This window comes from Amphiprion ocellaris, chromosome 8 (assembly GCF_022539595.1).
Source record: "Amphiprion ocellaris isolate individual 3 ecotype Okinawa chromosome 8, ASM2253959v1, whole genome shotgun sequence".
NCBI classification, from domain to species: Eukaryota; Metazoa; Chordata; class Actinopteri; family Pomacentridae; genus Amphiprion; species Amphiprion ocellaris.
The window spans coordinates 26,250,945-26,322,772 of record NC_072773.1 but is presented as its reverse complement, the minus strand read 5'-3'; the positions used below and the strand labels follow the sequence as shown (position 1 = coordinate 26,322,772).

The 71,828-nt window shown below is 39.8% G+C and overlaps 4 protein-coding genes and 1 long non-coding RNA gene across 12 annotated transcripts in view; 1 reads left to right on the top strand and 4 right to left on the bottom strand.

Moving 5' to 3' along the window:
• Nucleotides 1-8,958, bottom strand: part of eif2d (eukaryotic translation initiation factor 2D) — an 11,551-nt gene extending 2,593 nt beyond the window's left edge. The window contains 13 exon segments of the mRNA XM_055013266.1: nucleotides 606-726; nucleotides 1,999-2,094; nucleotides 2,655-2,744; nucleotides 4,854-5,009; nucleotides 5,126-5,232; nucleotides 5,314-5,359; nucleotides 5,436-5,553; nucleotides 6,316-6,587; nucleotides 6,983-7,090; nucleotides 7,176-7,319; nucleotides 7,368-7,443; nucleotides 7,525-7,715; nucleotides 8,703-8,958. Coding sequence (XP_054869241.1) covers nucleotides 606-726; nucleotides 1,999-2,094; nucleotides 2,655-2,744; nucleotides 4,854-5,009; nucleotides 5,126-5,232; nucleotides 5,314-5,359; nucleotides 5,436-5,553; nucleotides 6,316-6,587; nucleotides 6,983-7,090; nucleotides 7,176-7,319; nucleotides 7,368-7,443; nucleotides 7,525-7,715; nucleotides 8,703-8,758 — 1,581 coding nt within the window. The 5' untranslated portion in view covers nucleotides 8,759-8,958.
• A 19,202-nt stretch (nucleotides 8,959-28,160) lies between these two features.
• Nucleotides 28,161-31,845, top strand: fmodb (fibromodulin b). The gene is made up of 3 exons (XM_035954016.2): nucleotides 28,161-28,357; nucleotides 28,482-29,375; nucleotides 30,816-31,845. The coding sequence occupies exons 1-3, from the start codon at nucleotides 28,219-28,221 to the stop codon at nucleotides 30,965-30,967; spliced, it is 1,185 nt and encodes a 394-aa protein (XP_035809909.2). The 5' UTR covers nucleotides 28,161-28,218; the 3' UTR covers nucleotides 30,968-31,845.
• On the bottom strand, nucleotides 30,526-39,152 carry csf1b (colony stimulating factor 1b (macrophage)). Of its 8 annotated transcripts, none has more exons than XM_023282785.3 (9): nucleotides 38,901-39,151; nucleotides 37,246-37,365; nucleotides 37,108-37,170; nucleotides 36,843-37,013; nucleotides 36,497-36,698; nucleotides 36,270-36,406; nucleotides 33,645-33,688; nucleotides 33,518-33,555; nucleotides 30,526-33,369 (listed from the first exon to the last, which is right to left on the bottom strand). In XM_023282785.3, the coding sequence occupies exons 1-8, from the start codon at nucleotides 38,940-38,942 to the stop codon at nucleotides 33,519-33,521; spliced, it is 816 nt and encodes a 271-aa protein (XP_023138553.1). In that variant the 5' UTR covers nucleotides 38,943-39,151; the 3' UTR covers nucleotides 30,526-33,369; nucleotide 33,518. The 8 variants fall into 8 exon arrangements, with proteins under 8 accessions (XP_023138553.1, XP_023138558.1, XP_023138555.1 ...); XM_023282790.3 differs by having other exon boundaries at nucleotides 33,518-33,552; nucleotides 37,246-37,359; XM_023282787.3 differs by having other exon boundaries at nucleotides 33,518-33,552; nucleotides 38,901-39,150.
• A 6,224-nt stretch (nucleotides 39,153-45,376) lies between these two features.
• On the bottom strand, nucleotides 45,377-51,878 carry ren (renin). Its single transcript, XM_023282775.3, has 9 exons — nucleotides 51,674-51,878; nucleotides 51,137-51,284; nucleotides 50,514-50,637; nucleotides 49,963-50,081; nucleotides 49,663-49,859; nucleotides 48,992-49,114; nucleotides 48,754-48,895; nucleotides 48,528-48,626; nucleotides 45,377-47,763 (listed from the first exon to the last, which is right to left on the bottom strand). Exons 1-9 carry the CDS (start codon nucleotides 51,748-51,750, stop codon nucleotides 47,602-47,604), a joined length of 1,191 nt encoding a protein of 396 aa, XP_023138543.1. The 5' UTR covers nucleotides 51,751-51,878; the 3' UTR covers nucleotides 45,377-47,601.
• Nucleotides 51,879-60,006: 8,128 nt separating this feature from the next.
• LOC129349455 (uncharacterized) lies at nucleotides 60,007-66,313 on the bottom strand. The gene is made up of 4 exons (XR_008602470.1): nucleotides 65,982-66,313; nucleotides 63,557-63,682; nucleotides 62,625-62,670; nucleotides 60,007-61,928 (listed from the first exon to the last, which is right to left on the bottom strand). It is a non-coding gene; the product is annotated as an uncharacterized LOC129349455 (long non-coding RNA).
• Nucleotides 66,314-71,828: the final 5,515 nt, after the last annotated feature.

Here is a 71,828-nt window from a genome sequence, read left to right as displayed (position 1 = left end):
AAAGTTTGTTCTGACATTCGTGATTCCTATTGGTTGAACAACTTTAGTGGTCCCCTGAGCTTCCATATACCACAAAAGTTTGGGCCCTTTCAAGATAAACTGGAAAAACTTAAGTAAAGTTAATCCAATCCTTTCTGTGATATGGTGTTATGATAATCCTCTCTGAACTCAACTAAAGAGGTTATAATATAATAAAGAGGTTATAATAAAGAGGTTTAATATCTTAGCAATTTAAACAGAAAGGCCTTATAAATGAAGAAACCAGTATGCCGATGCCTTCTAGTCATCAGTTCAGTTAACCCTGAATCATATAATAAGTAATAAATCCCAGGACGCTGTGATAAAAAGCATCCAGGGCTTAGATGTGTCAGCTGCATGACAGAATGATGAGTCAATCTGCTGTTGAACCAAATTAGATACATACACTAGATAATTACATGTCGACAAGATTGTAAACATCAACAGTTTGGAGTTAGTCAGCTTCAAAGTACCGATGTGCCGAAGCACAGGCTGTTACACTTTTTAAACTCTCTTTTCTAAACTACATACAAAATTTATATTGATCTAGGGTGAGCAGTTTTAGGCAATGCAGCAAAAGTTCTCACCTTCTTATTGGAGCCTCGAGAAGCCACAGAGATGTCTATAGGCTCAATATGGCCCTTCTTTATTATAGATGCTTGTCCAGGGAATACAACTTGGTAAGACTCCTGCATCCGCCCCATTGTCCTGTTAAAAACATGTTTAGCTGCAGTTAGATGATAGAGAGACTGAGATCTGGTTGAACTGTGTTAAATATAACCATGTATCTATCTAGCACAAAAATGTATAGCATATGATCACCAAAAGCTCCATGTCGATGAAAGCTGGACACTTCATTCACTTACTTGCACAAAAGCTGGCTTTACTGTCCATTTTACACAAAACAAATCCTTATTAACTAGATGATTATTGAGTCAAGTAATATTCATTTACCCTAAATAAAAAGGCTTTGTAAGATGACAAAAAATTTAATTGCCTTGCATTAAAGAAAAGAAAAAGATCACAAAACCTTTCTTTACAGTACACCATGTTATCTTCAGTATAAAATATTTCAGACTGGCTGAGCTGTCTAGTCCTTTCTGATGTCCATGTGGGATCTCTATAATTCCAAAGGTGTATTTACAGTGGCGCTGCAACATCTAACTGTATATTAGAATTATAGCATGGAATAAAACACTACCTTTTTGCTGAGAAAAAGTTTTCTGGTGAGAGAATTTGAGTGTTCTTACAGCCTCTGTATTGAATAAACATTATTCGCATCAGACTCTGAAGACTGCTTGAAGACTCTTTCTTGAAAACTTTTTAAAGACTCCATGTTTGATCCAGAATTGATTTTTGACAATGTATGTGACAAAGCTGCCTGATTACTGGCCCTTAGCAGGCAGACTGAGTCACAACATGGACTTAGTTCTTAAGACTTTCCTGTTGCAGTGTTTGTGGCAGAGTTTAAGAGTGTGTCAAATGGGCCCTAAATAAAATGGTTCAGAGAAGTCAGTAGCTGTTGTCAATTGTAATCACTCATGAGAAAAGTAAGAAGTCACGCCACTAAGAGCATTTTAATAACACAACTGTTTAAATCATTGGAACTGATAACTCAGGTTGCTGTATGTATATTTTTGAACCAGCAGATTTTGTCATATTTTCAAGACCTATATTAGATCTATGGAAGAACCAAAACATATGATTGTTTTTGCGATGAAAATGTAAGCACTTCAATCATTCCATCATAGAAAATTAGGAGTTGTAGGACTTACTGGAGAAACAAGACTGTCATGATATACATGGTCTTTACAAGTGCATATAATGGATGTTAGTGAATGGCTGATCTTCAAAGTTTCACAGTATTTATATACAATGTCTACACAATCCCCTGTGTAGCCTGTCAAAGTAGTTGAGTCTAAAGCTATCCAGATCTAGTTAAACTATAAAAAACAAACAGAAAAACAGAAATAGTCTTACCTGCTGAACAGGTCATCCCACTTGAGAGACTCTACCTCCTGGTATTCAGATTTTTCCAGCAAGCAATCACATAGAGTAGGATTGATGGTCACATAACTGGTGGAGGGGAAGAGAAGTACTGATGTTGGATAGATGGCACTTATAAACAGGAAGCATGCTGCCTTTTGTAGCTATGCCAGCTCCATCACAGGCTTAATTCAATTTCAGTCACTCAATATCAGTTTGTTTCTGAATAGAAAATGCACAAATTTTCATGACGCAGCCCCCCCCCCCGAAAAAAAAAACCCAAAACCCATAAGATGGCCTCAGAGTCACATGAATACATATTACTTGACTGTAATGACAGTACATGGTTTAAGGTCAGCTCTGTATTTTGTTCAATGGAAATTAAAGCTGCCCTTTTGTCACTGCCGAGTTCTAAAAAGCAACACAAAACAAAACAAAAAAGTGTGCCTGGGGTATTCAGTTTTCAATGATTTCCGAGGTTCTTTCTCTTTTATACAAGCTAATGAGTAAACATAATTAAACATATGAAATACCAATTCACGAATAAATTCTGAAATTATCATCTAAACATGTCTATACAAACATGTTCTGCTATCTAAATGTGCTCTACATCTACATGACGCCATTAAAGAATTTAAGCATGTTCTTACTTCTTATTATTTTCATCCACCAGTTCATTTTTCTTCACATATTCTGTGATGATGCTTCTCACTTCAGCAGCATGCAGTGTTGTTCCTTTCCTGCAGAGTCCATCATTGCGAAAATGTTAGAAATTTAAGCCACAATTTTCAGCTTGCCAATTTCGAGAGTTGGCAAATACCACTATTTCTTCTCATTCATGCATGAATTATTTCTGTGGGGACAAGTAAATCTACACCCTCATGAAGATTAGAAATGCTCATGTTGATTCAACTTCATTTTGAAGCATATATATATAGTTTATGTTAAACATACTTTGTCTAACTCACTGACAAAAGTGGAATGAACAAAATACTAAAGACACTGAACAGTATAATGTATCACAATTGAAAACTTCCAGAGACTGCAGCCTTCAAAATGTTGAATTAACACCTCTCTGAAACCATTTCAAATAAAACTTGACACTAACTTTCATGAAAGTAGGCAACATTGTTGTACTAGACAGCATTTGCATTGGTTTGGTGTGTCTATAGGACTGGAAACTGTGTAAAATGTGTATATAGCAGGTTCAGTCCAGCCACAAATTCTCAGTTGGACTGAGGTCAGAATTCTGACTCTGCATTTCCAGCACATTTATTGTGTTGTCATAAATCAATTTCTGTGTAAGTTTTGCAGTTTGCTTCAGGTCATTACCTTGCTGGAAAACAAATCTCCCAAGTCGCAGTTTTCTTGCAGACTGCATCAGGTTGTCCTCCAGGATGTCCCTATGCTTTTCTACATTTATTTTACCCTCAGCCTTCACAATCCTTCCAGGGCCTACTGCCGAGACACATCACACATCATGATGCTGCCACCACCATGCTTTACAGTGGGGATGGCGTTTGTGACAATGTGGTGTTTGGTGTCCACCAAATTTAGCATGTAATCTGATGGTCAAAAAGCCAAATTTTAGCCTCACCAGACCAAAGAACCTTCTTCTAGTTATAGCCAAGTACTTAAAGCTGCATACTTCTCCACAAGTGATTTGTCTATCCGGAGTGGAGTGTTGTTCTGCTGCTGGTTTATTCTGAAGTCCACAATCAGCTTCTTGGTTTTACAGCAGGTTGTTGGTCTGGCACACTGAGACCGGCTGTCAACCTCCTCTGTGAGCAACGCTCTTCGTGTTTAAGAATTTCCCTCAGAATCACTTAAGGTTTAATCTTATCTAATCTTATTTTACACACTGTTTAATTAATTTACGTGACTTTGTAGAAATCTGTTTTCACATCGACATCAAAGACTCTTTTTCTTTTGGAAATTCTGTGTAATAAGCCATATTAAATTGACTGTGATTCAGTGTTGAAAAGCAATAAAATGAAAAAACCTCAAGCGGGTTTTTTCATTTTGGGTGGCTACTTTTAATAGGTATTCTATATAGGCCTTAAACTACACAAGACACAACCAGAAAATGAGCATGGCATGTTTAAGACACATTAGCAAACACTCCTTGGAGTAAAAACGTGTCTGATGTGGGTTTTCCACAAAAACCTCAATCACCTAGTTAAAATTCCCCCAAAAATTCTCTACTTGGGAGCATTTAGCAGCTTCAGCTTCAGGGCAAAGTGGTGTACACGCTGACACAGTGTTGTGGCTTACTGGTCCACGAGAATGAAACACAGTCATCAGTGACAGTATTAAGAACATCCATGCTTTTCCAGTTATGATGCATCAAAATGTCTACAGTGAAAAACACTTACGGGAAAAAAAGTTGTGAACATGACATGCTTCTGTTAAAAATCATACAACACGTCACACTAAATGTGAAAAAAAATACAGAGCTGCTGTTTGAACCATATGACACAAGGCTGCAAGAAGGGGCAGAGTTTGCAAAATGAGGGTGATTCAAGTGTCAAAAACCTCTGTTTACTGCTTTCTACAGGAGAAATTCCTTAGCGTCTATCACATATAGAGCAAACAAAGGAATGACTTTAAACACAGTTGAAGACTAAGGACTGTTTGACTTGTGGGATGTTAATATATCACCTCATGCCTTCAAAGACTGGTTGATCGCAGTTATAGCACAGCCCTCCTGGGGCTGCTGGCGATTCAGTGTCTCTTTCTGCATAAACAAAAGCTATAATTCTACCTACTATGTCCCCCTGCTGTCTGAACCCAACAAACATTGTGCTGCAAGAAGAGGCAGGGTTATGAAAACACACAATCACACACACCTCTTGTTCGCATCCAAAAAGAGAGGCTCCAGCCGTGCAGGCACAGAGTAAAGAGTTGTGATCTCTGGAGGACGGTAAGTTATTTCTCCTTCCCCTCCATCCTGCACCACAGCTGCTTCAACATCTGTCTCTTCTGGAATGCTAAAGGAGCGCAATCTATAAAATGTTCAAGTATGACAAGGAAAACACAGGCTAGTCAATGTGAGTGAGGGCGGGTTGCTAGTTAGAATCTCCACCAAGAATTTCTTGCAGTTGAGACAAAGTTGACTCACTCTGGATTTTTCCAGTCCACCTCCACAATGCTCTCCACACCCTTGGTGAGTTCTTTAACTCGCACAAGATGATGCTGCTGCTGCATAACCTGGAGAAACTTGGAAAGCTGTTGGAAAAAAAAACCCAAACATAATTATGGAGTTATACCTATATGTGTAAAATGTCATCTTCTGGACAGCTGATATACCTTTTTATAGCTGGATTTCTTAATATCAAGCTGTTTTCCACTTGGGCTGAAAAGAGCAAGATGTTTTAAGTATCATTTTTATTCCCCCTTGTCACCTCTAAAAAATGTGAACTGTGCTTTACCAGCAGGAGAACATGTGGATGCGGAGAAATGTACTGGTCAGCAGAGGGAGCTCTGACTTCTTCACCTTGCTCTTGAGAGCATGCAGAAAGCACCGCAACAACAGGGCGTCCATTATCTCTGTAAAATCAGGGCATGACCTGGGTTCACATCCATTCCTCTCTGAATGTGCTTTTCTTTTGCTACATCAGCAGACCTTATAATCCAGTTGAATCAGCACAAGTTATGATCATATGAGAGGGCCAACATCCCCTCAGGTCAACTATATACACCGATCAGTCACAACACTGTGACCACTGACAGGAGAAGTGAATAACATCAATGATCTTATTATAATGCAATGTTCTGCTGGGAAACTTTGAGTCCTTGCATTCATGTGGATGTTTGACATGAACCACCCACCTAAACATTGCAAGTAAAGCAACCCCCCACCCCCCATGACAACAGCAATCTTCAATGCCAGTTTCCACCCTCAGCAGGATGATGCACCCTGACACACTGCAAAAACTGCTCAGGAGTGGCCTGGAGAACATCACAGAGCTAAGGTGTTCACCCGGGTTCCAAACTCCCCAGATCAAGATCTTATTGAGCATCTGCGGGATGTTCAGGATAAACCTGACCTAGACAGGTCCCACTCTGCAACCCACAGGATCCACAGAATTACCTGCTACCATCCCGGTGTCACAGGACATCTCCAGAGGTTCTGTGTCCACGCCCCGCTGGGTCAGAGGAGTTTTAGCAGCATAAAGGGGATCAACACAGTATTAGGCAGGTGGTCATAATGTTATGCTTGATTGGCGTATACGCATGAATGCATGTATTTACGACTAAACCTGTCATAAAGCAGATAAATATGGTAAGAGATGTGACTAAATCTGGTACCTTGTGGGGTTTTCTGGTCATCCTGGTTCTCCTCCTCCTTCTCACTGCCCTTTTCATCCTTCTCTTCCTCTTTCTCAGCTAATCTCAGCTCCTCAACACCAGAACAGGTTCGATTCATGGCAGATTCACCAGAGCTCTCTTGCTCCTCTACACACTTTTCAACCACATCGTCCTCCTCTTTCTCATTGATGTCATCTTCCACTTCATCTACTTCTTGTCCTTCACTTTCGGCATCCGGTAAAGAAGGAGGACCCGACTTATCTCCAAATGCCCTGAAAAGGATAAAAGAAAATGGAGAATAAAAAAATAACACAATTCACTTAACTGTACATCTGCATTTAAATATGCTGGCTCCAGAGAGAGTAGTTGTTACAAAGACAACAACTAAGGAGGAGCTCGAAAAACAATAAATAACTAGAACACCACTCTCATGTCTACCTGGTCAGTACACAGCTGTAGCCATAGTTAAATGGCTTCGCATAGCTTATTAACTTTTTAAGTCTTGATGGCCAGCTAATCAGCTTCTAGCTGTGGCTGCATATTTAAGATACTAGTGAGTGATGTCAATCATTGCATCTAGCTTTAGTCATTAACACAAATAAGCCTATTTGTTAAACAACTCCAGAAGTATTTAATCAATAAATGTAGGAAGCTGGAAGCTATTTACCAAAGATAGTCCATGTATGTGTGGAGAACACACAATCCTCTGCCTTTCATACCCAAACTGTACATCTCTGCACTGGAAACTGCAGCTGTGCCAAGTGCAACAGGAGCTCTGCAAAGAACCAGGACAACTGCATCACACCTAAATTTATAAGGAATGTGCAAGAAGTCTATCCAAATCTTTTATTATAGCATACCCATTGCTTACAACTGTAACGGCACAGCAGTCTCCCTGTTTCACATCTGGGAGACCAGATGACGGCACCACCACACCTGGCAGCATGAGATCTGAAAAGAAGCACGTTATTCTTTATCACCTCTTGCTTCCTATCAGTTTAAATCTGCAAAATATCTGCACAGGACTTTTGATCTTGAAAAAAGTAGCATACCTGCTCCTCCCTTCAAGCACAGGTGGCCATGTTCTGAATGTTGGTAGGAGATTAGGATAACGCCAAAGCACATACACTGAAAAATATGACAACAAACAAGTTACTCAAAAGCAATTCTATCAGTCATCTGAATCTAGCTTCAGTACTGGTTAATTACCTGTGGGATAAAGTCGTTTCTCCAGTTCAAAGAACAGTGGTTTTTTGTGAAGAACATAAACTGTCACAGCTTCTCCCTTGTGTGCATAAATCTTCACAACATTTAATTCCTCTTTGTTGGGGATCAGCTCAGACAGTTCATCAGCAGACAGTGAAGGAAAGGCTGCAGATACGTCCGCTTTGAGCTTTCTCCTGGAGACAAGCATAAAAGAAAAGTTTGGGAAGGATTAGAACACTTCCAATCAAGTACTTTACATAATCGCACCTGCAATATTTGCAATACTTCATTTTTAAACAATATGTACAATGTTTTCTTGTTAACTAAACACAACCTTCTGCTGTTTTCACACCCCCTAATTGTCCCATAATAGTGATCAGACTCATTAAACTTATCAGCTACCAATATTTTTTTTTAACTGATTGAAATTATTTTTACATTTATATTCATTAGTGTATTTCTAAAACCACACTAGCTTGTCAGGAATAACATTTCCCCCTGGCATCATAGTATTTATCTAAGACTAGTTAATTGTAAATATTCTTTATCAGTAAGACGAAATTTGTTGCAATTTCAAAGTCCAGGTGCGCTTAATCAACAGGGTGACGCAATATAATAACCACAAGTGTCCGTGTCATCTAATCAGTGTGAATAACAAAGGGCCAGACTTAATCTAACAGAGGAAGTGTGTATTTAATTACCACTCAAATCAGCATTACAGTGGTAAACAATATACAGTACGCTGTCTAAATATTGACTGACACTGCTATTGCCAGATGATAATAGCCTGACCCTATAATTTCAGTCCATAAGCTGGCATTCACTGCAGATTTACTAACGACTGATATACTGCTGCTATCTAAATCTTTATATATATATATATATATATATATATATATATATATATATATATATATATATATATATATATATATACATATATATATATATATATATATATATATATATATATCTTCAACAAGATCAAGTATGAAGCCTAATTAAAGCACTGCTTCAGTTTTGGCTAGTTCCAGCCTAAATATGATTCGCGTTGGGTTTTTAAAAAGCCAAGGCTTCCGTTAATCTCTTCACAGAATAATTGGCATAACCTACGGAAATGAATAAATGACGACCAACAGAACCCTGGGTTAAGCTGTTAGCACGTAGCAGCACTGACTCACCTGTCTGATCCTTTGATTACAGTGTTTGATTTGACACGAAACGCTTTGGCAAACATTTTCTCAGAAAACAAACTAGCGTCAGTGAGATGAATTCAGCACGTCCCTTTCTGAGGAAATCTCTCTGTTATTCAACATATTAGCACAGCTCTTCTTAAACAACCCATTTTATTCGATAAATAGTCTTCTATGTATGTAATATTGGTTTCGAGTCATCTGCTGTTCCTCGTTGGGATACGCTGGTCCGGCGCATATTTATTACCGACGTGAAACTGCACCGCAGCAAAGCGATGTAACGTTTGTTCCGCAGGACAAACCGGCACATGAACGTATCATAGACTGTATGGAAGGTTTAAATACAGTCTATGGAACGTATTTATATTTTCTTAATTTGTCAGAATTTTATATCAAATATAATTCAGGGATGTCCATTGGATATATCTTGCATACATTTTTATTAAAAGTTTAAAAAGATATTGTTTTTTTATGTTCATTATGATCATGTCTTTACAAATTACATAATTATTTACTATGGAAACAATCACTTATTAATAAGAAAATACTGGATATCACTAAAATGTCGACTAAATAACAGTCCAAATTTAATAACAACCACCTTCTAATTAGCTAAACAATAATAAAATGAGCTCATTAAAAATTAGTTTTGATTGTGTTCTTTTTATTGAGTTGAGATAATCATGACACATATTTCTTCTTGGCAATATATAAAATGTTATATGGAAGATAACAAATCACTTTCATCTAAGTTACCCATTACAGAAACATCTCTCAAGGAAGTGTGCTAATTCCAAATCACATGACCTGCTCCACATGATGTCATTTCCTCCTGAAGAATAGACTGGCAAGACTCCAAGGCTTTCTTAGTTATTTAATATAAAGTAGTGTGTGAGTCAGTTGTGGATTTATCGCATGTCAACAGGTTTACTACAATATCTTTAGAAATAACTTTCAATTTCAATTTTACTCAATTGTATATATAATATTTCAGGAGAATCTTTCTCTAAAAATGCCATGTGGTGTTTGTTTATAGGCGGCCATGTTGATTTTAGACATGAAAACAGCAAAAATATCAACTATGATACCTGTCAACTATGTTACAAAAAGTCCCGCAATTATATATTGACCCATTTATATATTCTTAATTTGTCAGAATCATATAGTCATCCATAGGCAGGTTGGATGTACCTAGTGTCTGCTACATGCCCAATAACTTTTATTGCTACATTTCAAAAAATATTTTGTAGAGTGTTTACTACAACTGGTAGAATTAATAGCCAATAATCTTTGGTCCTAGTTGATTTATTGAGGATTCAGGGGAGAAAAGACAGGCAGAAAGTCATGTGTAGTGATTAGGGCAAGGCTTTCTTCCACATTTTATGGCAGATGTTGGTCTAAAAACATAACAGGAAACAAAAGAGACAGTTTTTCACATCTTCTATTATTTTGCTCTATGATTTTGAACCTAATAGGCTACAAAATGGAATATCCATATTAATGAAACTTTCCTGCGATAAAAACTGGCAGTTTAGACTGATGATACACACCAATAATAATTGTAATCCGTGCACCTTGTAGTTTTGTTCACAAGTGAGTCAAACATTTTCACAATTTTTAAGCTATATTACAATCCTTTGTTTTGGCCGTCCTCGGGTTTCCTGAGCTCCATTCCAGCTGTTAGGAAATTTTTATTTTACTGTTGGTCAAGCAGTTAAATTGCAGAGAGCAGAGAAGTTCTGAAATGTACTCAGGTACCAACCCATACAAAGCTTCTTCTTTTTTTTAAACAAATAAAAGAACCTGAGTGCAAATCAATTTTATATTCAACAAGTAGATAATGAAGGGACACTCGTTCAGCTGTGATGCTTTCTTCTTTTTTTGGTTCCAGTTAGCAGCTACACATGAGAGAGACAGAACTGGGAAATGGGAAACTGGGATACAGTGAGTTCAAGTAATCTAGCCTTGATGAAATTATTGTAGTGGTCACAGTCTGCACAATGGAGTTTGTCAAATTTCAGTGCTGAGTGAAAGATGACACAGAATTCCAGGCTTGGTTGGCTATCAGTAGCTAGTGATGGTTTTTGTGGAGTTGGGGGGGATCAAAAACAATTGTTTAAGCCCCTTAAGCCCCTTTCAGACATGCACTCATGCCCATTAATCTAATGACAACTGCAGCGTCCTGGTGACTTTTACAGAAAAGTGGCAATTGAAATCTGACTGCATCAGAAGTTGTAACATCTAAATCACTTTCCACAAAGCACAAGTCTAAATTGCACCCAGCCACATTAATAATAAGGCACACAGAAGCAGCAGTGCTTCCAGCTGTATGAGGTGATATAAGGATTCCTTTTTCCACATTTCAGCTCCAGTGATTGTGCAACAATACATCAATCACATCAAAAGATGGAGTTTGTGTGCCAAAATCTCAACACACCTTTCTCATTCACTTTGCTGAACAGTTCCACATGTATGATTCGGTTACACCTTACATTAATGATACTCACTAAAAATTAATGTAACCTGAGTATTTTTTTCCCCTACAAGATGTTAGCAGGAGCTTGAATTTAGTTTATTACTTCCAGCTGTCTTTCTTCTGAGTATAATGCAGCCTCAAACAGAAGTGGGAGTGTATGTGCGTCTCCAAAGACACACACACACACACACACACACACACACACACACACACACACACACACACACACACACACACACACACACAGAGGACAGTGTGGTCCTTAATAATGCCATGCAATGACCTGAACTGTTGGCTGCTAGTCTCCCGTAACTTAATGTAATTGTGCAATGAAACCAATCATCCTGGTCCACTGGGATCAAGCAACCCCCTTTATGCTTATGCTTATTATTAGTTCTGTTTTTATGCTGTACTTTGACTTTTTAACATTCTTTTTACTGTAAATACCAGTGAAAACTTTCTGAAGTACTATTGTAGAAAAAAATACACCGTACTTTCTGCGTGTGGGATATTGAAATGGTCCAATGTCTACAGGGCAAACAAACATTTTAAACTGAACCTGAACTACAGGAATTACATTTGAGGGACAAACAACCATGGATGGATGGATGGATGGACGGATGGATGGATGGATGGGTGGATAGTGAGTTATTTTTGCTAGCTGTTGGGCTAATATCCCACAAGGACAACACGAGCTAGGTGGATCCACTAGCCAACACGGTGAGGAAACCACCTAAAGAGAGAAGAGGAGCCGAACACCTGTTGCTGTGGCCGGTTTTTCGCTCACAGCATGTCGAATCAGAACCAGCCGGCTTTTCCGACCCGGCAGCAGCAGCCCAGCCTGAACTCTGCCCATTTGTCACAGCTTTTCGTCAAACCCTTCAACAGTGCCCTGAAAATCAAAAGGAGCGTAATAACAGACGACCACTGTGTCACAAGTCAGGTGCTCGTCATGGGGATAAACGGCAGAGTGCTAGAAATATTCCACAGAGAAACTGGACAAAAGTATGCCCTGAAGGTAAACATGTTGATTATAGTGTACAGTGGGAGCCTGAGAGCAGCTGTGTAATGTCAACAGATGTGAAAACAAACACAAGTCGGCTGTGTAACTGTGAGGTAAAGATGCATTTTTTGCTACAACAAATTACTTTTGAGTGTGGCAGCTGAATTATGGCAAAGACAGAACACAACATTTGATATTCGTAACTGACTGTGCCAACAGAAATGTGAAAAAAGCTTCTCTTTAAGGGTGGTTTGAATTCAGGCAGAAGGATGTTGTTCTCTGTACCTCTGACACTTCAACCCATCATATCAGTCTCTGTTGGGGGATGTTAATGGATGACTCACTGCTGCTGGTACATGATGACTGCTTCAATGGTCTTTGCACAATCTTGCATGTAGTCTTTATATCTAACAGTTGTTTTATCTGCCATAAGAGGCTTTCTCCTCTAATAAAGCAGTCTACTGCAATGCATTGAAATATGGTTTATAGATAATGTCTCTCCACTGATTTCACATGGAGTGTAAACATATCTTGAACGCAGCACCTAATGGTTGCAGACTAAGTTTCCCAGGGTTCCCCCTCCGCCTTTTAGCTTCAATGTCATTTAAAGGTCAAATCTGATGTAGATTGCAAAGCGCGAAAACAACTTCCATTTGAAAAAACTTTGATGAACCTTACAGCATTGCAGACATGAACAATTTCATGTCTATATAGGATGGTGCATATCTGAGATAAAGATGCATTTTCTAGGACAACAAATTACTTTTGAGTGTGGCAGCTGAATTATGGCAATGACAGAACACAACCTTTGATATTGTTAACTGACTGTGCCAGTACAACTTTGAAAAAGCTTTGGTTTGAATTCAGGCAGAAGGATGTTGTTCTCTGTACTTTTGACACTTCAACCCATCATATCAGTTTCTGTTGTGGAATGTTAATGGATGACTCACTGCTGCTGGTCCATGATGATTGTTGCAATGGTCTTTGTGCAATCTTGCATGTAATCTGTAATATAAAACTTGTTCTATCTGTCATAAGACGTTTTTATCCTATAAACCTACTCTATCATGGCAATCTACTGCAATGCAATGAGATATTGTTTCATAGATAATGCCTCCCCACTGATTTCGTACAGAGTGTAAACACAGCTTGAATGCAGCCCCAAATGTTAGCAGACTAAATTTCTCAGGGAGCAGTGATGAAGCCTTGAGAGCGATTTTGGAGTACAATGTGTCAGTCCTCCGACTTTTAGTTTCTTTGTCATTAAAAGGTAAAATCTGACACAACTTGAAAAAAAATTTAATTCAAAAGACTTTGATGAACCAAACAGCATTGCAGACATGATCATTATCATGTCTATGTACCCAGCATTTACTGTGACATTTTCTGCTCTAGTAATTATGCCCCTTAAAGTGACTATAGAAAGACTTTAAGGATGATATATTTACGTGTGTGTGAAAAAAAAATGAAAATGTGGCCAACAGCTTTCCTGGTTTGAGCTTTTCTGCTTTGTGTTACGTGCTCAGAACCAGTCATAGAAAGTGCAAACTCATAATGTACCAAGATGAGCTCCGAGATGAGAGTCAACAGATGCTTGTCTTTAATCTCTGCTCACAGAAAATCTGCTTCTCGTTCACCGTTTCTTCTTCCAGAGTAGTACGTTTTCCATCCTCTGTCTGGGTCTGAGTTTCAGTCAGTAGGGAGAGATGCAGCAATGTATTTCCTCAGTGCATTCCTCTGGCAGTTTCGAGTCAATCATATGTGCCTCACTACAGATTAGCTTTTCTGAGTGGTCTGTTTGGGGTGACAGGCAGTGTTTAGAGTTAAGGACAGAGTTAAAGAAGTGGGGTCACTGTTGAGATCAGAAGTGAGTGATACATTTTGTTCTCGGTGAAGTGTGTAATTTTCTGGAATTTTGGTGCTCATACCGAACATACAGCTATGTTTCAGGGTCAAATTTCTGTCATAGAGGTCGTTAATTATATATTGTCCAGGCGCTCTAGCCTCTGGCGTACCATGTTCAGGTGTCTGTTTTGAAAGAGAACTGTTTAAAAAAAAAAAAAGCTCTGTTCTCAATAATTGTTAACTGATTTTGATAGGTATGATTTCTCACAGGAAAGAAACATTTTGGAAGCTTTAAAGGTGATGTGGTCTATTACAGCGTTCACTATGTGTAGTGCAGTTTTTTTGCCAAAACTACAGGCTGTGCTTGACTGAAAGTAAACAGGCATCTGAGTTTTTTGTGGCTCAGAATGGTCCTTTAATAAGCGTGATCAGTCTGTGTAGAGGAAAGGCAAGGATTGTGTACTAGGTACTTTATCTGGCAGAAATCTATGTGCTTTCTTGTTTTTTTCCCTTGTTTTTTCATGTTATAAACAAAAAAAATCTGTTATGCTTGAGTACATGAAACCTTAATTAACAAAACTGGTTAAAAAATATAATTTTCTAAATTCTCAGTTTTTATCATTAAAATCTGTTTAGATCGGGGTCCCAAAATCCTCTACACAGGAAAAACTCTCAGCATGATGTGAACTTTACAGTGTTTCACGAGAACTGAGTAGTTAAACCTCCAGTTAGAGATTGTTACTCTTTCAGTCCAAGCTTGCCTTCCTTGTCTGATCTCTTCTGACATCAGAAAATCACACACACCATCTTCTCTTGCAGTCTTGCACCCATGTTTGACTTTAAATAAGCATGATCTTGACATGTGACAGAAGCCTCAGCCAATCTCAAATAAATGTGAAAAACCATTGTCATGATATATGACATGAGACTGACTGACATAAATCTAAAAGTCAAAAGAATGAATTCTTTCGCAATTTGTTCCAGTAAATCACTGTCCGATAATGGCCCTTGACAACATGCTACAGATTTACGTAGTAAAAACTCTTTTTTGTTTTACAGCAAGATGATTCATTTGTACTTCAGTATATTTATGACCCATGTTGGCAGAGGGAAAGCATGCAAACTCACCACAGAAAGGCCCCAGTAAATTCTTTTGTTTTTGTCCACCCTGACTCGTACCTAAACAAAATGGAAATTATGTTGTAACATAGTAAGGCCGGGGCATTTGTCTAATGTGTAATTTCATCTTGTGTATACTGCACTAATCTCACTGATCTTTGGGCTGGCTGTGAAGCAGTTTGTGTGTATCTGCTAGCAGAAAGTCCTTGACTGTAACCACTGTTGACTGCAGTGTGTGTGTTGAGGCTGCTGCTGTGGACTGAGGCCGGATATACAGCGGCCTGTCTGAATTGATTCTGGGGAGAACTGCCATCTTAGTCTGCTATTCTATGTTACAAAAAAATCTGAACATGTACTCAGAAGCAAGATATGATACGATTGATGTGAAATCATGGTAAAATATCGTTGACTGAGAAAAATTAAAGTGATAAGTAGTTGCAAAAGTGGAATGCTTTCTTGATGTAATACAATTTGATAAACAGACTTTAGATTACAGGGAAAGCACAGGTGGAATCGATGATAGCCATCGCAGTGAACCAGGATGAAGGATCTCTGCTAAGTGGAATGCAGCCATCAGTCATACATCTGTGCTTTCCCTGCTTTATCCAATTAAAGTCTGTCATGAAAAGGTCTTTCAAATAGCTTTTTACATGGTAATCTGATTGTCTGTTTACTGTGTGTCATAGCACATGGCTCTACCAGTTGCAATGCCTTAATTAAATCACCACAGTATGTGAATGGAATTCCTGTTCTATCTGGATGTTGAAGCAGAAGTGTTATGATGCAGTAGCTGATGTCTAAATCAACTTTAGTAAAAAAAAAAAAAAAAAAAAAAAATTTAAAATGCATAAAAACTATGTCTAATTCATTAACAAGTTAAAAATATAGCTCTTGGGCAGCCTTGTGTTTCTGCTGCCACATATGTTACTGCTTTACACAGAGAGATACTTAACTTGCTTTGCCCAGGGGCCACTTTTTCAAATGACAGCAGTCCAGGGGCCAGTTAACACTTTACTTACATCAGATAAAATCAATAAACATTTAAAGACCCATATCTAGTCTTCATTTGAAGTTATTGACTTTTAAATAAACTGAGACAAAGCCAAGAGATATTTTTGGACATTTACTACACAAACAAAAAAGAAAATCCCAGCAGTAGTCAGTTTATTTCATTGCAAATTCTGTCAGGTCCGCAGGCTCTAAGATGAGTTTCACTGACCTGTAAACTGTTTTTCATTGAGTACTAAAAGGACGAGCATGTTCTAATGCCTGTATAGGCTCATTATTCTGTCTCATTTTTGTTTTCAGCATGGATGGAGGGGAATTATTTAGTCATATCCAAGACAGAGGAAATCATGCATTTACAGAGAGAGGTAAGGATATTGTTTGTACAAGTTACAATTGTTCAGATTTCATTCCTCGTTGATTTGCGTGGGTGCTACTATTTTGATAAAGAGATCAGACAGTAATTGGCCTTTTTCCAGTATGCCAGGTCCACAGTATCTTGCTATGGCTGGAAGGAGTGCAGATTGCATTTCTTCCTCTAACACCTTTCCTGCTCAATCTATTTCCCTGTAACATTTAAAGCAAACCGAAAATGCCCCAAATAATGCAAAAATATCGAATGGCTCTGAAAAGTGGGCAACTGTGGGCTACCTTGTGGGGAAAAACAGTCATCATAAGAAAGAAAAACAGTGAGTAAAATTGCTGTTGTGCTCTTATATTTATGTTTTACTGACTATCTGTTGCATGACAAAGGTCTAGTTGCACAGTCTGGAAAAAGGATACCAGAGTTATGAAAGCAAAGTCTTTCAGCGTCTTTACATAGTGAGCATTAAATTGTTTACATATGGCGATGTCAGAGTAATTGGAAACGTGAGTGGTGACTGAAACAGACAGCCTTGACAGCCCTAAATTTGATACAATTGTTTGTATAAGTCCAACGCTGGAAGTTTTCCCATTAAACTTTGCGTTTACAAAAGCCGAGACAAGGCCAAGACTCTGAGGGGTCGAGACCGAGACCAAGACAATGCAAACAATGTCAAGCCATGTACAAATATGTACAATTTTCTACAACATATCTTAATCTAGAACAGTGGCCTCTTTATTTCAATCACACCACAAATATTTCTTGTTTGATAAAATGGATATAACTGAACTTGGGTGATTTTTTTATTTTTTTTTTTAAAGGTGTATTATTGTAAAAGAAAAAACCTGGAACCACTATTCCATAAAATAGAAAGAAAAAACAATGCCAAATATCAGCATCTAAAATGCAATGAAATATAACATGTCAATGAATCTTCAAAGAGGTCAGACATTGAAAGGCCAAACTACAAGTATTTCCTTGACAAACTGCTGAGGCAAATACTTTGTTATTCAAAGCTCACCACCAAGGACAAACACATGAAAGGGTCGTTTATAAACACTACAAACAACATGGCCCTTAAAACTTACATCATGGGAAGTGAGTTTAAAGTAGTGTTTGGTTGCATTTTAGAAGCATGAGAGACTGCAACATTTTGTGACCTAAACGTGCACGATGGGGTGTCATTATAATGCCCCCTCTGCTAAAAACCCTCTCTACTGGTGCCGAAGATGCAGGGACTGTCAGCACCTTCAGTGCCACTTTGTGCAGCTGAGGAAACCTGTCTCTGTTTTTTTTCCCAAAAGACAAGTGCATTGTCAGTGTCAGAGACTTGGATGGCTTCAAAGTATTTTCCAATCTGTGTTACAATACTTGAATCCTGGGTCGAGTTGCGTTTCTTGTGAGCCTTGTAGCGGAACAGAAGGCGTGGGCATTTGGCTGGTGGCAAATCAATGGGTGGATGAACATTCATGGCTCCTGATTCCATCGCATCTTCTTCACTGTTCATTATGTTCTCCATTTCTGTGGTCAAAGTGTCTGGAAAACATAAGAAAATACACACAAAAATATTAAAGTATTATAGGTTTAATATAAAGACCATGTCACATTCAGGTGATCAACAATTCAATGTTTTTATGACAAAAAATTAATATAGTTAAAACACTATGGATTTCACTTTAAGACTATTTTAGGGTTTTTAAATGGAAAGATATTTTTCAACAGTATAAAAATGTATACTAACCTGTCAGTGACTTCTTCAGTTCATCTCTTGCCTTCTTCACCGATGTTGCATTTCCTCCAACGGTAACGTCCAGATCCACCCAACTTAGTCCAAACTGAGGATCCAACATGGTAGCCAAAAAGTACACTTTATGACCAAAAGGTTCCTCTCTTTCATTTTCTTTTGCCATGTTTGTTTTTGTAAAGATTCCAGAGAATCTTTTCATCAGAGACTGCCGGAGGGCCTTGACTAAAGGCCGGCACTGCATTCGGGTTTCCTCCATCTCGAGAAGGTGTGTATTTAAATCCGAAACAGTTGGAACCACTATGCTTATCGTAACAGATTTCTCTCCCTCGGCTAGATCTGTTGCCACTGAGAATGGTGCAAGAACTGTGCAGAGCTCTTTCAGCTGGGTCCACTCACAGGGACTAAATGTCACATCCTCATAGTCTTTGCTGCACATTTCAGCCAGGGCTTTGTGGTCCAGAGCTGTGAGAGACTGTACTTGTTTGAAAGTGCTGTTCCAGCGAGTGTTATTTGCTGCTGGAATAGTCTTACTAGTGTCAAACATAGCCTCAAACTTGTCTTTGAACTGTGAGCTGCTATGTAACAGAGTAGTGAATCGCGATGTTTTGGCTATGGTGTGAGAGACAGCCCTAACTTCCTTCAATCCATCATTCACAACTAACTGTAGCGAGTGGGCAAAGCTGGAAAGACGTTCACCTGATGACCAGGGTAATTCTGTCTTCCACTGAAGTCACGTCTTCCCACAAGTGCTCATCATTGTGGGAATATATACTCATTAATGTTTGATAATGTTGGATGCTTACTGCTAAATTGCTTATAATAGTTAATCAGAAAGATGTATTTCCTAAACAGATATACAATGCTTATTATACTGAGTAATATTGATTCATTCTAACACATAGAGTGCCCTTGACATTTTTTCGAACAGCAGTAGAAAAGTAGCTTTTGTTGCTGTGCAGAGTATCCTTGTTTTACAGGAAAACAGAAGAAGAACCAAGGCCATGGGAGCAAATCAGCAGCACATCAGAGAAGGGAGGAAGCGGAACTCGCCCAGCTGCCTGTGCATCAACGCTTACATAGTCACACAACTCTGTTAGATTATAAAAATACTGGGTCAGGGAGAAATAGCCAGTCTGATTCTGCTCGAACTGACTGAACACTTGTTGTCTGTTAGGGAAAGGCATTCAGACCCAGAGCTCTGTATTGCACATTCAATCTTGGTGTAATAAAGACTCTTTTTAACCTGAACTGAATTCTCCTGACTACTCCATCAAAAGAACCAGAGGAAACAGCCTAACACATTGTTTTATTCTTTTATGATTAATTTCAGAATAGGCTGATTTCCAACATCATCTAGATTCTCCTCCTCACTCTCACTGTCATCAGACTGCTATTGTGGCATGTGAACTTTGAAAGCACATTTCATATTGGCAGCATTGTCAGTAATTATATAACTTATCTTCTGACGGATCCCATATTCCTCAGTGATCTCCTCAAAAGCAGAAGCGATTCGTTCCCAACCATGTCTGCCTGTAAAACGCATACAGTCCAGCAGGTAGGATTCAAGTGCATAGGAGCCTTTTTTTTTGCAGCACACATGAGCGGTCACTCCAAGGAAGGAGCGTAGCCTACGATCAGACCAGAGATCAGTTGTTAATGACACAGACGACTGTGTAGCCAGCTTCTCCAAAACAGTTTCCTTGACTTTCTTTACCAACACTGGTATCCACTTCTCACAAATTGTCCTTCTGGAGACTGGTGTATATTTGCAATCCATAATCTCAATAAAGTGTTTAAAATGTCCATTTTCCACAAATGAAAGCAGCAGACTACATCCAACTATTAAGTCTTTGACAATGGCTTCAGCGATGGCTTGATGCCTCGGTGAATGTAGACTGTAGACCTGAACTTTCTGTGGAAAGGACTGCAAAGTTGGCTGTTTGATATCTTTCTCGTGTCCCGCCTTGTACTCCAAGAATCTGTAAATCATAAAGACATCTGGTCATATAACAATGAATCATATAAAAATAACGTTATTTACAGTGTAAGAGGACACATGAGGATACATATACCATATTAAAAACGCAAATGGTTGAATCGGCACAATGCATGCATGACAGGAGCATTATGGCAACTCAAGTTTTTCAAATAGTTGCACAACGATTTGATATTAAATGACCACACCAGTTCGTTTTCTTACTTTAACACTGGCATTACAGTCATTTTCAGAAAGGTGATATGTGTGTATTTTTTTTCTTCTTTTAAGTACACAGTGTTGGAGAGATTGTGATTAAGCAAGCCATAGAAGAGGAAACTCACAATGCTAAAATTGTGTTAGACATATATTTATTTTAATTTATATTTAAGTTGCACATTTATTATGCAATTGTGTGTTTTAATTCTAAAAATTGGCACTAAAATTAAGTGTATACATTGCCAGGCCAAGTTGCATACGTGAGATGGAACTTTTTCATAGACGGGGTGCATAATTTGAAGTGGACACTCCTCTGTCACATCAGCAGCTCTCATCCAAGTGAGCAGCGCTACCGCGGTATGTGCCGCTATATCAGAGCTAACATTAGCTAACATTGATGGAACATAAACAAAGCTTCATGTAGCCTGTCTCTTTATCGTTTATGAGAAGCGCCATGCCAACGTAAAACACTATCACATGCCTTTTCCCTATATATACATGTGTACACACACACACACATATATTCACAAACTACAGCTTGCTAAATTTATCTTGCTCACTTCGCTAGCGCCATGTAGCGTTAGCTTACCTTTCTTTATGCTTCCTCTCCAAGCATCGATAAAAGCTTGATGTGGTTCCAGCCGCCTCAGTGAGCGTTGCGTTGCAGAATTTGCATATAGCGCTGGGTTTTCTTTTTGATGTTGATTTACATATAAACTGTATATGGTTAGAAAAGCCAAACTTTATTACAGCACAGTTAGCAGACTCCTTCTTCCGCCTCCCGCATTAACTGTAGCGGAGTACGTGTGAAGAGGGGCGGGGTAGGTGACAGGTCACAGCCCGTAAAAATAATCCAAATTAAAAATCAGTTAACTTATTGGTTACATTTGAGGCGGGGAGTTTTGCATCCAATCACAACAAAGCTGTTACTGAGACACTTGGGAGGTAGTTCAGTGCTGTCGGTGAAGCCGTGGTCTCCGATGGTCTCGCAGTAAAAATCCTGAGTCCTCTGTGCCCGAGACCGAGACAAGACCAAGTAAAAATGCGGTCGAGTGCGAGACAAGACCGAGATATTCAAAAAGTGGTCTCAAGACCGAGACCGATCTCGACTATTACAACACTACCTGTAATATTTAAAGCAAACCGGAAATGCCCCAAATAATGCAAATATATCGAATGGCTCTGAAAAGTCTTTGAATTCCTCAAATCTGTAACTATCTCAAAAGGTGCTACTGATTGTATGGTTTCATCCATATCTATACCAGCCCTCTTCCAATGAAAAGCCAAGCTCTGAGCCATGTTATGTCCATATCATTCTTCTTTGCTTTCTTTCTTACTCAGAGGACAGGCACCATGAAAAGCATAGGAGAAGCCATTCATTTCTTGCATTCCATCAATATTGCTCACAGAGACATCAAGGTAATTACATCTCTCTGTATGTCTTAGATAAAAGCTGCAATGGAAAATGTAGAATTTGCCAATAAAACCTGCAACTGTGGGCTACCTTGTGGGGAAAAACAGTCATCATAAGAAAGAAAAACAGTGAGTAAAATTGCTGTTGTGCTCTTATATTTATGTTTTACTGACAATTATCTGTTGCATGACAAAGAGCCAATACGTTAGGTCTAGTTGCACAGTCTGGAAAAAGGATATGAGAGTTATGAAAACAAAGTCCTTCAGCGTCTTTACATAGTGAACATTAAATTGTTTACATATGGCGATGTCAGAGTAATTGGAAACATGAGTGGTGACTGAAACAGACAGCCTTGACAGCCCTAAATTTGATACAATTGTTTGTATAAGTCCAATGCTGGAAGCTTTCCCTTTAAACTTTTCGTTTACAAAAATAATAAGAAAAATTGAACACTGTGTGCCACTTGTCAGTTTCTATTCTCCAGACACTGGATCACAACTTTTTTGTCCTGCAGCCAGAGAACCTGCTGTACAACTCCAAAAGACCAGATGCTCTCCTCAGACTGACTGATTTTGGTTTTGCCAAAGAAATCACCACTTTAAACTCTTTGGCAACGCCATGTTTTACCTCCTACTATGTTGGTAAGGCCACAGAACATGTGCTATTGCAAATGATTACAGTCCGGATATATACGTTAAAGATGCACTGGAGGATTTTTCCATGCAGGAAAACTTTCACAAGATCAACAGATTCAGTGTTAAATTGATGGGAATTTTCATAAACTGTGACCCAAGATCCCCATTCATCACTCCTGAGTGCTTCCTGTGGTGTAAACACAGCTGTGAACATGCATTTTTGTTTTGATGAATGGCACATTGACCTATGCGAGTTCATCTCACATTTGACCTGCTGATGTCAGTCATGGCTATATACCAAAAGCAACTGTGTCAGCATTTTAATGTCACTTTCTCACTGAGAAGTAGCTTGACTGATACGATGTTGAGATGATACATCTTGTGCAAAACAGAGAAAAATCCTTTTTGTGCTACTTTAATCATCACTTTTGTTGATTTTTTTAAGAACAGAGGCACATTCTCTTGTCCAATTTAAATTATGTCTCTTGACAATGGTAGCTCCAGAAGTTCTCGGTCCAGAAAAGTATGACAGGTCCTGTGACATGTGGTGTCTGGGTGTCATTATGTATATTCTGTAAGTCAGTCTTTGTGTGTTTTGTGTTACTCTTGTCATCTTGTTAAAACATGCCTTTACAATGCAGCTACTATAAGTTATTGCTGCTCTTAATAGCATCCACCTTGTCATGAGGCATTTTTTTTCTCCTTATACAAAGACTTTGTGGATATCCTCCTTTCTTCTCTCACCATGGTCTGGCAATATCTCCAGGAATGAAAAGGTGGATCTGTAAAGGACATTATGTGTTCCCTAATCCAGAGTGGTCTGATGTGTCTGAAGAAGGTAAGAGAGAGGCTGGCAATGCTTAAAATGGGAAGGGGAGCTTTTTTTTTTGTCTGTTTTACCTTGCTGGCATGCTTGCACATCTTTCATTTTTGTCCATTTTTGTCACACTTTTAATGAGTCTTGACCTTTTCCTAAGTGATGCAACCTTTTGAGTCTGAAATAAATAACATTTGCCATCAACATGGTGGCTAGTATTACCAAACTTGCTTTCTTTTTTTTTTTTTAACAGTCATAGTATTTTTCTCTGGCTTCAATACAAAAGCACAGAAATACAGCAATATAGTACTGAAGGACAGTGTTTTTTTTTTAAGATTTTCCATCCTGAGTACGTGATTCAGTATATTGCATTGTATAGCAGATTTGATCATTTTATCTGACATTCATTTACCTGTTTTTTTACAGAAGTGTTGATTTATTATGTCTAGAAGCAATAACTGCCCAGTGTAATTCAAGCTGCTTTGTGACTAACACATGACTCATGACACTGGAGACGTGTGAAGATTTAATAATGAAGACTTCCTGTTGCAGCCAAACAGCTGATCTGCCACCTACTGAAAACCGAGCCGACCCAGAGAATGAGCATCAATGAGTTCATAAACCATCCATGGATCAATGTAAGAGTCTCTGGGCAGGCCTGAGTCTTCTTAAGCAACCGCTGGTTAAGAAAGATGTGAGATTTGAATTTTTAATCCATATTTTCTGTCTGCCACAGCAGTCAGTGGAGGTCCCACAAACACCTCTTCACACCAGCCGTATGCTGCACGAGGAGCAAGATGTCTGGGAGAAGGTGAAGGTACGTGTTAATGCTCCCCATGTGTGTCACTTTTTTACTGGTTGTTTATTAGAATAGAGAGGCTTTGATGTTGGAGAGCCAGTGTTGTTGCTCTTTTTTATGGGTTTTCGTGTTGGAAACCAGATGAAAAATATTACAATATGGTTTCACCTCAGTTGTTTTTGATAAAAGTGTTTTGCTTTTTTTTTTTTTTTTTATTGCTAGAAGGAAATGACAAATGCCCTGCAAATGATGAGAGTGGACTATGATCAGATAAAAATCAAAACTATTGAAGACTCAACTAATCCTCTACTCTTGAATAGAAGAAAGAAAGCTAAAAACAGCCACACAGAATCCTGGCTAGCCAATACAGACGTAACACATAATTCAGTTTTTACAAAATAGAGATATATTTAGACACACGCAACCACGTGCATACAATTTTGCAGTAAAAAACTTATAAGAACTTTAGGGGAAGTGGACTTTGTCAAGTGGTTTTAATATGTTTGTGGCAATTTTATTTTCTTTTTTTAAATGACAGATCATTTTCTTTTGAAAAATTTCAAACATGAAATTCCCCAAGGCATTGTGGTAAATGTGTCTCAGAATTTTGACCTACTTTGTATTTAAATTTTTTTCTGAAGCTTGATTACTGTCATTACAGAGAGCAAACATCTGCTCTATTTTCTGTATACTAGGACAGTTTCCATCGTGTTCATAGTCAGAGTCATTTCACTGCGCTTTGTCGTCTGGTTTGGATTATTTTCAGATGCTTGAGGATGTTGTTTTGAAAGTTTTCTAGCATCACTCATAATTGTCAATGGAACGACACCATAACTTTTGTTGTATATTTTGACCGATTGCCGTAAGAGCTTCTCCTTGCCACAAAACTGGAGTTTTCTTGCTACATCATGGTAGTTAAAATTTATTAAGCATTTGTAGCAGCTTTGCCTATGAGACGAGTGAAAATTGCATTTGAAGGACAAAACTATGCTGCTAATTGAACTCTTCATGCTTCTTTGGATTTGTTTTCTTCAAAGCAGAAACTGAAACTGTAGTTGACGAACTCTGTTGTCTGAAAGACAAGGCAAGAAAAGTGAATGGCAAAGAACTATTAGCTCAAGGCAAAGCATTTGAAAGTGCATTGATTGCATATCACTATTATCCTGTCTGTTGTTTACTCTGAATTATATCTCTTGATTTTCTCTGTGGCTTTTGTATGGTGTTTGATCATTTCAGTGAATCACCGCTTTGTTGTTTCCAGGAAATGGCTATTTTTGGTGACATGTTATAAATGCACAGGGTATTTACATTAAATTAGTTTTACTATGGAAAGGAAAACAACATGAATGGTTGAATGGAACGAGTATTAAAGTCACTACAGCTGTTCTGATTTTTGAATTTGAGTTTCCCTCTGAATTAAAAACTGCAGTTTGCCTGCAGAGTTAGAACTTTCTCCTTTTATCACAAAGGTCCCCAGTTTTTCGTGTGTTGCCCAAAATTTCCATCTGAATACTACAATGAGGGGAAAAAGTTGCCACAGAACATACCTTCTATAGTTTTTTCTTAACTAAAATGCAAAATTACAGAGAAACAAGTTAAAAGTCTGTTTGGGATGATGGGAAGCTTGAGCTTCAGTGTGAGGCTTGAGAACTTGTCGGCAGACTGTGACCGTTTGAATGCAAGAAATAGCTAACTTTACCTGAAGTCTAAACATTGTGCATCTATAAACTGTTAGAAATGTTATTAATCTCATATTTACATCACATCATTTCATGCTAGTATTAAACTAAAGACATTATAACTGAATTATTTAGAGCTATTCTGTCATAAACTGAAGTGACAGATGGACATTTTGAACAAGAATATATGAAATGTTCCCAGGTTTCATGGCAGTCCATCTGACTGTCAAGAAACTATAGTTGTATGCTTCAAAATAAACTTCAGTCTAAACAACTATTACCTACACGTATAATTCAGATGGAATACATAAATGCACTCATTTTTTAATGAATCGTAATGCACAAATCTGTTTTAAGTTGGAATATTTTGGCTCTCACCATGTTCAAAGTACTGTAATCCATTCATTACAAGAAATAGTTCACCTAATGGTGCCTCACTTTAGCTCACAGTATAGCAGCAACAGCAGGGAATGGCTCAAGGCTGAACACATATTGTTTGCTGTCTTATAATTGGGATTATAGACTTTTCAGGCTGTAGTTACGTCCGTGAATAAATGCCGCCTGTGTAGTGTTTGTGAATACACATGATGTTGTAATTACAAGATAATGTCTTCAGCTTTTGCATCCTGTTTTAATTCAGACCTTCTTTGTGGTGCTCAGTATTAAGAGAAACAGACAAAAAAAAAACAGCTGTGTGTCAGACTCAAAAAAAATCTATTGTTTATATATGTTTATAGTTAATGTTGATTTATAGCTAAATGATAGACTTCTTCAATGTGATAAATAATCAGTTGTAAAATTGTGTGTTTACTTAAGTTTTTGTATATTTATATTTTGTAAATAATACAAATTTGGCTTTTTTTTGTCACGGTACGGGGAGGATTTCGAACCCAAAGTGTGTGTGTACACAGAGCAGGCGGCAGGCAGGTCACAGTCAACAGGTTTTATTCTCAAAAAATAACAATTATGCCACTCAGGCAAAAACTCACAATGCCCTTTCCTCAGAGGGCGGCAGGGGTCTCCGTCCTTTCCCCAAGGATGGCTGGGGAAGGCTCTCGGAACAAGGAACTAGGCGGTAATCCAGTATGGTCAGCTGTGGCTCAGGTGGTAGAGCGGGTCGTCCAATGATCGAAGCGTCGGTGGTTTGGTTCCCGCTCTGTCCTAGTCATGTGCTGTTGTGTCCTTGGGCAAGACACTTTACCCACCTTGCCTAGTCACACTGGTGTATGAATGTTGGTGGTGGTCGTAGGGGCCGTAGGCTGGGATTGGCAGCCACGCTTCCATCAGTCTGCCCCAGGGCAGCTGTGGCTACAAATGTAGTTTACCACCACCAGAGTGAGAATGTATGAGTGAATGAATAATGGAACGATTGTACGCGCTTTGAGTATGCCTAATAGAAAAGCGCTATATAAATCTAATCCATTATTATTATTATTATGGTCCCACGTCCCCTGCCGTGTGAAGCCGGTTTATATAGCAGCAGATGGAATTGCACTACAGGTGTGAGGCTCCCGCAGCTGCGACCAATCCACTGATTAGCAGCTGCAGAGACCCCACAGACAGGCGACACACCAGCAGGGGAACGTATGGCCAGAAGGGGGCGATGCCAGCTACGCCCGTGACATTTTTTTTGGCCAAAAAATTTTGGTGTTGTGACTGAAAGTCTACCAAGTCTTTTGTGCAAAGAGGTTCCATCTGTGCATCCTCAGATTTTCTCTTTTTTCAAATGGGATGTAATTGCTTGGTTGAAAAGCTTCCATTACAAATCAGGAAGTTGTCTTCCACTTCTTCAAAGGGACTGGGAAAGCAGATTGTTGGTAAGAAACATAATCCTTGAAACTCTGTATCCAATTTTTTCTGCTCCAGTGGAAGACACGAATGGTGAGGCCTATTCTGGAGACTGTCGGCTGGATGATAATGATGCTATGCTGTCTGCAGGCGCCAGCACAAACATGTGTTCACTTTCTCTGTAATTGACAAAAGTACCACTTGCAGCAAGCAGAACAAGCAAGGAAAAATGCATATGGAGGATGACTGTGGGCAAATAACAGGGTTTGGAATACTGTGTTGAAATTTACAGTATATACTGAAAAAAAAAACATGCTGTTGCTCATAGAGTAACCTAAGCCACATTGCTTTGTCTTAGGAATTAGAAAACAGCACCAATTATAATGTCAAGTCTGATTCGTAAATTCACCATAGGGTTCGCCCCATGACAATAAACAGCAAGCCAGACTGTCCTAATGATAAGGCATGTCGCAAAAAGGGAAAACAAGGTTGTTAAAAAGCAGATGTCCCCACCGGCACACCGGCTCACAGATGGGATTAATACTGACGTGGCTGGAGGTGATATACTGCAATTTATTTTGTGGTTTTACTTGCAAGTGGAAAAAAGGTATGTGTGCTAATGGAACCTGGTGGCTGGGGCTACAGCTGCAGAGAGAAGGGGGATATTTACTCTATGCCAACAATATGTTCCTCTCAGTCTGTGAAAGACACAGGCAAAGGGAACGAGGGAGAAGGCATCGTCTCAGATCAACCAGCTGGTAGGTATACTGCACCTACTGTACACTTTGTAACTGCTGTCTTAACTTGTACACCTGCGTGCACTTTACGTCACCATTAAATGACATAATTTCCACCCATTTTTTCCTCTGGGTTTTCCATCAGTGATAATGCGGACTGCAGTGCTACTCCTCTTAATGGGAATAGTGGATCTGAGCATCAGCCAGCGTTACAGCCAATTCCAGTGGCTGTCCCATCTGCGAGGGCGACGGCGGCATGCTGGGTGGCAGGCTGCTGATGTGGATTGCCCCCTGGAGTGCGACTGCCCCTCTGCCTACCCTACAGCTATGTACTGCCACAGCCGCCACCTTCAGCACGTTCCCTACGTCCCCTCACATATAAAGTACGTCTACCTGCAACGTAACCAGATCACAGGCATCCAGGATGGGGTGTTTGACAACGCCACCAGTTTGATCTGGGTTGTTTTGTTTCACAACCAGCTCAACTCAGACAAGATTGGCAAGAACGTCTTCAGCAAGCTCAAGAACCTGGATCGACTCTTGTTGGACCACAATGAGCTTACCCGTGTGCCTCCCAACTTGCCCAAGGGCATCGCAGACCTGCGACTCGGTCACAACAAGATCTCCAAAATCCTCTCCAACTCATTCGAGGGGATGGCCAACCTCACAACCCTTCATCTCCAGGCAAATGACCTAGAGGATGTTGGAGGTTTGTTCAAGGGACTCAAGTCTCTGACCATGCTGGATATGAGAAAAAACAAGCTGAGCAAAATTCCCGACAACCTGCCTGGGAGGCTGCAGCAGCTCTACCTGGAGTTTAATAACATAGAGAGCGTGCCGGCAGACTTTCTCAAAATGTATCCCAAACTGCAGTTTGTCCGATTGGCTCATAATAAGCTGACTGACAAAGGACTTCCATCCAGGGTCTTCAATATCAGCACACTGGTTGAGCTCGACCTGTCCTTCAATAAACTGGAGAGGATCCCTGTGATTAGTAGGAACCTGGAGAACCTTTACTTGCAAGCCAATAAGATCAAAGGTATGAACACTTATCCGTTATGTAAATTTATATAATACACAGAGATTTTATTATAGGTTTAGGGTCACAAATTAAAGGTAACACAGAAGTATGATGTGATTGTGAACACCTCTTACCTTATTTTTAACAAACAAAAATTGTAATTATTTTTTTAAACTGTTCAAGTGTTTATTTGAATGTTTTCATTAGGGTCATTCATCTGATAGGTTACTTTAGGACACTGCAGTGATGATCTTCAAAACAGAACCAATGTCCTCAATCAGAATTAAAGGTAGATTTACTGACTGGGTTGTTTTTGCTCAGTGAGACACAGACACCAACTCAATTAACAACACAAATCTATCACAAACATAGATCAGATGTTGAAACTGGCACTTGTGACTCTCCTATATATGATTAAACTGGCATAATTGAGTGGCACCTGAAAGCTAGGAAGTTTAGTTACCAAATATAGTTTGTTAGAGTATAAGTTTTAAAAAAGTGAGACATATTTTTCTGTTGCTCGCTCCTTTTATGTGGTCGCATGTACCTTAACTCAACACATCCATCCTCCACTGATTTAATCCACTCCAGCTGTTTCTGTGTTTATCAACTAAAGTGAAGTTGAGATATGAATTGCTTATGCTTGCCTTGCTTTAATAGTACCCCTTATCATGCATTTGTAAGTTCAGTCATCCAACTTGTAATCATATTTGGTCCTTAAACTTAAATTACATTTCTGAAGGTACATTTTGACCATTGCCCAACAGTGATGTAAACACTGTGCCTTACTCTTAGGGTGGAAGCTGTGCATACAGCAATGACAATTTTTCAACCACTAGATGACAGCAGAAGCAGAGTTTTTAAGCTGTATATCAGTTTGTTTTTTTAAATTACACCCTTCCGCTGCAGCAGTTTTTCAAATATATATATATATATATATATATATATATATATATATATATATATATATATATATATATATATATATATATATATATATATATATATATATATATATATATATATATATATATATATATATATATATATACACACACATTTTCCCAAATAGGACAGACTTCCTATATTCTTAGATGCAATTCCAGTAAAAAAAAAAAAAAAAAAGCAAAAACAAAACACAGTAAAAATCACTACAAAGTCCAGAAAGCTTGTTATGAGTGATTTTATTCAAACAAAATGTCAAGATTTGATCTCATATGACATTGTAATTAAATGGTTGTCAATTCAACTGTAATATAACAGTGTGAGATCCCACATCTGGCTTTTTAGCACTGACATACTTTCCAGAAAGAACATATGGCCGTTTTGAGACTGTTTGCTTAGCTGGGAAGCACGTTTGAAAATAGAATACGTTGGTTCTTGATATGTCTCACAAGATGACAATGAAAGTCTGCGACATAAAGTTTAACCTCTTTTCATATTCCTCTCCACTTTTAGAGTTCTCCCTGGGCAGCTTCTGCAGTACTGCTGACATGACAAACTTCTCCAAGCTGAAAATGCTGCGGTTGGATGCCAATCAGATCAGTGCCAAAGACATTCCTGCCGAAGCTGCCTACTGTTTGCGGCAGGTTGCTTTTATAGATGTGTAGAGCTTCCTGATCTCTCTCACCAACATGTTATCTGAAATGCTTTTTTCATCACACATCGCAACATTTTCCTTATGTTGTTCACTGTACTTTCTATTCAAACATAATTGTGAAGAAGTGTCGTTAAACTGTTATTAGTAGCAATTAAACATTTCCCATGTTATTCAAGGGGAAATAACACGAACCAGATGACAGAGAGCGATGAGAAATGTCTCTAACACACACACACACACACACACACACACACACACATAGACACAAATATATATATATGTATATATGTTGTAGCTGATGAACATTAGCTCTGTTTGTGGCATCATCTGCGTAAAACTGACAGTAACCTGTGTGAGAATCAGTTTGGATCTTTGCCTCCACCATGTGGCACAAGGTGATAAAACAGCAAACTGAGCCGCAATGATTCTCATTAATACTTTTTTAGAAAAATCATCTTTTAACATATTCTCAGTAGAGGATACTTAACAATGTATTTACAGTTTGATAATACTTGTTTTTCAATGCAGTGAATAATTTTTAATCAACATTTGAGATACTACGAAGTGTTTTTGTAACTGATGAAACCTGTGTTCCTCTTCAAAGGAGCTTCTTAATTATTCAAAGCTATGATTGAATCGCTGTGTTCTGTCTTCATAGTCACTTCTAAGACTTTCTTTCTCCAAGGTGTAATTTCTGAGCCAGCGTGCATGTTACTGTATTCCACAGAGAACTGTTTGTTTACCACATTTGGACAACAAGCTATTGTAAGGATTGACACTACTTAGTGTGTTTCCATTTTTCCAGAAGGTTATGAGTTATACAATTTTTTGTCAAGCGATTCTTTATTTTTGGAATCTGTACTGATTATTACATCTGTGGAACACAAACAGTCCCCAGTGTTATTTGTCCTCATAACTGATGGTGATATATTTTTAGGAACAAAACATGCTTTGTTCTCTTTAAACTAGTGAAAGTGAAAAACACACACACACACAACACACACACACACACACGCACGCACGCACGCACGCACGCACGCACGCACGCATGCACGCACGCACGCACGCACACACAACTACTCTTCGGCAGTTCTGACATTTTTTGTTGAAAACAGCTTTACTCTTCATCTTCTACAGGCAGTAAATTGAACTGAGAATACTTTCCGTCTTTGTAATGGATGAAAGATGGAAAAATGCTAGCGCAACAGTGGTTTTCATACTGATAAGTGGTAGCCTGTGAAATTTAATGTGTTACAGGTCATGCTATACAACACATGGTTCTGCAGAGGCAGAACCATGTTGTAAAACATTCAGCTGGGCCGTCACTGAGTAAACATGAGTGAAAGTCACTACGGCATTAGGGAATGCACATGAATCGCCCTTTTTCACGACATTCTCTTGTTAGTTTCCACCACCATTCAATAAGAATTCATTGTCATGCATGTATGTAGGTAAACTGTAGCAATAATATGTTATTCCCACCAAACCGTGTCATGCTCTGTGCTGGGAGTACATTTCTTTCAAAGCTGCAACAGTGGCTGGTATACATCTCACTGAATTGTTTCTCTGCCAGTATCAACAGTTCTGTTTTTTATGACTGACATAAGACTGTTTCCACAGACTATCTGCCAGAAACAACAGTTCAGAATGTTTGAAAAACCATTATATTTTTTATAATGTGTAGGTACTGTTTTGCAATGAAACAGAATATACTATACTATACACATCTTTGATCATAATATTTAGAAACTGGTAAGTAAACACTGTATTGATCAATAATATCAACTGAAAGTGAACTCAGATGCTTTCTAGAGCTCTTTGGAAGACAGAAAAAAATAATTTTAATTCATCAAACAGGATGTAGGCTACAAAGTGACGTAAAACCTTTATTGAGGCCATTACCTCCCCTTAGATGTGATTCAATTGTGTCTACATATGAGTGCACTGGTTGCTAGACTGCTGGAGAGAATTAGAAATTTGGATATTGTATTGTTGGTTAACTTTTATTATCAGTTTGAATAGATAATAGACAATCTATAGATTGAATAGAGTGAACATAATAAATAACTTGTGGAAAAATTTGGCAAACAAAATTACAAACATTCAATTAAGCAATAACAAATGGAGATACATTAAACATATTTAAGTACTGTAAAAATAAACCTTTTTTAGTGAACTTGAAAAGATATTTGCAATAGATAATGCATCATAATATACATATTATTCAAAATAAGGTCCATATTTGTTCTCACTCAAAGCAAAGCTTCCGATTAAATAGGTGAGCATGATACATGACACATGTAATACTGACATTAAACGTGTTCATGGTGGATGAAATGTACAGCTTCACAAGTGCTCTGCTGCTGCTGCTGCAGAGATGAATTCCTCACTGGCTGAGGAGAGAGAATAATACTGCAAAAACAAAGAATATAAAGATGTACTTCATGTGCACTGCAGTCACAGTTTTCTAACGCAAGGATCTGTTTTAGATGATTTGTCTGTGCCAGCTCCAGATGTTTAACTGTCCATCGTCCACTGAATAGGTGAAAAGGATACTCACTTTACTGTGGCTCCATCTCTAGCTCCTGCAGATCTCTGCTTTAACCCAGATGACAGAAGCATGCATTAGCAATAGCAAACATGGAAAAGCAGATAACTATTAGTTAAATTATTCCATATGTTCATACCTTGAGTTTGTGTGTATTCTTGAGCCATGAGGATTGAGACTTTTCTGATTTGAGAAAAAACATTTTGTGAAATTCAACCAGTGTAAAGACATGTTGGAAAAACTAAAGCAGAAGAGACAAAGAAACAGACATATAATTTTCCAATTTTTTGAAGTAACTAAATCACTTAAAAACAATAAGCTACAAATCACACTGCACACACAAAAGGGTGGACAGTTCAATATAATGCTGCAAAACATTTCTATGGATGAATTAATATTTTTCTCCCTGCTCTGAAAACTTTATTATCGGTATCGGATTCCCCCACCAAACGAAACTCTCTACAGCCATCTATGTGGATGACTGTTTCAGTGAAAAGATCATTTGTGAGCATAGGACCACTTTAAAACCTCTGGGAATGCCATGTTTGCATTATGTTGTCTTGCCCCCGTAGACAAAGCAAAGCTAGAAGTGGTTGGTGGTGGCCCATGGTGGTTCTCAACTAATTTTCTATTAAATTTCAGTCAAAATAAATCTAGCTTGTGAAGTCATGGATATTTTCAGTGGATTTTGACCCACTGCAGGGAAACTGAAGGTAATTTGAGGTCTTTTTGAAAGACTATTTGACGGTGAAAAAGAGCTCTACATTTGCCTTCTGTTTGGCTCATCGTGCTGCTATAGACTTGTACACTGCCAAAATTCTGCAAAAAAATGACAAGGGCTTGCACATGTTGTGGTTTATAGCAAAATTAGAGTGGTGTTCCTTGTGGGGCTCAACTTGTGAAAATGCATGACATGGTTTTATAAAATATTTGACCATCTACCTCCACATGGGAACCTGATTTCAACTAAACAAACTACTTTGACTTTCCAGGATTGTTTTTCATGCCATTTCTTAGAAAATGCAATAAACCAGCTGCTTAATAGGCACCAAATTCTACTGCTTAAAATGAGCATGCATGTATAAATATTTTCAGATATAATTTAATGTGGCATGGCAGTTAATTCTGTTTGCTAATCCAGGTTTCATGGTGAAAATCTGGCTGACTGCAGTTTAGTAATTGAATAATCACAAAATTTTGTCGTCCATTTCATCATATGAGCACACAGATGATGTTGATTAATGTTTTAGAGTATTCAGTACATAAAGCTCAGACGCTCAGGGGCAGTTGGTGGCAGGGCAGGAAAAAGATTGATTACAGATAAAATATGCCGGAGCAAGCATGGCCTGAACATTACAAAATAATTGGACGAGTGGAAAATTCTCTTGATTACCCATGAGAATGAATGTCCACACACTCACTGCCAACCATGCAGCCCCTCCTCTACTCTGCTGGCTACATTATGTCACTGCATGCACGCAACTAAACTGGTTCATAAACAATTAATGCTTCCTGGGAGAGAAATCAGTCCGGCCTCTTTTCTCCAACTGTGTGGTCCCTGCACATCAGGCAGACTGCACTCTGAACACAACAATCAAATCATGTCCAAAGACAGCATGAATCCTTAAAGGGCTTTTTCCTTTGGCTAATTACAAAAGTAAGTGAAAGAAAAACAGAAAAGCAAGCCATAATATAATGATTGCACTGAGGTCCCATATGAACCCAGCAGAGCTACTCAAATCAAACTGTTTGCCATCATCCCAGCACTTGTGTGGAGCCTCCTTTAGCTCTGGTGTAGTGTGAAAGCTGACAATCCATCTTTTGTCCCTCCTTTTGACTCCCTCATTCAATATAACATTCTTTGAAACTGACTATTCACAGTGTGACATTCTGACTCATTGACTACAAGCCTTCCTGTGTGTAGTGCATATGTGGTTTCAGGCAAACAAAGCCCATGCTTTAACAGCCCAATTCTCCCAAATATTTATCTCCATTTAATGCAGAACATGAATTCCTCCATAAGGTTTAATGAAATGTGGTTGTATTGAGCATGTCATAAAACACAGGCCCACAAGGCTTTCTCCACTATAATCCAAGAGTTTTAAGTTCCAGCTTCCTGCCTCCAAGAAGCTGACTCCTGTGTGACCATGTTTGACCTACCCACAAAGAACACACATTAAAGGCTGTAGAAAGACTTAAAAACAACATTATGACCAGACTGTATTTTACAATCTAGGGCATGAATTTTTTTTTTCTACTTTTGATCATATATTGTGCTGTTAGCAGACCTATTAGCATACAGCTGCTCTGCAGAGAACGGATGGTTTTACCAGAAACAAACTGCAGCTGATACTGGTGAGCTCTAACAAACACCTTTTCTGTTTTCTGCTGCCTTTATTACTAAGGCCCAATGAGGACCGTCAGCCTCAGTGAATTGTAAACCACTTCTCTGAACCACACAATGCATCATCTCAAATAAATCTGATGGTGCCAAATGGCCTCAAACCGAAAACACTTCATTTGCATCTGCAGATGTTTGTGCATGTGCTGCCCCAAAACAGCACTTCTGCATATGCCAGTGAGGCCAGGCTCCACCTTGTTTTGTTATGCTCCGTATTTACCAGTGAGGGAGGGCTAGTACTTCTGCAAGAGCGCTCAGCCAGACTGTGAAGGCCCACTGAATTGCAATATGGCTGGAATGCATGGGCTAAGCTTTATGAGGGCATGTGTGATTTTGGAATGAACAAAATAGAAGTACTGTTACCTTGTGTGTGATGAGACAGTAGAGGGTAAGTATGAACAGCAGTCCTCCGCAGATGGATGTGACTATGAAGCCAAGCTTATACAGGTTTATCACTGGTCTTCTCTGAGACGTCTTTGCTGAGTTCCTATCATAACTGTCTGTAGACAAGTAGAGATAACCTGTAATCTCAATCTTTGCGTGCATCTGCTTAATTCACCATAGAATGTAGAAATTTTTGAGACTCCCACCTGTAAAATATTGTACGAATGGCTCTGTGGACAGCTCTGTGGCAGAGCTAAAGGTTTCTGTGTATTCGTTTTGGCATCTCCAGTCGACTGGTGCGTCCCTCGTTGTCATCAGCTCCCAGTAAATGGACAACACCTCTGAAACCTTCTGTAGTGCATCTGAAGGAGACCCTCTGTAGAGCATCTCAAAACTTTCTGGCTTGTCCTGCAGCAGATTTTGAGAACCATACTTAAAGTATTTTCTGAATACAGGAGATTTATCTCCTTGTGTTGGCCAGTTTCTCATATCACATGTTTCAGATTCTTCTTTGACATTCTTTAAAATGCAATCCTTTAGTCACACACTCACCTCAATCTCTTCATTTATTTGAGGCACACATTTCTGAGAGTAGATGTTGAGGATGAGTGCTCTCAGGGATTGTACGTAGCCGTCATTGACTGAACCCCGGGTGTATTTGAAGTGGATGGTGAGGAGCTCCAGGATCCAGGGTAAAGCAGCTTTCACAAAGCAGCATTTGCTCTGTGGGAAATCAAGCACAAGGCAATAAACATGAAGCACACAATGTCTGACTCCATGCTTTAAGAATGGTGCCATAAAACTAATGTTACCTTACCAAACTTCTCTGTTCTATGAATGTGTAGGTTATCGAACACCCACTCCTCAACTGGTTATCCATCTGCAGAAAAAACAACAGGAGGATTTCAGCCCTGGCTGTGTAACACAATTGATCTAATGCTGTTGGACAACGTACCAGTTGCCTGACTGTCAGCAGATGTTCCCTAGTGATGGAGTGTCTGCAAGGACCAGGGACCTCAGCCATAGTCAGAGGAAAGCTCAGGAAGATAAGGACACACAGACACTTTACCTGCAACTGACACAGCCATACATTATCATCAAACCAACCTGGAAAGTGCACCAATGCATTAAAAGTACTGCTTCTTGGCATTTCTCATGTAGACTGTGCTTGAGTGTATCATGTGTGCTACAATAGTAAACGTATACTCCGAAACCAACACAACCATGGTTAAATGAAGTGCTAATGTGGCGTCCTGACCTTAACATTTCAACAAAAATGCATTCGTTTTCTGATTCAGTGATCCCTTCCAAATCGTGGCAGTCTTTTCTGCAATAAAAGAACTTTCTCATAAATTATTTTACAAGACAAAACAAGTCAAAAGCAAACCTTAACTGAACTTGCACCTAATTGTGGTATAACATTTTAACAATAGGAATTTGATCTACTCTTGTAATTAAATCCAAAATTCAGTACTTAGTTTTTTACAAGTACTTATTTTTCACCTTTGCATGCTATTTGTGCGCAAATGCTCTACTGCTTGGCTCTGATTTTGACAAGATCTCAGGACTCAAGTTGAACTTGGAGTAACATGTGCAAACATCAAAGTTTAGCGAATGTGACCTCAAGGGAACTTAGTTTGGTGGAAGTAGGCTCCATTTATGGCCAAACACTGCCCTCTAGCTTGCAAGCCTGGTCAGACAACATGCACAGACTCCTGCAGCTGATGATGCCTGCTACCAAGCACCTTTTGGCAAACTAAACGGGTTAAATGGGCCGCAGATGTGCTTAATCTTCGGATGAGAATTAAAACATGGTGACAAACACGTGTTTTTCACACTGCAGGGGAAATGGCTGCATGTGAAGGCATTTTTGGATAATCTCTTTCACTTGCCTCTTGAATTCAGTGCTGGTTTGCAATAAACTGTTAAGACAGATGGAAGCGAAAAACTGAATCAAAACTAAAGGACATGACTTGTTTATTCCCCATGTCAACTCTGAGATGTATTTAGACACAAAAAATATTCTTTGAAAGCCGCAGAGAAAAGAAATATTTTCTGTCTGTTCCTGATGTAAAGCTGAGCTGTACTGTGTAACTGTGGTTTAGGTTTGTGAATAATAGGATACAAATTTTGCGTCGTTTCATAAAATTTTATCCTGGAGCCAAGAAGTCAGAGAGTCTCACGCCATCCAAGTTTTAGGTTTTAAAGTATTCGATAAACAATGAACTGAGTAATTTGAAACAGAGAAATTTGAAGTGTGGTTCTCCAACTAAAGCAAGATGCTGCGTGTGAGCTTAAAGACCATCCTGCTAGACTTTTATGTAGGACTCACTGTTTGATGATGATAAGTAATTCAGTTATTGTAATCTAATAAAACTATTAGCGTGACTGGTATGTGTTCAAAGAAGGAGCACATGATGCAAATGTCACTTATCACATGATAATTTTTCTCTCTTTTCTGTCTGTTGTCTATGTAGGTCAGCAAACTATATAATCAAGCACTAGGCTTCATATAGACTAATACACTCTGGACCTGCTTGCACTGCCCAATGTGGTAGAGGTGCATTTTTTAAAAAAAAATAATCCACTCATAAAAAAGTTCTCACCTACCTCAGCTTTGCTCTGAATCAGGGTTGACACAAGGATGGTCATCTGGTACGTGTTTGACAATGGAAAACACCAGACTCCTTTGTCACACACATTGAAGCAAAGAGATCCTTTTCTTATATCCACTTCCACTCCAAAGAAAGGAATTTGCTTTTAAGTCAAACTGACACTTCGTCATGTGGTGCTGTTCTTCAAAGCATTGGCTGATGTGCTCCTCCTCTGCAGAGCGAGTTCAAACTGAGACAAACTGTTTCAGCTAACAGACGCCCTTTTAAAGACCTCCCACCTCTCTGTTTCACAAGAAGCACCGTCCCAGCCTCTGTAATGACAAATTGCTTTTTTGTGGACTGCATATTGATTGACAGATTTCTATTTGCCCAATCCCTTGAAAGCAACTAGAAGCTGATAAGTGATCTCTTAGACTAACAGCTGTGATTGATGAAGGTCTTGCACCTATGTGCTCCTCGGGAGAATATATGGCTGTGATTTAGTAAACCCAAATGAGCAGAACTGAGCAAGAAAAATAACATGTTCTCAGCACTCAAGGAGGAAACCGGAACCTTTAGTTTTATTTTTTTAACCTTACACAAGGGAAAGACATACACACACACTCACATAAATAATTTAGTGAGCTATTTTTGACAGACAGGGAATTCCTTTCAAAACAGACCGACAGACTCAAATAGAGAAATAGAAAACATGTGGCCTGGAGAACTCAGGAGTATTTTCAACATATCACACATTCCTTCACAATCTAATTCTGTATCTAGGGCTCTTATTGCTGAAGAAATGTAAAATATACTGCTTTCATATTCCAGAGTTCAGTGGCGGAACACAGCTAAGTGCATGATTGCACAATTCTGAGGTACGTCTGCTTTGCTTAATTTTATGTTCTACGGATGGAAGCTTTAATCAGTTATATCAACCTTTTTTAAACTAAGCATATCAACATATAAAACATGTTGCATTGCTGTAGATGACAAGACTGGGCAAATGTCATAGCATCAGTAATTAGAAAATAAAACCAACATGATTGAATGCGACTATTTTATAGTTATTATAAAACATTTTATGCATAAGACCTCCATGTGTAAATGCACTTTTACCTACATATGCAAACATATTTTAAAAAGACAAAGTCAGTCTTTTCCGCCATCTTCTCACTCAACTGAATGCAATCTGTAATTCAGCCTTTTTCTGAAAAAAAGTAATCCTACTTTACTGAAACCTTCACAATTTTTCTTCAGCTTTAATTTTTCAGTTTGAGTTACAGAGGTGCTTATCATCTTAACTGGTTTTGTTCATATCCATACCTCACCATAGTGGTCTTCTATATGTCAACAGAGCTGTGATTTCTGCTGTGAGAAAATTCAAGCTCAACAACACCCCCCCCCCCCCCCCCCCCAAAAAAGAAAATAAACCAACCCAAAAAACTGACACTTACACGTACATATGAGCTACTGTCGGGAAAAGCTCTGCTCCGATGTGATGTTGTTAGTGATGGGTGTAGCTAAAAGGTTAATGGAATTTTAGATGTGGTTTTTCTACTTCTGGAAAAGTAGCTGTTGAGAGTTTCTGCTGGCTCTTTGCAGCAGAAAACATCCGGAATAAAACCACAGGGGGTTTGGGGTATTGATCAGTGCCAACATCTGTCAACGTCTACAATACCAGTTTTTCTGGAACGATACGGTTACGATTTCTAAAGGCTCAGGAAATGAGACAGCAGATCGTTTCAACAATTAAGAAAGAGGTTTATTTTACATATATTCAGAAACAGAACTACAAACTAGACTGGAAGACTACAACCGGAAATACTCAAAAAATCAGAACAAAGGCTATATTAAATCCTTGGGGACTCCTATGGGTAAGGAGGTATTACTACACCAAAAACAAGGCTCTAACTCACGGTAGGTAAAACCTAGGCAAGAAAGAGAAATACTAGAAAACGTCGGAAAACACACGACACAGTACTCAAAATTCCTATTAACCAAAACCTGGTATAAGAGTTTACTTTTAGCTACTAGAACTCAGATTGCTAGGAAACCAAATATTCTAAATAGACTACGCAAAAGCTTTAATACTAAAATAGGAAAGCGAGAGCAAGAACACGAGTCTGAACTAAATGAACTACTAGACAACTGAAACTAAGAGATGCTCGAACTGGGATCTTAGCTGTAGCAGAGGGAGACGGGTTCTTCCAGGAGAGGAATGGCTGGACAGGGGTTTTGGTCGTGGTTAGAGGCTGACGGTTTTGGGAACCCAGGGTGTGTGTGGACGGAGAGACTGCAGTAACGAGTGGATGTGGATGGACGCCAGAGGTGGTTTACAGCTCAGGTGAGTTGTTCCTCGATGGTGGACTGAGCAACCGAGGACTGGAGAAGACCAACGTGGAAACCAGGAGGGACGGAGCAGGTGGATCCAATGCTGGAGCAGAAGGAAAAACAGCCAAGATCACCAGATGTTCGAATGAGAATATACAGAGGCAGGAATGACAAACAACAGGCAGATTACTGGCTTGTATCACAATCCGGCACTGAGAGGAGAGTGGTGTCAGGTTATATTGCTGTGAGAGTGGAGTCTGATTGACTGCTTTCCACCCACTCCTGCCAGCTGGTGATGATTACAGATTGAAGACACCTGCAGCTGCAGTCTCTGCTGCACACACCTGGAGAGAGAGAGAAAGGATGGGAGAAAGGGAAGAAGGCACTATCCAGGCCCAGCAGCCCCAGGCCTGACAGATACTCCCTTTGTAACTTCCCTCTGGAGAAATCACAAAATCTGCTGCTGTATTAAATCATCTGTGTTGTAAAGTTAATTCCTTGGTGGCTCGACCATGTAATTTCAGCCGTAAAAGTATAGTTTGACTGGGAAATGGTCTTCAGTTAAATATGAAGCAGCAGTTATTTAGCGAGCCTGACTCTGCACAGACGTGACAAAATTCTGCACATAATTAGCTATAAAACCTCATTATGCCATTTTGTTTTTTGTACATATTAAAGGTTAAAAGATTTGTCAGTTCTTGAGTGAACTCCAGCTTCATTTTGAACACCATTGTGGTACCAGTGTCCGCATCTATCTCCTCACAAGCAAGTGAACGGCCCTGAAATTAACAGATATGACTTTTGATTTGTAACTTGTTCTGTGTGACAAGTTGTTTTCGAGACTTTGTGTCCCATCAGATACAATGTCTACCTGCATTTTATTCATTGTAAATTTAGTTAAGAAGTTCAAATATTTGGTTTAGCTACCTGTCAGTGCAAATGAAGTCAAAATATATGATAGCAAAAGAGAAGATTGAACTTATTCATCCCAAAGGAAACTCTTGTGCCAGATGTTCCTTAAAAACATTTGTGAGACTCTATCAACCCTTCCAGTCCACTAACAGACTATGTGAGGGAATCCAGCCAGAGAAAAACAGACGTATCTTTTTGAACACTAAACACCAGCTTCAGCAAAAATCACTTCACTCCAAAAATTAAATGGCAGCAGATGAATTTCCTCGGAGGACCAAAAAAATCTTTGTTTTTGCTCATCTACTGATGATTGTTTTCTTAAGTACTTATTTTTCTGTATTTCTATCTGTTTATCATCTTCTTTTTATTCACAAAATATTTTGTATTTTTTAATCATTATAATAACCATGTTTTTTAGTGGGGGCTGCACAGTGGATCGCTGGTTAGTACTGTTGCCTTGCAGCTAGAAGATCCCCGGTTCGCATCCAGGTCTGGGATCTTTCAGTGTGGAGTTTGCATGTTCTCGCTGTGCATGGGACTCCAGCTTTCTCCAACAGTCCAAAAACATGCTGAGGTTAACTGATAATTCTGAATTGCCCTTAGATGTGAGTGTGATTGTCTGTATATGTAGCCCTGTGATAGACTGACACCCTGTCCAGGGTGTCCCCTGCCTTCGCCCTAAGGTCAGCTGGGATAGACTCCAGCCTCCCGTGACCCTAATGGATGGATAGATGAGTGATTTTTTTAGTCCCCTGCAGCTGTTTTGATTTGTTATTTACATATATAGAATGTTTCTTTTTTTTGATCCGGTATAGGCAGAGGCCCAATCTGGATTTCTCACAATATGGGACACTAAATGGAATCTTAAATATGTCGTAAAAAAACAAATATGTTTTATAGGGTGCGGCTAAGTGTAACCATGCACAGTAACACTCCGTCACCGGCTGGTTCAAACCCCTCGACTCTGCTTTGTGTATTTTGTTCTAATAAATAAGTCAGAAGTCCGTGTCTTCTTTTGTGCCATTTATTTCTGGTAAAATACAGAAATCTCTGGTCAGCAGGCTCACTTGTCACGTGCACAGCACACTAAAGAAAAGAGCACATGCATTAACTAGTGCTACGTGGCTGGGTCCCAGTGTCCCACACTCCCCAATCACATCCCCAAACACATCCCCAAACACATAAAACATTAAATACATGTGAACACATTCCATTCAACATCTGGACAAATCATATTGCGCATGTACTTATAAAATAAACAAAAGGACAACACAAAACAAACCATTTATGGTCCCATGCTGTGCCTTCTGACCTACCTCATGCACGCCTCTCTGGAACTGACAGTGTCACCAATGCCAGCTGCACACCACAGCTCCAGAGAGGGCGCCACTGAGCCAATAACAATAAATACAACTAAATTGCTGCAAGTGGAATTATTTAATCACATATACACTGTTACATGAGCAACAGGCTGCATACATTTCAGGGTCAAGATTTGAGGTCTAAAGCTTGCATATACTCACCAGGAATAATATAGCGCAGATAGTATCAAAGAAAATGTTTGTGCTTTTGTAACTGAGCAGTTGTTGGACCAGGTTTCCAGCCCGAATAGTTGTGTGGACTCATACTGCCAGACGCATTTTTGAAATGTTCTGACTGTCAATCCACCCTCAGCTCATTGTACACGGAGAGCAGATAAAATCAAAAGCAGACAATTCATGGATGTGAAAGCAAGGAAGCATGACACCGCACTGTCACTTCAGTGCAGCATGAGAGGACTTCCCCAACCAATTCCGAAAAAAATAGACCAAAAGATCTGACAAGGGCACCTGATAAATACATGTACTTTCATTGTTTTATTATCTGTATGTCGTCCTCCTGCTAAGCAAGCAGAAATACCTGTTATTTGTCGAGTCAGTCCTGAAATCACCTTAAAGATGCATGTTTGCGCCTAAGAGTTTTGCAGTTCAGGCATTTTTATGAAGCACTTTACTCTGACAAGAAAAAAAAGTTTTAACTAAACCAAAATGCTTTGTTTGACATCTAAAATATGTGTATTGAAAAAGACTGATCTTATTTTCAAGTCATAATCTGTACAATGGCAACTTGAGTGAATGAAAGCAAGATATCACATCAGGCTGTGCAGCACATGTAGACAAACTGGGATTTATTATGTTTGGACTTCAGGGTTCCCATGGGTGCGTACGTGCATGCAAATCTTTCTGTGAATTTGCTCTACTTTGTAACTATGTCTAATAGTGGAATGGTGTTGGTAATGGTAAATGAGAGAGTAACAATAATACAGAGTAATGTGAATAGGACAATCTTTTTAATGGTTAAACTAGAATTCATTTACACGTCACAATATTACATTACACACCGACTGGCAGCATATTGTCAAAGTCCCTTAAAATGTTTCATTTCAGTCTTGCAAACCATAATATGTAGAAAGAAAAAGGAGAAAATACAAATGCAACTACATGCACAGTCACTGAAGACACATTATCCAAACTATTTAGAAGAATTTTATCTTCACATCGATACGCAATGGAAATGATAGGTTCATATTATATAAAACTCCATTGGAGACAACACCGTCATGTTCCATGACTTTGTAAAAAATGTGCATGTGTGCAGCAGTTCGCTGTAAAAGTACCACTTTGTGCAGTCGTTCCAGCTGAACTGATACAACAATCCCCATGTGTCTGTGCATCTTTGTCTACAAGCTGAATGATCTGCAGACCATCTGGTAGTTGCTGCCTCATCGTGTATTTTATGGCAGCCCAGGAGGATGTCAGATTGTTTTAATGTCAGTTGAAGCAGAGACATTTTCAATTATGAGTGAAGTAGTGCAACAGCCACATTTACTTTCTGAAAATTTTTGCACTTAAAACCAACAGAAACTTCTGCAATGTGAACTGCTCACGCTAATGGTTTCCACTGCATGTTTCCTGTGCATTGACTAACTGGCATTATTTTCAAAGTCTCTATATGTCTGCTCTCAGGAGGCTTGGCCATGTGTTCTTGGCCAACACACTGACTTCGTAAAAGACAGATTCATCTTCACTTGTGGGTATTCTCGTTTGCATGCTTTTGCATAGTGCTTTGTAGAACATTCTGGGATCTATTACATACTGCCTGCGGTCTCTCTGTTGTCTTAAAGCACCTTGCTGTGCAGCCTCACATGCAGTTTCCTAGAATGGACCCGTGTCTATGTTCATGCTCATGGCAACAGAAACAGCATGCTGTTTGTTGTTTTTGTTTTAATCAGATTAACTGCAAAAGACAGTCTATGTCTCTACAATACACTGCAGAGGTTCCTTATGTGCATCTGTCACCAGCTTCAAGTTTTCAACAAAAGCCATTCAACTCCACTTTGCTTTTAGCCCCTCATGCGTACATCTGTCACTTGAACTTGAGTTCACATCTTTTCTTTCACCTGTGAGTTGTTTATAGAGAGCAGCATACATTATCCAGTGTTCACTGTTCTCAAAAACTCAACCACCCACCTCATCCCTAAAACTCAACCAAATGTTTTCAAGCATGCATCTAATTCGGAGACCACAGCATCAAGCTCTCCTAAGTAATTCCAGTGATCGATTGTACCGATACTGTAACTGGTCAAAACAAGCTGTGAAGTGATTGGTCTTTGTGCTGTGCTTGATGCAAACAACTCTCCTCCTTTTTAGGAATGTGCTTTCCGGATTTTAATTTTTGCAGCATGGAAGTTCTGGTTTGCAACCTGTTAGTCTTTGTGGGGTTTACTCGGAGTGCTTGCTTCCTCTCAGAGTCCAAAGAAATGCATGATAAGCTAACTGGTGATGCTAAATTGGCCATAGGTGTAAGTGAGAGTGTGCATGGTTTTCTGTCTTTCTGTGGGAACCCTGCAAGGAGCCCCTTGTAACACTCTAAAGGATAACGTATTCATAGCTAATGGATGGATGTATCGCAGAAGCTGAGCAGAATTCCTCCGGAGCGACTTGTGGCTCCAGTGGTTCACCAGTGATCGCATCTGCAGCTGTATTTTCTTACTTGGAATTTAAGAGGATAATCTGAGGTGCTGAGGTCATTGTTGTTGCCGTATGCACTTTGGCTGCCATTCATTAGCCTGAGTGGCCCCACTTCCCTGCACAACTTGCTTCCCCGTATTTTTAATTTTAAAAAACAGATAAGTCTGTATTGCTCAACCGACTAAGAAAACCTTAATATAAAGTGAAATGACTGAACTTGCCGTGGATCCCAACAGGTCTGACAAGTGATTGAAAAAGTACCAAGGGACAATAAATCTGAATTCGCATGGCCGTACAGTTTTGTATTACAAAAATAATACAAATGGATTTGGCAAATAAGTCTAGTTTAGCAAGATCAGTAGTGACGGCTGTTGTACTTTTGGAAGTCTGTAAGCCTCCTCCTCTTTGCTCATGCAATTTCTACACATAACTGTAACCTCTGAAACTTTAAAGTTTAGTCAAAATAAATGTATGCAACACACACAGATTGTCTCAGTGAAACCAGGAATGTAATAAAGCTTGATAAACTGAAATTAAACAAAGCCTTGTTCTTATAAAAACAAGACAAAGACAACGGAACAGTGCTTTTTCTCTGAATGATGTTATAGCTAGAAAGTGGTCGAACTATCCTGCATTATACAGTCATTCTGTGGTCTGAGTATCTTCTATTTCAACCACAGTGCTGAGAAACAGAATCTGTTCTGTGTGACTGACTGACTAGTGACGGAGGCTGATCTGATCTGCTTGGTAGCTTTTTAGGAAACCCACATTGAAAGTTTTGCAAGTTCTTACGTCACATCATTGAAGCCTACATTCTCTGCAGCTACCAAGAAAACATGCATTCCACACCAGTCAGCCACACATTAAATAACTGTGTTGTTTTACCTTGTTATCTAAAAACTGTTTTTTTTAAATATAGTTACTCAAGAATAACAAAATAAACAAAACCAATATTTCCAAGATCTATCTGGTGCGACTGATTAAAGGCGCTACAAAAATTAGTTTCCAACTTTGACCTTCACATGTTTACAAAATCCAGTTAACATACTGTCATTCTTGCAATCAGGCTCAAACTAATCCCAGCTTCAGTAAACAATTTTATTCTTGTTAGTCAGAACAAGGCAAAATTGGATCCCACTGTTGCTGCATGATAATAAGTGGAGCCACAAGCGCAGAAACATTATATTATCCTGGCCGACGCTTATAAATAAAACCAGAATGTATTCAGTGCAACTAGCATGAGATATCATAGGAAAAAGCAGAAATGCAAGAAATGTGTGGACAACATTTCATAGCAGGCATTCTTTGTCACCATTTCCGTAAAAATATTTTTTTGATCAGGAGTTATCGCAAAAAGCAGCCGAAGGGAGATTTGGAAAAAGAAGCGGCAAAACATTGGGAGATAGCAGCAAAAACGGTGAAGGAGGAACAGAGCAAACATGGCTGATGTTTAACTTTCTGTCAGACCGCTGTAGCAAATCCTATCCGGTTATTGTGACGGTCAAATTCTGTGTAGTAGCGGGCGATGAAGTTGGCGCCCAAAATCCAGATGGGACCTGCAGGGGGCGGCACATCCAAGCCCCTGAAGGTGACGGTGCAGACATCCCCTTCAATCTGTGATTGCTGGAATCACAAAGACCCATTAAATAAGTTAACAACATATAAAGCAGCAAAACAAAGTAAAACTAACAACCCTTAACCTTTAAAATGTTCTGTTACAAGTTAAAGTCCTCCATTAACATTGTGCTTGAATATAAGGACGGAAGTATTATCAGGTGTAAAATTGTTATTTCAGCCTCCCCATGTGTGTTAAATCATGGAGCCTCCAATGTCCAAAAAGTTTTATTTTTCAAAGAACTCTTCCGCAATTAAGTGAATACTTTCCAAAACAAAATAAAAACTAACAGGTTTTCAGGATTTTATACACGCTTGTGCTAATCGCACCATGCACTGCTTGGCACAGCTGTGGTGGCTTTCAAGCCGCAGTCCAAAAACATGCTGATTTTTACTGGTGATTCTAAATGGTCCGTAAGTGTGAATGGGAGTGTGCTTGTTTGTCTCTCTTGTAGCCCTGTGATAGACTGGCAACCTGTCCAGGGTGTCCCTTGCCTTCACCCTAAGTCAGCTGGGATAGACTGCACACTCCCCTACCTCCACCCTCCACCCCACCCTTCCTACAGAGGAGTAAGCGGTGTATACATAACGGATGGATGTTTGTTTGTGTGTTCACCTTATCAGCAGTGAATGTAGTGCTATAAAAACTACAATGTTTTCACGTGAAATGGAGTAGAGTAGAAATGGAAATACTCAAGTGAAGTACAAGTACCTCAAAACTGTACTTCTATGTAGCACTTGAGTAAATGAGTGAGCAGTTGTCATCCTCTTACCCATAAGATGTAATCCTCCTGTGTGAGGGCGTACTCCTGGCCTCCCAGGTGGAACGTGACACTGGGCAACGTCTTCACAGCGTCACAGTTGACTTTGTACTGAGGAGCGACACAAAGTCATGATATTAATTAGATGGAATTTTTGCAGCCAAATGTTTTTTGTCTTTTTTGTCTTTTTTTTTTTTTTTTTTTTTTATTAATGAAAACCCATGCCGCAAAAACGTACTCCACTTTCATCCAGCTGTGCCCCGATGGTTTTCATCAGCAGAGACACAGATGATGCCGGGCCAGTGATGTAGGAGGAGCCTGTGTCGATGACAGTCGTGCAGCCATCTGCACAAAACATCTTCTCCGTCCCCACAGAGACCCTGACAGAATGAGAAATGGAGCCAGACAAGAAACACATGTAGTTTCTGAATGCGTGCGCACACATACTGTGAACGATAAGTAAGTAAAATATTTACCCTTTCATGGTAACTTCCCACTTGCCCATCTCTCTTGTGTCCATATAATTGAAGTTTCCAGTGTAGTAGTTTGGGTCTGTCCCACCGAGAACCAGCTCTCCACCTGGGGAGTGTTTTGGGTCCCTGAAAAGAGAAATAATAATAAATAATCCTTTAAATACACTTCTGATGTGTATTTTCTTACTGCTACTGTTGAAACTGCGATCTTGATGGTTCAGATTTGTCTTTGAGTTTTAAGGCTCTGTAGTTCATGTGACATTTGAAACAGGAAAGGTAAACATCAGATTTTTTTTTCAGTTTTTTTGAATTTTTTTGGCTACTTTTAAAACATATGTTTATCTCATCCAGATCCATATTCAACTCATCACTTCTTCAGCCCTTCTGGGACATAAATCCCTAATAAGTGTCCACTCCCACATCCTGTCCTAGGACACAATGTTCTTAATGTTTTGCTTTTTCCTCACTGATTGCATTTTTTTTCTTTAGGTCTGGTAGTAAGCTGATACAAATGCTGAATGCTTAATAGATGTTCTGACAAGACAATAGAGTTATATAGAGTTATTTCTCATTTACAGGCTCCACATTCTTTGCGTCCTCCTATGACCCTAAATTTTGTTTTGGTAATTTTGTACAAAATGACACAGAAACTCGGCCGATTCCCTTCAGCCTACCTGCTGTAGTAGACAGAGAACACCTCTTCCTTCAGGACATGCTGAGACATGATGCGGTCAAACACTGGAGTGATGCCGTCGATGGCCACGTTTGGGTAACCCATCCCCAGGACTCCATCAAACTTGGCAAAGATGAAGGGCATCGCAGAGAGAGATGTGGCCTCAGCAAACACTTGAACCACAGGAATACCACCAACCTGAAGCAATAAAAACAGGCAAAAGGTCAAAAGGCTGACATGTAGCATCACAGAGGAAGTTTTCCCCTTCTTTAAATTCACAGGTCGCTGCATTTGAACTCACCACCACCACATCCTCGCTCAGGAATCCCCTGACATTTCCAGAGGCATATTGAATTGAAAATCCGGTTCCATTCTCCACGTAAGTCCGGGATTTAGAAGCATCATACCTATTGTGAGTAACTAAGAATTCAAAATGCATTTGAGTTATAAAACAAACTGGAAGGTTTTATTGAATATCTCATTTATTTTGAGAACCCAATTAAACTATATGTAATTAAACCTGTTGGGAACTCAGCAGAGGCACGTATGGAATATCAGCTTTTATGCTGGTATAATACATTTGTTAAGAAAAGTCTAATATCCAAACTCTATTGACGCTGTTTTTATATCCGACCCAGCAAAAATTGATGTTTTAACTCCAATACTGGCACAGCCACTTTTAAGTTCGCATGCCACACTTGTGTGTCCACTCTGCTTTAGCTCTGTTTTTGGTTTCTTTAACTGTCAAAGAAAGCTATTTAGCCTTAAGATATGTTGTCATAAAAAAAAGTCCCACTGTTGCTTTGAGCCAGTGTTATTTTCCTGTTTGTATATATGCACATCCACACTTACAACAGGCAGTGGAGAAAGGTGAGCAGCTTTGCGAGGGCACCCAAAGGTTGGCTGATCCTGTGTCAAACACCACGTTGAACATCTGGGCCGGAGATCCGATACTGATTTCCCCGAAATACTGAGTCTATTGGTAAAAAACAATTTGCTGCGTTTTATGTTGTTTGAAAAAAAATCCTTTTTCTATGTGTGGTAATCAACAAACATAATGAATGAGTTATTCACAACAAATACTTCAAAGTTCCAATTTAAAGGCAACTGGATTTGATCAGACGTTTTACCCTTGAAGACATCTTCACAGCTGTCCAAGAGAAGTGATGAGATATCTTGCCTTTAACCTTCAGTCTGTTTTTGGCTTGACAACTTTAATAGCAAATCCAGATGTCCCTAAATTTAATGTGCACTTTGATATTAGTACATCATTACCTCTCTGGTCTCATATATTTCGTCTCACCACGCTTGCCCAGGGACTGCAGTTAAAAACTTTGTAAACTGACTAAACTGGTTCATTTAAAAGAATGTAAATCATTATTATGTACTGTCCCTGTAATTTTCATGCTTAAATAACTAAATACATCTGCACTTCCTTTCACCTGTATGTGTTATTAAACACAAGAATGTCTCACATCCAAGTAGTTGGTTAGAGGTGTGGGAACCGTCCCGTTGTTGGGGTCGTCTGGGCTCCTCTGGACCAGCTCAGACAACACCTGCTCTGCAGAAACACCCATCTCCTGCAGTGTATCTCTGATGGATGGCATCTTCTTCAGTGTAATCCTGGAAACAGTACAGTCAAGAGGAGAAATTTTTAAATGAATGCACACAACTGGATGTGATGACTGTGGATAAACTCAAGAAGTCCATGACGTATAACATTCATGTCTTATATCTGGTGCATATGCACAGATCATCATTCCAGTACAACAATAGGACTCAAATAAAAAAAGATACTGTTTTGCTTTCAGCAACAAAAAACACATGTTAGGGTATTGCTATAATTGTTAGCTTCTAATGATACAATAAAACACATTTGTTTTTCGGTTATTATTTGTTTGGCTCTTTAGAATTTTCTCTTGCTAATGCAGTTGCAGAGGGAGTTCTTACTGCTGTACTATACGCTTGTTTCCTCAGGCAAAGCAGGTATTTACACAATACTCTTTTTTTACCTTCTCAAAGCGTGGCTCATAGTCACTGTCAGTGACAGAGCAAGTAGACACATCCAGTAATTCAGCAGTAGTGCCATAGTGACTTCTCTGATAACAGGCAGAAAATCCAGGCAAGTGCTGTAGGCTAAATATGCAAAACTGCTTTTCCTGGTTAAATTCGAGTTGGTGAAACACTGCCTCTCCCTCTCTGTGCTGTCTTGTCCGTCCACTCTTTTTATACCATGTCCTCTCCAGCATGCTCTCACCCACGGGCCACTGGCTCTGGCTGGGAGCTTTCCAGGAGGTGACCACTTGAAAACAAGCCCTGCTTACCTCCCCTCCACCCTCCACCCTCCACCCTACCACTCTGTCTCAGTCACACAACCCCAGCGGTGATAAACTGGTCCCAGTGAGAGATCTGAGCTTTGACCTCTGAAAAAACACCAAAGACACAAAGCAGGGGTGCAGAGCAGTGGAGATTGCTGCTGCTGGTAAGCTGGACGCCTTCTCCACAGGATCATGAGAGGCTCCAGAAGAACTTGACGATGGTGCCAGTCTTTATAGGTCAGATTAATTGTGGGTTGTTTACTTAACTCGAATACAAGTGATAATAAATCTCAGGCTGTGCAGCAGACTGTTGTTATTTTCTTACTCCGTTTGTGTTTCCTGCTAACTTGATGGTGTTGTTTTTATTAAAAAGGCCAGAACGCCATTTAAGTGTTTCAAAAGCTCCAGAGAAGTTCAATGAAAATGGTCAAATTAAAGAACAGCATGGATTTAACGGTTGGTGGCAGTTTGGGCTTTTTCTTTTATCTGTGCACTGAAATAATCACTGCAGCATGCACACCCCATCTTTTTGGAGTTTTGCAGAAACAGGCAAAGAGCAGAGGACATCACACATCTGTGAGTTCAGCTCAAGGTCTGCCGTGGCAGCAGACAGAGCCCATGCTGAGTGCTTTTTGTGGTACGGGGGACTGTAAGCGTGCTGAGTGTTCATGCAGGGCCTTTTGCTGCTCGCTCAGACTCGACAGGGCCAACACCTAATCATTTAGTGCAAGTTCTCACCGGGTTTACCCACAGGGAGGATTCCCACAGTATCTGGCCTGTCAGGACAGACGGGCTGGTGTGTTGGTACTGTACCGACCACCCAGTCAAGCCAGGAGATATGTGGGGGTCCATGTCAGGCACAAGCTCAGACAGTCATCGCAGAGGTCAGAGGTCAGCCACTTAGATACTCCCTGTGGACAGAGCTTCCAGAAAATGATAGCATGGTTACACACAGTGATGACGTACAGCAAATCTATACTGCAGCAATCTGTTCATGAGCAATATCCTCAGTCCATAAAAGGCTGTATGTAAAATGACAAGTCACAAAGTGAAGGGGGTAATAAACAGGGAAATTCATACAGAAATCTGCAGCTTCCCTTGACTTTACTGAGCTCTGTAGTGAGTTTCAGCTCATTGTTTACAAGCTTATGCCGTCACTGCCCTCGTAGCGTTGTTTTCAGCCACAGCACACCACTGTTTTCAATTAAAAATAAACGTCCAAAAACCCCCTTACACCACCATCTCAGAACCAAACACATGAGAAATGCAGTTAGATGCAAATTGCATACATAGCAGAACACTTATAGAGACCCAAAACAGAGCTGAAGCAGAGTGGATATAAAAGAGCTGAAGAACACTGAATAAGCAGCATTGAATCAGAAACAAGTCTGTCATATTAACTTATAACACAACGAGTCCACATTGTGTTTAAAACTAGGTCAAGTCTCAAAATGAAAAAAAAAATCTGGTTCACAGCAGTAATGATTACTTCTTCTGGCATTGCAGTGACTTGTAAATGCATTATTATTATCTTATTAGGTTGAAATGATAACAGCATGAGCAAGCTATTATTTATTTATTTATGAGTTTTATCAGATCTTTATTATTGAAAAACAAAACAAGCTGCCTACTGGTGCTGGAAACAAAATGAAAGCAGTGAAAAAGTTTCACATTTAATTATTTGAATGTTTGGTAAGTGAAAAAATATTGGTTAAAGCAGCTTGGAGACACGTTTGGCTGAATAAGAGGCCAGTATACATTACCTGCATTATCTGTCATACAATTAGGCCTTACAAGCAGGTTTTGATAGAACATTTTGGGGACAACCTCACAGACATCTGACTCTTGACCTTCCTGGCTAAATGGATATCAGCAACTTTCTTTCCCACACGGCCAAGAGAGACGCATGCGTCACTCCTGCATGGCCTCCCACCTCTCCAGTGAGCCCACTCAACTGGTGGGCATGGGAAATGGAACACTGTCTCCTGGAAGATGATTTATTTGAGTTTGTTGTGTCATTAATATTACCTAGGAGGCTAGCAAATGAAGTCAGTATTTGGCTGTTAAAAAAACCCTCAGAAGTCTTTCTCTAAATACCTGATTATAAAACAGAGGGAAACATGCTGTTAAAGTGGAAGAACGTGCCACAGACAAAACCACAAATGAGTTTCTGTTGACAAAAACACATCAGAGGCACAATTCAAGAGTATCTTGTTACCTCTCCCGATGGGAAATATACAAAAATTAGACTAAAGGGAAGCTATAACTCAGACAAACAAGCAATACTCCCAAAGCTGCCAAAAGTCACCATTAAATTCGGACCAGCTGGTGGGAGCATAGATGGTAATGCGTGTCTGATTTGTTTCTAAACAGCTGTTTCATGCAATTAGGTAGACAAAAAATAGCAAACAACATTTGGGTTTACCTGGTTTCAAGATCAGCTATGTCTTGAATGTGAAATAAGCGAACTCCAAATTGAGAATGACAGCAGTTCCATCTGGAGCCAATATGTGTTTAATGACTGAGGGTTACAAATGTACGAACCAATGCACCGCTTCTGACCAGCAGAGGGCAGCATTAAACTTACAAACCTATCAGGACAGAACGAAGAACAAACTGCACTTCACCTCAGGGAGTCAGTCTTTCCCCTGATTATGTGCAGCTGTGAGGGAAAACATTACTTATTCATGTGTGTGTGAGTGCGTGTCAGGATTATTCACTTGTATCTTTAACTTTACAACCTAAAGAGAGAGGATTTTTAAGTTTTGACTTGACTTATTTATGGATCTTACTTGCATGATGTGAAAAGAGAGGCATAAATCATGTAACATAAAAAACAAAATATCAAAACCAAAACTGCATTAGCGCAAACTATATAAAAAAATCTATATATTTTGTTCTTTATCAGCAATCTGTCACCCATATCTAAAGATAAGCTCTGACCAGAGTTCTTGTTTTTGTTTTTAGAGACTTGTTTTAATGGATTCTGTTCCATAATCCAGGACCATACTGAAGAATTAATCAGTTTAGTTTTAAAATTGCAGTAAATTGAACAGTGCTGGAGGGAATACTGCGTCTACATTCTTTTGCAGTACAGAAGATAAAACAAGCAGACTTGTTTAATGCCTTCCTCTGTGCGCAGGCTATGTGACTGTCACAGTCAAGCCTCTTTTAAAAAGCTAAGTAGTGTCAAATGCACCTAATTAGAACAAATCAAACGAAAGGCGCAGAGGTACAGACCTCAGGGATAACATCAGCATCAGTATTGCATCTCATAAGGACAAACAATATCCAGAAAAAGCACATATTCTGAATAATAATAAATACAAAATTAAATACATGAATACAAGTAGGAAAGATATACCAAACATGAGATAGTAAATCATTCTTTATTCAAAGAAAATATGCTCTGCTGCACAGAAATACTGACTCACAAAATGTTTGGCTTCTGATCTATTGTGACATGTTAAATCTAACTCCTTGCTGGCACAGAGCGGAATCTGTATATGCAAAATAAATACTGAAAAACACATTAAAAACATAATGATTTCTGATCACATGCAGTGAAACGTAGTTTACTGGTGGAATAAAAACTGAAAAAAAAACCCTCCGATCAAGTTACAGTACACAACATGGTAAGTATATGTGTGAAATCTAATGCTTATCTAGAAAAACTAAGGTGAAAATTACTGGTTGGTGTCCTGTGAAGATACACTGCGATTCCCAGGGAGCTCTATTAGGAAACAGGTGCTCTACGTGGACAGAAAACATCTGCGGAACATACCAGAAACCATGGCAACTGCGTTAGTTTTTCTGCTCTGTGTTTGCGACACAACAAAGTGTGCCAATCCATCACCTGGACCGATGAATATTTAATAACAGCAGGTCTGCAGTCACACAGTAATGTATGTGAAGATTGCCTTATTACTATTAAGTGGCGCTGATTGGTACTTGTTTGCCTCATACATCTTGTTGACAAGCTCTTCATTTCCTATTCATTTATACAGTTGGCTACTGCAGCGAACACTTCTGCATGTTCTCCTGTAGCAAAAGTAACTGTATATAACTGTAACGAGATGATGTGCCCGAAATGGATGCTTTGCTTTAATTGAGAAATAAACCTCTTAATTCATTTGCATGTGTGTGTTCTGGCCTGTAAGTGGGCATGTGTGCGTGTTGCTCTTTGTGGCTTTTGTGCACAGCTCCAGAAGATGAAGATACAAACTGCAGCCAGCTGATATAAAAAGACACCCAGCAGTGGTGGCAGTGGAGCCAAAATGATTCAATAAATGAGAGAGCAAAGCTGCAGTACAAAGCTTTGTGAAGCCAACTGTTTTGTACTTCAAAGTCTGGCTCAAATCAAAAACAAGCCTATTCAGCCTCCTGGCAGTCAGAACACAGTCCGTGGCTTATAGAAAGATCCAGTCATTTAAAAATTGTTGCCTTTGTTTAAATGGAGGCATCCTGTCAAATATATGTTTCCTGCCAACAGCATTAAATTGCACCAGTGGCCGTGAATTTGTATCTTATTTTTAATTCTCCAACATCTGATCTCACGTTATGATATCATATTTAGGGTCCGAGCACCGAATGGTGCGAAGACCCTATTGGAATGCAAGGAATTATTTATTATTATTATTATTATTATTATTATTATTATTATTATTATTCTTTTCCGGACTTTTGAATTGCCTTTTTGGTGGCCTTATCATACCCCAAAACGCATCAAACGTGGCATGCTCATCAGGCCTCGCGAAAAATTTGATATTTTATGGGAGTTGCGCATGTGTGGGGCAAAATGGCTCCATAGCGCCCCCTGGAAAATTGAAAATTTGGTCATTAGGCCAACTTGCACGATGTTTCATGTACAGCTACAAAAATTTGTATGCATATTCAGCACATCAGGAAACCCAAAAAAGTCAATCATGACCACGCCCTAACACCAACAGGAAGTCGGCCATCTTGAATTAGCTGTAAATTTTTCAAAATTAATAACTCATCGGGGATAAGTCCGACAGACGTCAAATTTGGCAATATATGCAAACACGCGACCTGATGAAAAATTATCAAAATGTTCATTTCATTTCAAAGGGCGTGGCCATGGCGACTCCCAAAAAAATGGATCCTTCGCCATGAAACAGGAAGTGGTGTCTAACTCAGCTGTACATGGTCCAATCTGCCTGAAATTTGACATGTGTGATCAATGTCCAGCCCTGACAATATCCATGTGGTTATATACATTCACAGTCATAGCGCCACCTTGTGGTAGCAGGAAATTGACATTTTTCACACTTTGATGTACTATTCTTAGCACGTTGATCAGATTCACCTCAAATGTGGTAACATAAGCCTGAACACATTGATGATGATTCCCAAAGAAAATGGTGACTCGTCGTCAAGGGGCGTGTCTGTGGCATTGCGGCGAATTTCGATTTCTCGCCATAAAAATTGAATTATTAATATCTCAGCTGGAAATGATCCAATCCGGACCAAACTTGATGTGATGGACACCAGTCCGGTTCTGAACACATCCACATTCATAAATTTAGAAATACTCATAGCGCCACCTATTGGCAACAGGAAGAAATTGTCATTTGCACGTGCCATTGCCTGATACTTTGTCATATGATTCTGAAAATTGGTCAGGTGAGTGACCACACATTGACGATGGCACAGTGTGAAGATTTTGACGATTCATAAAACGCTGTTGCCGTGGCAACGTATCGTTGCCGTGGCAACGTATCGTTGCCGTGGCAACGTATCGTTGCCGTGGCAACGTATCGTTGCCGGAATAAACAAAGTACTTTTTGACAGGTTAAAAATGCTCAAATGCTCGCCAAAATTACCACACATATCTGGACCGGCAACCCATTTCAGATTTTAGGGAAACTGCACATGTGTTTGGCAAAATGGCTCCATAGCGCCACCTGGAAAATTTCAAACATTTACTACGGCCAGTACGTGTCACCTAGAATTATGAAAGTTGGTAGGCATATGTAACTCGTCAAGACACACCAAAATGTAATTGACAGCCATGCCCAAAACCCAACAGGAAGTCGGCCATTTTGAATTATATGTCATACGTTTTGACGATTTTGGGTCATTTTTGTACATTTTCAAAAGCTATAAACTCACATAGGGTAACACCGAGAGAGCTGAAATTCGGCCAGGATGTAGTCCAGGCATGGGTGATCAAAAGTTATCAAAATGCTCACCTTAAGTCTGAGGGCGTGGCCATGGTGGCCTCGTGAATTTTGATGCTTCGCCATGAAACATCAACTGCTGTGTAACTGCCCTAAACATGCTCCAATCTGCCTCAAACTTTACAGGTGTGATCAGAGTCCAGTCCTGATCACATCCATAGGCCGACATAAACTCTCGGTTGCAGCGCCACCTGGTGGTTGGAAGGAAATGCTCTATAACTAGCCTGGACATGGTCCGATCTGCCTGAAATTTTACGTGTGATCAGAGTCTGACCCTGATCACATCCATAGGCCAATATACACTCTCGGTCGCAGCGCCACCTGGTGGATGGACAGGAAAAGCTCTAGAAGTAGCCTGAATATGCTCCAATCTGCCTGAAATTTTGCACGTGTGATCAGAGTCCAGCCCTCATCGCATCCATAGGCCGACATGCACTCTCGGTCGCAGCGCCACCTGGTGGATGTGCGTGGATTCGCCGACCAGCAAGGATGCGAGGACCCGTCCAACGCTGCTTGCAGCTTTAGTTTACTTTTTGATCGCAACAACTTGTCAAGATATGGAAATGATTTTAATTTGATATTCATTTCCACGTGTAGTAATCCTGACACCACAGCATACAAACTAAACAGGAACTATTAAGGAAGAAGTTTCGGTTATCTCCCTGCCTTGTAAATGGAGAAAATTTATTTTTAAAAAAATGCATAAAAGTTTTCTTGGTGCATGAACTGAGGCTGCTGACTGACCTTATATTGCACAATGTTCAATGTCTTTAAATATTTTCACAGTAAGGATTCATCTGTCGATCTATCTATACCTGAAACCTGATCCTCTGTATATAGTCTTCTACATGTTTGTTGTTTTTTTTTTTTTTAAGAATAAAGTCATTTGTATATAATGCTATGGGCAATTTTTGCACCGTTTTTTTCTTATTTATTCTTGCACTGCCTTTATACTCTTATACTTTCTCCTTTCCTAAGGAAGAAGTTTCGGTTATTTCCCCAGTTATGTTTGAAATGTAACATTACTTCTTCAGCTCAGTGCATCAGTGATCATATTGGTTTAGTGGTTGGAAGTCAATAAAACATTAGCGTCAGTCAAATTGAATGCGTCAGTGGATGGAAGTGGTGGTTGCCTTGTGCTGCTCTTCACTTCACTGCAGCTCCATGGCTCCATCTGCTGGACGGACAGAAGTGCAGCAGCTGATGGCAGCTTCTTTGACCTCACGCTGCTGTCAGACCCACAGATTAGGGTTTATTTCAGATATATATAATAGAAAATAGTAATTAAAAAATAAGCTGATGTTGTATTTTTGCAGCAGTGAGTTTTTACAGGGTTAAGAGCAACCAGTCAAAGGTTATTACTGAGGATTTTAAACAAAAACATTCAGGCAAACAGTTAACATCATAGGGTGCCTGACATGTTTGTTTTTTTTCCGGGTCGATACAGATTTTTTTTGTAATCAAGGAGATCAATAACCAAGATTTGGAATCACTACACATTTGCAGAAAAAATAAAGTTTTTGAACAGCACATAAAGTTAAGTTAAAATTAAAATAATCACGAGTTGCAGCCTTTGCTTATTTATGTTTTACATGCTGAAGTTGTCCTTCAGTGTTTCACTGATCAGATTGTGCTGTGGGCAGGACAAAGATCAGAGGGAGGCAGCTGCAGCAGACCCAAAGTAGTTTCACATTCATTTATCTGATCAGATTTCAGGGGGCTTTTTTTTTCTCTTTTTTTTTTTAAAGAAATGGGACCAATAATTGAAAACATGCTAAATATCAGATGGGATCATTGGTGTCACAGGACATCTGCAGACACAGGTCAAAGATTACAAGGAGTTTATTTAACGAATGAAACTAAAACCAACACAGAAAGGATAACTAAACCAAGGTGAAAACAAAAAGGGGAAACCAGACTAATTGTAGGAGAAAGGTTCTGGTTTCAAAGTCTGTGGTCTGGCAGAGAGCGGAAGAATGAAGAACCGGGCCTTCGTGGATTAAGGTGATTGAGAACAGGTGAATCAACCCCCACATCTGTGAGAGAGATGGATGGATGGATGGATGGATGGATAGATGGATGGATGGATGGATGGATGGATGGATGGATGGATGGATGGATGGATGGATGGATGGATGGATAGATAGGTAGGGAGGTAGATGGACCATAGATAGATGGATGGATAGGTAGATCCTGCAGTGGGGAAATTTTCAGTGTGGCAGTAGCAGATAGGAAAAAAAGTTAAAAAAAAAAAAAGCAGCACTCAGTGCACAGATATAAATAGATGCTTTCTCCTTAGAGAAGAAATAGAAATGCTTGTAAAAAAAAAAAAACCCTGTGAAATTGCACATATTGACTTATTTACATTTTATTGCAGTTACTTCATGGGTGATCTGAACTACTGGGAGCAGGCTTGATTGAACACAGTCTGACTGCTGCAGGAAGGAAGGACCTCCTTCAAACATCGTGGGTGAAGCAGTCTGTCCCTGAAGGAGCTGCCGGTGATGGTCCTGTTTCCCGCAGGGGGTGGGAGATGTCCTCCATGATAGACAACAGCTTTGTCATCATCCTCCTGTCTACCACCAGCCCAGGACAGAGCTTGCTTTCTTAACCAGTTTCTTTAGTCTCTTCCTGTCTGCAGCCGTGATGCTGCTGCTCCAGCAGACCAGTCCATACAGGATGGCTGATACCACCACACAACCATAAAAGGTCCTCAGAATTGCTCCCTGCACCCCGAAGGACCTCAGTTTCCTGAGCAGGTGAAGTCTGTTCTGACCTTTCTTACACCGTGCGTTGGTGTTCTATCTCTAGACATGTTTGAATGTCTTTATCAATAAATGCTCAAACACATGTTGAGTGTCAGCTCAGCTCTTTGTTCCATACATGTAAATGTTCCTATGTGATTGGTGTCTTGCAGTCAGAGTGTAAAGAATTGAAGCTGTCAGAGGCTTTCTGTGGTGAAGAGGCTGCAGGACATCAGCTGCTCCAACAGGTGAAGCCTTTGTTCTTTGGCTCCAACCAGAAGCAGCAATAAATCAGCATGAGCTGCAGCTTATCCACCTCATAGAGTGTATAATAAAGAAACCAAGAGGTTTTAGTTGATAGCTGTCGCTAGCAGTGTGTTGTTCAGGTTGTGAGGAGAAGTAAAAAGCTTACAGCAGCTGGTATTCCCAGGTAGTCTCCCATCCAAATACTAACCAGGCCCAACCCTGCTTAGCTTTGCAGATCAGATGAGATCAGGTGTATTCAGTCTCAGAAACAAACCTCACATGATTCAGATCTCCACTCACACCTTTTATTTGTCGTTTGGTTGCGCCAGTAATAATTGATAGCATCATTTAAGCAAAGTTAGAGCAACATCTTGTAGGACAGGTGGTGTAGAGGTAAGTTTTTTGCCTCCCCGGTACCTTAGTACCTTTATTATCTTCACTTCCTTAATACTTTTGTGTACCATCATTTACGAAAACTAACAGCTACACCCAGTAGGAAGGATAGTGCAGTGGTAAGTTATCTGCCTCTCATCCAGGAGGTCCTTGGTTGGAATCCAGCTCAAGGCTCTTTTTACACTTTGGCTGCATGACAACCTCTTGCAACCATCATTACAACAAACTCCACCAGGGGCCTTGTGTGACAGATAGCTCACACAGAGGGTGTGTGTCTGTCATGTGGACGGTCATGGTTCGAATCCCCGCTGGGAACCTTGTGGAGGGTGATAGTTGTGGTGTGGAGTGTCACTGGACTGGATCCTGGAAAAAGGGAAAACAAGGAGATTTACCCATAAGCAAGGCACGAAGGCACGAAGGCACGAAGGCACGAAGGCACGAAGGCACGAAGGCACGAAGGCACGAAGGCACGAAGGCACGAAGGCACGAAGGCACGAAGGCACGAAGGCACGAAGGCACGAAGGCACGAAGGCACGAAGGCACGAAGGCACGAAGGCACGAAGGCACGAAGGCACGAAGGCACGAAGGCACGAAGGCACGAAGGCACGAAGGCACGAAGGCACGAAGGCACGAAGGCACGAAGGCACGAAGGCACGAAGGCACGAAGGCACGAAGGCACGAAGGCACGAAGGCACGAAGGCACGAAGGCACGAAGGCACGAAGGCACGAAGGCACGAAGGCACGAAGGCACGAAGGCACGAAGGCACGAAGGCACGAAGGCACGAAGGCACGAAGGCACGAAGGCACGAAGGCACGAAGGCACGAAGGCACGAAGGCACGAAGGCACGAAGGCACGAAGGCACGAAGGCACGAAGGCACGAAGGCACGAAGGCACGAAGGCACGAAGGCACGAAGGCACGAAGGCACGAAGGCACGAAGGCACGAAGGCAGATTTTGCCCAAATGTAAAAAAAAAAGCTTGAGTAGGGTGGGGGATCGAACCTGCACTCTCCAGGTTCCAAACCACCACCACTACCTCTGGACTACCAGTCCTACATACCCAAATACAGGCTTTTCTTCTATTCGTCAAGGTGGTGACATCAACACTGAAAGAAAAAAAAAATCCACAAAATCAAAAAAAGAAGATAATCTACCTACAACTTTTAAAGAACACGCTAAAAAACACAATACTAAAAAGTCACACTCTTCTCCTCATCACTCATTTTTACATTTTAACACAATTTCAAAGCCACACAAATCACATTCTTCATGTCAAATCACTTCTCTTCACTACAAATGGGAGAGAACAGAAAACAAATAAAATACAACTTATGGCTTAAATATCTTCAAAATCTCTTTGCTATTCCTCTACATTCAAATTCCTCAACACCACTCAACAATCACCTGCAGGATCTCTTACTTCTTTCTTAGCTCTGACAAAACATCTTCAAGACTCTGAGAAGACAACTCATTTTCAACACATTTGCTGCTTCGTCTAAGTGTCCACACGCATCTCCAGTCATCCACAGGCCTCACCACTGATCAGCTGCACAAACTTACATGTTAAACTTCTCCAAAGATAAAATACAGGCCCTTCTGTCTGATCACAACTTTTACTGGTGGCTCATATTTCAAGTTCATTTCCTTGCAAAGTCTTTATTTTGGATTAAAGTGGGATCTGTGACCAGGCAGATCACTTGTTTATTCTTAGCATTTGGATTTCACTGACATTCCTGTCATGTAGAAAAATAGAAATATCTTTGCATTGATTCAGCTAAACTAACTCTGATGCTTTCATCCTGAGCTCCACTCAAACATTTCACTGTGCAGCAGCTCAGCAGTTTGTTTAAGAAAAGCATTTAGGTTCAATCTGTGAAGCCCAAAACCCACCAGCTTTGAAAAATGACACCATTTACCAGAGTCACAAACTGTAAAAACAGAAGGAATTGTTGGATTTTCTATGTGAATGTGTCGCCTCTCTAGTTAACTCACCCGGTTACGTCTCCATCCTGACGCTGCTCTGCTGGACCGGAGCTTCTGGACCAGCCGGGTGGACCTTCCTTCACAGATCTTCCCGGTGGGAGTGATTCTGAGTCGGCCTTGGTTGACTGCAAACTCCTTAAAATGGACACATGAGAGGAAATCGTGGACAAATCGATACAACAGCTTGTTCGGTTTGTCCTGTTCTTAAATGGGTAGAAAACTGCTGAGAGCTCTCAGTTCAATTCAATTTTCAATTCAATTTTATTTATATAGCGCCAATTACAGTCAAATTGTCTCGAGACGCTTTACAGAACCCATATGCCTGACCCCCAGAGCAAGCCAAAAGGCGACAGTGGCAAGGAAAACACCCTTTTAACAGGGAAAAAAACCTCGAGCAGAACCCGGCTCTAATGTGGGGGGAACCATCGGCCTGCTGGCCGGGCGGGTTGAGAGGGACAGAAGAGGTAGAAAGGTAGAGATAGAGGGGTAGAGGTAGAGATAGAGGGGTAGAGATAGAGAGGTGGGGGGTGGGACACAAGGACCATAAAACACAGCCACACATCTGAAGCATCCAGCATCCAGCTCTGGGACCAGGGACACTCGGAGAAAGGACACAGAAAGAAACAGAGTGAATGTAATGCAATAATGGTATATGTAGTAAATACATAGGTAGTTAGAGAAGGGCTCAGTGCATCAAGAGAGGTTCCCCAGCAGTCTAGGCCTATAGCAGCATAACTAGGGGCAGAACTAAGGGACGTCAAGAGGGGAAGTCAGTTGTGCAAATGAAAACACAAGCATACCCCGTCAGGGTCCCCCAGTCAGCCCTAACTATAAGCTTTGTCGAAAAGGAAGGTTTTAAGCCTGGTCTTAAAAATAGAGAGGGTGTCCGCCTCCCGAACCCAAACTGGGAGCTGGTTCCACAGGAGAGGCGCCTGATAACTGAAGGCTCTGCCTCCCATTCTACTTTTAGAGATTCTAGGAACAACAAGTAAGCCTGCAGTCTGAGAGCGAAGAGTTCTGCTAGGATAATATGGTACTATCAGGTCTTTAAGATATGATGGAGATTGGTTGTTAAGAGCTTTATATGTCAGAAGAAGGATTTTGAATTCTATTCTAGATTTAACAGGAAGCCAATGAAGAGAATCCAATATAGGAGAAATATGATCTCTCTTGCTAACTCCCGTCAGTACTCTGGCTGCAGCGTTTTGGATCAGCTGTAGATATTTCAGAGAGCTATTGGGACAACCTGATAATAAGGAATTACAGTAGTCAAGCCTAGAAGTAACAAATGCATGGACTAGTTTTTCTGCATCACTCTGAGACAGGATGTTCCTGATTTTCACAATATTTCTCAGGTGGAAAAAGGAAGTCCTACAGATTTGTTTTATGTGCGAGTTAAAGGACATGTCCTGGTCAAAGATAACACCGAGGTTCCTCACAGTAGTACTGGAGGCCAATGTAATGCCATCCAGAGTAGCTATATGCTTTGAAAGCAATTCTCTAAGATGTTTGGGGCCAAATACAATGACTTCAGTCTTGTCTGAATTTAGTAGTAAGAAATTATAGGTCATCCAGGTCTTTATGTCCTTAAGACAATCTTGCAGTCTAGCTAGCTGATTAGTTTCATTTGACTTCATAGATAAATACAATTGAGTGTCGTCAGCATAACAATGGAAATTAATACAGTGCTTCCTAATAATGTTGCCTAAGGGAAGCATGTATAATGTGAACAGTATTGGTCCTAAGACAGAACCCTGAGGAACTCCATGATTAACCCTAGTATGCTCAGAAGAGTCATTGTTGACATGCACAAACTGGAACCTGTCTGATAAGTAGGATTTAAACCAGTCCAGTGCTGTCCCTTTAATGCCAATAGAATGTTCTAGTCGCTGTAATAAAAGTTTGTGGTCGATTGTATCGAATGCTGCACTAAGGTCCAATAAAATAAGTATAGAGACCAGTCCATTATCTGACGCTATGAGAAGGTCATTAGTAACTTTCACCAGAGCTGTTTCTGTGCTATGATGCACTCTGAAGCCTGACTGAAACTCTTCAAACAAGCTATTCCTTTGTAAATGTTCACATAATTGATTTGCAACTGTTCTTTCCAGAATTTTGGAGAGAAATGGGAGGTTGGAAACTGGTCTATAGTTGGCTAAAACATCTGGATCTAGAGTGGGCTTTTTAAGTAAAGGTTTGATTACAGCAACCTTAAAAGCCTGTGGTACATAACCTGTTACTAGAGAGAGATTAATCAGATCTAACATTGAGGAATCAGCTCTGACAGAGTGTTGCTCTGACTCCATGTGTGACTGAGGCTGGAGTGAACAGAGCTGCTGCTGCTCAGATGCAGCTTCTTATTAGCACAACAACAGACGCTGCGTTCACTACGTCTGTGGGTGTGGAGCTGATAAAGAGGATCTTCACCACTGACCTGAGCTGCTGCCACACGGTGAGACGTCCAACAGAGTCACTGAGCAGCTGATGATGAAGAAGATGAAGGCTTCAGGAGGAGGTGGAGGAGGAGAAGCTGCAGGGCCACATGAGACACTGAAGAGACAAACCAGAAATGATTCACACACTAGACATGAAGAAAAGAAAACATCAGAGAGTGTAAAATACAAGAATGAGTCCTGAACATCACAGGCGTAACCCGTAGAGCTACATGACCACACATGTTCTGGTCTTGAAAACGTGTATTAATCCAATAGAAAGTCTAGGGGTAGGGTTAGGGTTGGAGAGGAAGGTCCTTACAGTTGTAATGAAAAAAATAGGGTAATTAATATTACACATAAATATTTTTAATGTTAATACTAAGCAGCCGAATATTCTGAGAAATTAATCCGTGGTTTTTCCTTCAGCCGTTGTAGATCTAGATAACCTAAAGGTACAGTGCAACCACAACGGCTGAAGGAAAAACCCCAACTTTATTCTAAGAATTTTTTGGCTAGTGTGACTTAATATTAAATTATGAAAAAATGTATAATTTTATATCCATGTTTTTGGTACATTGCTACTGTCAGGACCTTCCTCTGTAACCTGAACCCTACCCCTAGACTTTCTATTGGATTGATACACCTTTGCTGACAGCCAACATGTGTGATCATATAGCTCTGCGGGTTAAGCCACTGACGCATGTAGTTGGTCCTCAATGCTGAGGCCCTGGTTCGATTCCCGCTCGCAACCCTGTGCTATATTAGTTGTTCTCATTCTTATTTCTACCCCATTGTCTGGCTGTCTCTCACTACGCCTATCCATCAATTAACTGCAAAAGACTACAACACTTATTTACAAATTTCCTGTTTATTTATTAAATACAATTCTTTAATTTCTTACATCTTTTTTCCCCCCATACTTTATAAAAGTTTAATTGTCTTAACTTTTTCCCATTTATTTAATTGCTTCTTTTTTATGTATTTTCTTTCTTTAATCTTCTTCTTCTCTCTAGAATTTAACACCAACCTTCAATTTTGGGTCATTTTTAGACATTTTGAAAAGCTATCAACTCAAACAGGGTAACACCGACAGATATGAAATTCAGCCAGGATGTACTCCAGGCATGGGTGATCAAAAGTTATCAAAATGCTCCACAAAAGTCTGAGGGCGTGGCCATGGCAGGCTCCCAAACTTTGATGCTTCGACATGACACATCAACTGCTGTGTAACTGCCCTAAACATACTCTAATCTGCCTCAAACTTCACATGTATGATCAGAGTCCCGCCCTGATGACATTCACATGCTGAAATACAGCCACAGTCATAACGCCACCTGGTGGATAGAAGGAAAAGCTCTATAACTAGCCTGGACATGGTCCGATCTGCCTGAAATGTTATGTGTGTCATCAGAGTGCGGACGTGATCACATCCATAGGCCAATATACACTCTCGGTCGCAGCGCCACCTGGTGGACGTGCGTGGATTCGACGACGAGCATGGATGCGAGGACCCGTCCAACGCTGCTTGCAGCTTTAATTTGTATTGGATCCCCTGTAGGCCAGTGTTAGTATATTGCACATGGCTCAACCAACTGATGCTCATTCCAGAATAAAATGGTTATTTATTCAGATCTGTCAGACAACTGTCAGATTTTTAGGTTGCTAACGTTATGAATTGTTTTTCTACAAGCCAAAACACTAAACGCTTCTTATAAGCACCAGTAATCCTAACCTGCTATAATGAATAATAACACTGGCCACAGTCATTTCACCAACAGAAGAATGCATTTACTAATAATACTACAACATTATTACCACTGCTAATAAATGTACTCTATAAGGTTTATTTTAAGGGCAAATCTGTTAGATCATCCATGTTAATCTGCGAGATTACATTTTTAGTCTGTAAAATTATCTGCCTAATAATGTTTAGTAAGGCATAGTTGTAAGCATGGTGGTGGCAGCATCATGATGTAGGGATGCTTCTGGGCAGCAGGCCCTAGAAGGCTTGTAACAGTAGAGGGTAAAATTAATGCAGTAAACTATAGAAAAACCTTAAAAGATAACCTGATGCAGTCTGCCAGAGATCTGCTTTGTTTTCCAGCAAAACAATGACATGAAGCTACACAGAAATAGTTTAAAGACAACAAGATGAATATTCTGGAGTGGCCAGAGTCAGACCCAAATGTCAATCCAACTAAGGCAGGGGTAGCTAACATGGTGCCTGGGGGCGCCTGCTTGCCTGCAGAGACCAGTGAGTTGCCCGCCACACATGTTCTAAAAATAACACTAATCACCATGAAATTCCTTATAAAAATTACAGTTGCTGTTCTTTTTAAATCAGAAATACTTACATTAATGCAGATTTTAAACTACAATATTTATTATAACTTTTTTTAAAAACTAAAATCTTCGGTGTAAATGAACTTTGACCATGTCCGAGTCAAAGTTCACTGCGCATGTCAAACCACCACGTCACTGCTGAAGCTTCCGAGCGCAGACGCTTTGGGAAGCTAGATGTGGTTTTTACCCCCAAAACATGACAGAGAAGTGAAAGAGAAAACACTATTTTCACGATGACTGGGAGGTAGAGTTCTTTTTTCTATTTGCGGGGCGACTATTGCGTCGGCAAAGCGGACCAATGTGGAGAGAATCTACTTTATCCGCTACAAAGCTTCCATGCTAACTAGCCACCTGGTAGCACATAGACTGTATGCGCACTACGGACAGGAAAACCCGGGACTTAAAGGCAGCTTGGGCATCTACTGCGCGGCGAAAAGTTTCTTCGTGGAGAAAAATGTACTATTAGAAAAGCTTGTTCCAGTGACGACAGACAGGGCTCCCTCCATGACGGGTCGCCATGCAGGCTTCATTGTACGATGCAGAGGTGATCCAGACTTCCCAACATTCCTACATTACCACTGCATCATTCACCAGCAGGACATATGTATGTACAAAAGTGGCCGGATTTGATCATGTGATGACTCGTGTCGTGAAGATCATAAATGGCTCCAAAGCCAAACAACCAGGACATTGAAGGTGCTGCTGGAGGAGCTGTTAGCTGAACATGGTGACCTGTTGCTACACACAGAAACCCCATGGATCAGCAGGAGACCCGTTTTGCAGCGTTTTTTGCCACCGTTGGCCGAAATCAAAGAGTTGATGCAATCCAAAGGTGAAGACACTTTGCTGCTTGAGGACACTGAGTGGATTCTTGCCGTTGCATTTTTAACGGACATCACTGGGAAACTGAACCATCTGAACTGTGAGCTGCAAGGTAAAGGTAAGACATGATAAGCTCTGCAATGCCAGGCTTCCCACTAACACACATTTACAGACAAAGAAAGAGGTAACATGTTGTCATTCAAAACACCGTGCCATGACACAAAAATGTGAAAAATAATTTGTTGAAAACATGTAATGGGTTGCTGTTATGATCTGTTAAAAATGTTGCAATGCTGGTGAAAAATGCTGGTGATTAGTACTAATGTGATAGGATTCATTTCAAAATGTGAAAGAGTTGATTTTTTTTCTTACATAACTGATAATTTGTACAAACATGGGACAGAGTTCATGAATTGATCAAAAATGTTACAAAGGTAGTGGTTTGCACAAATGAAGCATGATTTGATGACAGTTAATGATTTCCTAAAAATGTTATAAGTGACAATTTGCACAGAAATGTAACTGGTGTGATTTTGAACAAAATGCTGCAAATATGCTGATTCATACAAAACTACCAAGAAAGATATTTACCAAAGTTTCAGAGATGAGATACCTCTGACTTTTAAATATTGGAACAGATTTCAATGAAAGGTAGCTGGAGTCACAACGAAATGTAAGCTAAAAGTTCAACTGATGTCTAAAGAAACAAGTCGGGGCCAATGGAATTTAAAAATAAATGAATATATAAAGTACAAAAACAGAAGAAGTCTGACAGGGAACACACGCTGGAATACATGGGGTTGATACACACAAGTTCAAAGAGCAGGGTACAAAAAACTAAATGCAAAACCAGACACAGAAAAGGAGAATGAGGCAGGTATTCAGCAGTAAAATAGGAGCGTAACAAACAGGACAAACTGCCAAAGACGGAGGAAAAGACAAGACTATTTTTACATTGAGAAGTGATTGGAATGACAAGACACAGGTGAAACTACTGACGGCAATCATAAAAGGAGGGAAAAACAGCCCAAGGACAGAAGTAAAGTCACAAGTAACATATGAGGGAAGGCAATTTCAAAATAAAACAGGAAGTAACTGAAAAAGGATGTGAAATATTCATACGGACAAACAGAGTGAGACATGGACAGAGGGACACAAGAGACATGGAAAAAGAAAACACACAGGAATGAATCAAACTACCATGACAAAAAAATGTATAAACTGAATACTTCACTCGGTTTCTGCTGACATAAGTCATATCAGATACATAGTTTGTATTGTGTTTTCAATGTGTTCTGTACCGCACAAAGAGAAATTAAACAAAAACAGACAATCACAAACACACACACAAATGTGACTGTAAGGTTCTAAAGACTTTATACATCAGCACAATTCCTGGAAACCACAATGTCTTACATACAACCAAGCTAGATAAAGAAGAAAAGAAACCCAGATGAAAGTCTGAAGATAGAAATTTCATTAATACAATAAGAACAAGTGATCAACAGTGTAGAGAATTCCTTCTTTGTTTTACTCTTTCCCGTTTTAAATAAAGTCATTGAATTCCCTAAACGCGTATCTGGTAATGTCCATTTGTGTGGCAAAGGTAATATCTGTCAGCTCCATTAAGTCTTCAGAGAATAACTCTCTCAGAGTTGTTGTGGTTACCTTGAACACACGACAGGATTGTGTGCACAGGATATCCTCATTAAAAAAAAAAGGCATCCTCCTCTAATTGCTTAGCTCTGTGACTTCCTGGACAACAAATGTCCATATCCTCGCAGCCACCAAACATCCTCTTCTAGTGTTCACAGTAATGGGCTGACTCATCTCTGAAGGAAATCTCTTATTGTATCACTTCGGTTGTTGTCATCTCTGTTGTCTCTCAGACTTTGTTTTTTTTTCTCCTTTTTTCAAATCCACTTTGAACTATAGACCAATAAGCCACAAAATTAAAACCACCGACAGGCGAATGACATCTTGTTACAACAGCGGATGTCGAGAGGTGGGATATGATGACTTTGACAAAGGCCAGATTATGATGGCTAGACAAATAACTCACAGCATCTCCAAAATGACAGGTCTAGGTCAAGTAGTTGACGAAAGAACAACTGGCAACAGGGTCATGATCGCCCAAGGCTGAGGGATGTCCTGGGAAGGACCATGTGGTCCAAACCCACACAAGATCTACAGCAGCACAAACTGATGAAAGCCTCACTACTCACTGTGATTAAAAGTTGTCAGAACACACAGTTCATAGCTGGTTACGCATGTGGTGCTATGTGGCCACAAACCATTCAGAATGCCCGTGCTGACCCCTGTCTACCGTTGAAAATTAGGAGAAACTGGCCTCATCTGATGTTTTCTATTATTTCTCCCAATTTAGAGGACCAGATTTAGAGAATCTGATGTCAATGTCTGTACCTTCACAAGATTAGATTACATGGTTTTAAAGTTGTGGCTCATCAGTGGATGATTCCACTGTTAGCTTGAATGCCATCTTGCTCATTTTAGCATGTTGAGGTGCCTTTGGTTTACATTTTTGATACATGTAAACAACTATTACTTAACATGCAGCTTTGTATGTGTACATACATATATGTATTTCTTTCTTCTGTGCCTATTGTCTTTTTTGAAGAGTTAAATAAGAAGACTTGAATCCTTCCTAGTATTTGTCTGTT

Coding starts and splice junctions, on each gene's coding strand:
- fmodb (XM_035954016.2), top strand. CDS start 28,219: ATGGAACCTGGTGGCTGGGGCTACAGCTGCAGAGAGAAGGGGGATATT. Junction 28,358..28,481: donor CGTCTCAGATCAACCAGCTG/GTAGGTATACTG, acceptor GTTTTCCATCAG/TGATAATGCGGACTGCAGTG. Junction 29,376..30,815: donor GCAAGCCAATAAGATCAAAG/GTATGAACACTT, acceptor CTCCACTTTTAG/AGTTCTCCCTGGGCAGCTTC.
- csf1b (XM_055013157.1), bottom strand. CDS start 38,942: ATGACCATCCTTGTGTCAACCCTGATTCAGAGCAAAGCTGAG. Junction 37,014..37,107: donor TCATAGAACAGAGAAGTTTG/GTAAGGTAACAT, acceptor GATTTCCCACAG/AGCAAATGCTGCTTTGTGAA. Junction 33,689..36,269: donor ACTGTCTCATCACACACAAG/GTAACAGTACTT, acceptor TTCTCAAATCAG/AAAAGTCTCAATCCTCATGG.
- ren (XM_023282775.3), bottom strand. CDS start 51,750: ATGGCACTACTGCTGAATTACTGGATGTGTCTACTTGCTCTGTCACTG. Junction 50,082..50,513: donor ACCTTTCTCCACTGCCTGTT/GTAAGTGTGGAT, acceptor TTGAATTCTTAG/TTACTCACAATAGGTATGAT. Junction 48,896..48,991: donor TGGGAAGTTACCATGAAAGG/GTAAATATTTTA, acceptor TCATTCTGTCAG/GGTCTCTGTGGGGACGGAGA.